General features: G+C 39.5%; 5 protein-coding genes across 6 annotated transcripts; 3 read left to right on the top strand and 2 right to left on the bottom strand.

Moving 5' to 3' along the window:
- Positions 1-17832: 17832 nt before the first annotated feature.
- Positions 17833-33776, bottom strand: LOC129749529 (kinesin-related protein 4-like). 2 transcript variants are annotated; one of them, XM_055744507.1, is made up of 5 exons: positions 33640-33776; positions 32727-33580; positions 32017-32670; positions 18204-18409; positions 17833-18144 (listed from the first exon to the last, which is right to left on the bottom strand). In XM_055744507.1, the coding sequence occupies exons 1-5, from the start codon at positions 33668-33670 to the stop codon at positions 17934-17936; spliced, it is 1956 nt and encodes a 651-aa protein (XP_055600482.1). In that variant the 5' UTR covers positions 33671-33776; the 3' UTR covers positions 17833-17933. The 2 variants fall into 2 exon arrangements, with proteins under 2 accessions (XP_055600482.1, XP_055600481.1); XM_055744506.1 differs by having other exon boundaries at positions 32727-33583; positions 33640-33756.
- A 4684-nt stretch (positions 33777-38460) lies between these two features.
- Positions 38461-39839, top strand: LOC129748253 (serine protease snake-like). The gene is made up of 4 exons (XM_055742790.1): positions 38461-38562; positions 38632-38652; positions 38715-39254; positions 39314-39839. Exons 1-4 carry the CDS (start codon positions 38490-38492, stop codon positions 39634-39636), a joined length of 957 nt encoding a protein of 318 aa, XP_055598765.1. The 5' UTR covers positions 38461-38489; the 3' UTR covers positions 39637-39839.
- A 2013-nt stretch (positions 39840-41852) lies between these two features.
- LOC129743373 (putative nuclease HARBI1) lies at positions 41853-43574 on the top strand. Its single transcript, XM_055735362.1, has 3 exons — positions 41853-41889; positions 42019-42115; positions 43409-43574. Exons 1-3 carry the CDS (start codon positions 41853-41855, stop codon positions 43572-43574), a joined length of 300 nt encoding a protein of 99 aa, XP_055591337.1.
- Positions 43575-56078: 12504 nt separating this feature from the next.
- Positions 56079-57341, bottom strand: LOC129747333 (serine protease snake-like). Its single transcript, XM_055741488.1, has 4 exons — positions 57189-57341; positions 57094-57114; positions 56510-57031; positions 56079-56453 (listed from the first exon to the last, which is right to left on the bottom strand). The coding sequence occupies exons 1-4, from the start codon at positions 57262-57264 to the stop codon at positions 56134-56136; spliced, it is 939 nt and encodes a 312-aa protein (XP_055597463.1). The 5' UTR covers positions 57265-57341; the 3' UTR covers positions 56079-56133.
- A 5244-nt stretch (positions 57342-62585) lies between these two features.
- Positions 62586-63967, top strand: LOC129747888 (serine protease snake-like). The gene is made up of 4 exons (XM_055742270.1): positions 62586-62843; positions 62903-62923; positions 62987-63511; positions 63583-63967. Exons 1-4 carry the CDS (start codon positions 62768-62770, stop codon positions 63900-63902), a joined length of 942 nt encoding a protein of 313 aa, XP_055598245.1. The 5' UTR covers positions 62586-62767; the 3' UTR covers positions 63903-63967.
- The last annotated feature ends 6683 nt before the right edge of the window (positions 63968-70650 follow it).

Raw genomic sequence — 70650 nt, 5'->3', positions numbered from 1 at the left:
ACTCTCTCTTCCTTCTGGCTAGTATGTAGTGAGTGTATTGATTTTTTTTTAAGTTCATGAGTAAATAAAGTGGTTGTAAATTATCAATTTACAATTCAGGTTGGCCACCATAATCTAACTAAATGATTGATGAGTTTTGTCCGGTTGTTTTTTTTTTTGGAAACTTATTCTAATATGTGTTGTTATCCTACTTGGTTGAATAATTCTACTGGATCAAAGCAATCGAAAGATTCCCTTTAATTCAGCCGCGGTAGAAGAAAAGATTAGATACCGGTATTCTGACAGCAACTTACTGCCTTCTTCAGTGAGCGATTTCGATTGATACGATCGATCGAAAACGCTCATTGGAGAAGATAGTAAGTTGCTATCGAATTACGGGTATCTGAACTTTTCTTATACTGTGGTTGTATTAAAGGGAATTTTCGATACCTGCATCGATTCCTACATCAAATCATTCGTTAAAGATTCTTGACAAAATCTGAACTCTTTAAGCAATTTCGCTTCGAAATAAATTCCTATTATTTGCAGAATCGGAAAGAAAGCTTCCCTTTTTTATGTATCCGATGGTCCAAAACAAACATCGATAAACGACAAACTTGGGATTGTTTTTGTCAACTTAAATTTCTATTTTCCCATCCTTTCTTGTACCTAGATATAGGTAGACCATTAATAAAGCGGGATTGTGTTCACTGACCGGCAGCAACACCAAACTCCGACCAAGCAAGGGACAGAAACGGCGGAGGTGCCAAGTTTGTGTGTTTAGGAAAAATAAACTGAAGGCACACTACTAACAAGGGACAACAAAGGAGTTGCGCTGCTCTCTTTTTGTCACTGTGCAAAGTACCGTGCAAAATCGAATCAACAGCAACAAGAAAAATAAAACCGAATGTCCGCCCCCACCCAACCCGCGCACATTGTTAATGGTTTACCACTTTATTGAAAAGCCACCAGAACGAATAGAAAATTCATAACACCTTTAGGGACACCCCTGCCTGTGTGCTCGTGAACGGAGGTTCTTTTTTTTTTTTTTCTTCCTTCCCTCGAACGGATCAAACGGCAACAAGCACACGACACGACCAACCCATTAAAACCAGATCACATTATCCCCATAAAGACATCGTCGCTTGCCGGGTTGTGAAAATATGCTTGAAGCCATCCTGCGATCATTTTTGTGTGTTGTCAGGGGGTGCTGGGAAGAAAAACAAGAAGTCATCCTACCACCTCCACCCACAAAAGTCCGCCCCCACACCCATCACCACCACCGCCAGCAGCTCAACACACAAATAATAAAGGTTGTTTTCCGCATGTAGAAAGCATCGTCTAGGATGTAATCATTCTTTTCCCTAGTCTTTTTTTGTGGCTCTCCTTCACTGATAGGGCGACTAATACAATGTGAACAATATGTTTCCTGTCCTCACCCGGCTTATGATGATACCTAGTAGCATGCAACGAAACGAGAGAAATCGACCCCCGTCCCGGGTTGTACAATTTTATCAGCCTCCTCCTCAAACCCGGTGGCGGCGACTATCTTTGGCAGGGTGATCCGAAACAAGTAGGACTACATTTAGATGACGAATTTGCAATTTTTTAACGGCGATAATTCTATCTATAGAGCTGAATTCTAACTAAAGTTAAAGATTTAACCGATTCACTTCAAGTTCTATTGCTCTACATTCATCGAAGCTGAGGAGCTAGACCGAAAGTCGTTAGGCAGAAGGCCATTATAGGATATTAGTTCAGAATGGGCGTTAGGCCAAATAACTTTCAGACCAAATAGACCACGCATGGTCAAATGACCGAGTAGTCGTTAGTCTGAATGCTTGTTAGGGCAAATGAATTTTAGAGTCTAAGCCAACGTTCATGAGATCGAATCTCGGGCGTTAAATAACCTGGCATACATAGTACAATGAAGGTTTGCGGTTTTAGCATTAGTCTTGGCTCCGCTTGGTTTGGCTCGAGGCCCTCTCTTCTTTGCCCGTCCGTGTGCCGAATTGAGAGCAGCTTATCCTTGACTCGCGCCTGTCACGGCACACGTCCGGGGCGGAGGATTCCATCCTACACGGACTCGAGTGACTCATCCGCTGACGACGTGAAGTCACTCTACTCGAGAGTACTCCGCGGCGTGAATACTCTTCCCCTTACGAGTTCGACTGCGAAGTAGGTGAAGTCTTATCCCCGCAGCTTCCGCCGCGCCGTAGGGAGTGCGTTCTACTCGGATACTCCTCGGCGGTGAAGGTATCCTATATAACGTTCGCGGCGTACCTAACAAACAACTCAGCATACGCAGTGTTATCTTTGCTTACGGTAAAGTCTTATCTTTGCCTTCGCGAAAGGGCATTCTACTCCGACCGTGGTCCGGTCTTCCTCCTTCCTTTGGCTGGCAACTTTTGTGCTGGCAACCCTCGGCTTTTTGCCCGCCGTGTGCCGAATCGAGAGCAGCTTATCCTGAACTCTCGCCTGTCACAGCACTCGTACGAGTCTTTTACGCTTACGACTCAGATGATGTCATGCTACCCGGCTCGAGTGGCTCATCCGACGGCGACGTAAGACCGCGGCGTGAATACTCTATCCCCTACGAGTTCGACTGCGGAGAAGGTTATGTCTTATCCCCGAAGCCTACGTCGCAGAGGGCGCGTTCTACTCGGATACTCCGCGACGGTAACGGTGGAGATATCCTACACAAACACGCGCGACGTACAAGGCAGCTCGGCCTACGCAGAAGGTAAAGCCGTATACTGCCAGGTTCGGACGCACACTACTCAGAAGTCCCCGACGAAGGAGTCACCGTACACCGGGCGCGGACTGGTGCTGGTTCCAACTCCTCTGCAGGGCAGTCATCATCCGGGTGAACCCATCGCTGACCACAATCCCCACACATCCTCCACACGATGTTGTCGGCTGTCGTCTCTGGTCCGCAGACGGCAATCCATTTTCGAATCTCGGACAGTTGAACACTACGTGCTCTGGTGTCTCAACTGTGTCACCGCAGGTTGGGCAGAATGGTGAAGCCCAGCGGTGTTTAAACTCGCCTCGGAAAGAATCATTCGGCTGATTTTTTCCGAGTTTAACTTGTTGTGTGCAGATTGATTTTATCTTCGTTCCAACCATGACGTGATTGCACACAAAACAAAGAGAACAGTTCCGAGTTGATGTTTTCCCCTCCTCGCAGGAATAAAATCACACCAATGAAACAACAGAACGAAGCTTACCGTACACGAATGCTCACGAGCGATCGTTGCCCGACGGACCGAGTTAACATTCCTCGCACCCTTCTTTCGCTTGTTTCCCGTTCCCTTGTATCTATCACTTTTAGCCACGCCCCCATGCGTTGTCCGATTGATGTGTTCGGCTGCCGAATGAAAACGATTTTTTCTTTAATTCGCTGAACTGTTCGTTTGCTTCGCTGATGTTTCTCCCCCGATTGCTGTTTATTCCTGCCGAGTTTACCCGAAGCTTACTTCCTGATGCTTTCCGAGTTGAACTTTAGATAGCATCATTGCAGATTGAGTTTAACGAAATAAAATCGTTCTGCAAAGAAGGGCAAAGTGCGAGTATGTAGACTCGCGATTTTAACATCTCTGGTGAAGCCACGTGTCCAAACCGATGAAATATCCGTGACCAGTCCACAACTGTGTCATGCAGAAATCCACCTTTTCATGTCTCCGACCCATCCAAAATCCGACGTTAGGAATCAGGCGGCTGCGTTCCGAGCTGTCCCACTGGTGCTGCCAGCTGGACAACGAGGCCTCTCTGGCATGTTTTCGCACATCGGATAAATGCCTGTGCTCGTAGCAGAAAATATCTTCCTCTTTTTTTTATTAGTTGTTAACCCAGGTGGTAAATCCATTTTACGGATGGCATTCCAAGGCACGGCGAGCCACCGCGTCTTCCCAGTTTGCTACTCTGGGTCCATGGGTGCAATTGGACGACTCATGATACACTGCTAAGGAACACTGTACTCCCTACGCCTAAAGTCCACCTGGGGCCACTGACCTTTGTTCCCACCTCGAACTGTTTGACACACTTTGCTGTAATAGTGGGAGGTGATACGATTTTACTCCGTTGAAGGTTGGATTCAGATTGATTCTTTATTGTTCGATAAGTTCTTGACAAGGTTCCTACTGGAGACGCCTGAAGCACCGTTCTATGTAAAAGCCATGTACACGATCACCAATCCGTGATCGATGTACATGCGAAAGAGACAAAGACAGAAACCTCGAAAAGCTATGACTGCACACATGGTAACAGCGAGGTTCAGTAAATTTGAAATGCGACACTTTCGTTCGTCGCAGTAAATGCTGATGCTGAATTTTGTGCAGGCATTGAACTGAAGGTTCAATGCCGGTTAGTAATAAATTTCTCAGCATGTTCTCACTGGTGTGGTCTGCTGAGGATGTAAGAATTGGAAGGCATGAAAATGACATGTGAAATCCACATGTCACACCATCCCCCTACGGGCCAAAATTGAAAGGTAAATTATTCGGATTTGCTTCAAGTGCCTCTCACAATTTTTAATGATTCTATATAATACTAGCTGACCCGGTGTGCTTTGCTACACCTTTCAAAATCGAATGAAATTTTCAGAATTAACTCAAATTTTTACTGTTTTATTGGCATTATTTTGAATCAAATTATAACATAATTCATAAGCAACCGTATAAAATGGGAGCTGCAGCTGGAGTTTCGGATGGCAATCCAAAAGTAACTTAAACTTATATTCTGAATCTTCCATCCATAAATTTGTGTTAATGATCTGATAATTTTAATCTGTTTCTTTAGGCATCGCCCTAAAAAAGGAGGGTCTCAAATAAATCGTACGCAAATAATTCAACTGATAAAATATGGTTGTTTTTGCTTGATATATTCTGGATTTATGCTAGAGAACTGATAAGAGAGCCCCCCCCTGTCCTTCCCTCCCCCCCTGCTGAATGGGTGGTAATCTTTAATAATCATACCCATTTTATTCATTCCCAAAAATCAAATATTGTTAAATTGGTTGATAAGTTTTTAAGCTATACAATAAAATTTATATGGAACCCCGTCCTTTTTTTCCTCTCTACACTGTAAAGCGAAAGGGTCTATGACAATCGTAGAAACATATCTCGTAACCAAGTACCTTTACATGCCATATTTATTTCCATTTGTTGGCTTCGTTAGCATAAATTGAGAACTAATGCTAACACAATTGTATTGGGCTAACCTCCCTCCTCCCATGTACCTACTCACTGAATAGAGCATGGTGTGTCAGATAATCATAGAATCATATCAAAATGATTTTCCATGATAAGTTTTGTCCATTTCTCTCCTCTTTCCTTCCTTTATTCCCAATTCTATCATCCCACTGCAAGAAAGGAATTGTTTGACGAAAAAAAAATTCTCGTATTAAAATACCATCCCATGCCAAATTTGGTTTTATTTGCGTTGTAAATTCTTGAGTTATGCATAAACTTGAAAGGAAGTACCATCCCTCTTCTGTCCTCCCCATTGAATGGAGGGGTGAGATCATAATATTCATAAAAGTATTTTTTGTTCTCAAAAACTTTTTGATACCAAATTTTATTTCATTTGCTCTATTAATTCTCGAGTTATGCAAAAAAATTGTATGGAAGCCCCCCTTTCCCCCTTTTTATCTTTCCGTTGAAAAAAGGTGGCGCTTCAATTTATAATAGAAACATTTCACGTATCCAAATACCCTCACATGCCAAATATGGTTCAATTTGCTCGATCAGCTCTCCAGTTATACTGAAAATTGTAAGGGAGACCTCTTCTCCCCCTTTTCATCCACCTTTTTGAAGGTGTGAGGGATACGAAATAATCATAGAAGCATTTCTCGTACCCAAATATCATTCCATGCCAAATTTGGTTCCATTTGTTGTTGTAGTTCTTGTGTTATGCAATGAAAATTTTATGAAACTTCCCTCCCTCTTTCCATTCTCCCCGCTAGAAGAAGCAAGGGGTCTCAAACAATCATTAGAACATGTCACGTTCCCAAACATCCGCCCATGCCAAATTTGGTTCCGTTTGCTTGATTAGTTTTTGAGTTATGTAAAAAATTAAAAAGAGGCCCCTCCCCCCTTTATATCTCCCTACTGGACAGAGGGAAGGGTTTCAAATAATCATTGAAATATTATTCGTATCCAAATACCTTCCCATGCCAAATTTAGTTCCATTTGCTGTATTAGTATTTGAGTTATGTAAAAAAATATGAAAGAGGCCCCTCCCCCTTTCAAATGCAGGGAGGGAGGGGCCTCAAAAAATCATTGAAATATTTTTCATATCAAAATACCTTTCCATGCCAAATTTGGTTCCAATATCTTGATTAGTTTTCGAGTTATATGAAAAATTGTAAGGTAGCCCCCCTCCCCCCTTCTTATCACCCCACTGAGAGGAGGGAGGGGTACCTAATATTCATTGAAATATTCCCCGTTCCCAAATACCACCTCATGCCAAATTTGATACCATTTGCTTGATGGGTTCTCGAGTTATGCAAAAAATTGTCTTTTATTTGGGAGGCCCCTCCCCCCCTTCCTGTAAGGGGGAGGGGTCCCAAACCAGAATAGGAACCTTCCCCGGCCTCCATTACCCCCACCTGCCTAGTTTCACGTAAATCGGTTTAGTAGTTTCCGAGTCTATAGGGAACAGACAGAAAGACAGACAGACAGACAGACAGACAGACAGACAGACAGACAGAAATTCATTTTTATATATATAGATGTTGATTTCGGTTCATGATTGCAAAATAGGTATTATTTAATTATAATGTTATATTTCTGTATCACGTTTAATTTTAATTGTATGTTTCTGTATCCTGCACCCCTTCCCCCTTAATGGAAAAGGAGGCGGTTTAGCTGCCTATTTGATTAGTCTTGATATGTGTACTTCCTGCTCTCTATTATCTGCATTTATTATTGTTACGTTTGGCGTATTTATTTTTGTAATCAAGAAAGGTCCGTTGTAAACGGGGTCTAACTTGTGTCTATTTTCTCTTTTTAAATACACTGTATCGCCTATTTTTATATCTGTTATATTAATGTTATTATTGACTGCATTTGTTCTTTTGATTTTTTCTTTGTTGAGAGTTTGCATGACATTGTTGTGAGTAACTTGTAATCTATATTTTAGTTCTTTTTGATACGAGTCGAAGTTATATAAGGGATCAACGTTATTGTTACAAAATTCAAAAGTATTACATGTTTTTCCAAAAATTAATTCGAATGGCGTGAAATCGTGTTGTATGTTAGGCGTTGTATTGTAAACAAAGCAATAAAAGGGAAGCCACTCATCCCAATCATTCGTGCGTTGGTTTGAAAATATCCTTAAGTATTCGTTCAAGCATTTATGGTTGCGTTCTAACGCACCGATTGTTTGAGGGTGGTAAGCTGTTGAGCAAGTGTGGTTTAATTGTAGCAAATTGCATATTTCGTCAAACACTCCTTTGTATTCGGTTCCTTGATCTGTTTTGATACATCTCATGGGACCGTATATAAGGATGCATTTTTCTACAACTGCTTTAGCTATTGTAACAGCTGATTTGTCCGGAATGGGTATTGCAATTACATACTTGGAAAGATCGCATTGCAATGTCACTGCATAGCGGTTTCCTTTTTCAGTGAGAGCAAACGGACCGATGGTGTCAATGGACACTACATCGAAGGTTTTGTTAGGTGTGGTAGTAACGATTGCTGGCGTTTTTGCTGTAATCGCATGTTTATTTATTTTACAAAGTTCACATACCTTGACGTAGTCTGAAACAGTTTGTTTCATATTTGGCCAAGAGTATAGGGACTTTAATTTTTTGTATAATCTATTTATACCTGGATGACCTCCCGTCGGAGAGTCATGGTATTGTTTTAATATGTTTTTAATTTCTTCCGATGTTTTTATTTCAACAGGTTTCTCGTAAATTAATACGGTAGCGTTCCTAAGAACTGCATTACCGAAACTTTTAAATGAATTTAAATCAACATGTGTGAATATAATGTCGTTTGTTTGTATTGCTAGCTTTCTTGGATATGTTGCTTTCGTATTTGAATTATCGGCAGGCCTGCCATCGATTATTTTTAAAACTTTTTCTAATTCTATTCTAAAGTTTTCGGGATTTTCTATTGCTAGAGCTAACGTTGGAGTTAGTCTCTTCCGGAATTTTTTATCGTATATTATCATATTTATCGATGTTTTATCATTATTATATGAAAATGTTAATTTTGGCAAGTCGAATGCTTCTAAACTACTGACAGCTTCGTACACGTGAAGTTGATCAGGCTTCTGTGTCTGGCTGGTAGTTGTTGTAGCAGCATTTTTCTTTGCCATAGATCTAGTTACTAAATACATGTTTTTTAGTGTGTCTGACGTTATTTGAATTCTAGATAACGCATCAGATAACACATTTGAACTACCTTTAATGTATTCTACCTTAAAATCGTATTCCTCCAAATCCCATCTCATACGTGTGAGTTTGGATGAGGGGTTTTTAAGTGAAAATAAATATATTAGTGGTCTATGGTCAGTACGTATAACGAATTTCCGGCCATAGATATATGGTCTAAAATACTCGATGGCCCAATGTATGGCGGTCAGTTCCTGTTCGATTGTTGATTTGTGTGATTCACCTTTTGTAAAAGCCTTGCTGGCAAATGCAATTGGTAATTCAAAATCTCCAAAACGTTGAGCCAGTACTGCTCCGCAAGCTACTTTGGACGCATCTGTAGTGATAATAAAATCTTTTGTGTAATCGGGGAACTGTAAAATATTTGGTGATAATAATTTCATCTTAAGAGTGTCGAATGATTTCTGACACTCCTCGTTCCATTTGAATATTGAATCCTTGCGTAATAATTTGTTTAGAGGGTTGGCTATATCTGAAAAATTTTTGATGAAGCGACGATAGTAATTACAAAAAGCAACAAATCGCCGAACTTCATCTGAATTCTTCGGTACTGGGTAGTTTCGAATAGTATCATATTTACTTTTGTCGGGTTGTATGCCATCTCTCGAAATATGGTGTCCTAAATAAGTCACCTCATTCTTGAAGAAATGGCATTTAAATGGATTTAATTTAAGTTTGAATTTTCTTAAGTGCTGAAACACTTCGCGTAAATTTGCTATATGGTGATTAATTGAGCATCCTACTACGATAATATCATCTATGTAGAGGAATGCACAGTTTGGAGGTAGACCGCTTAACGCGATGGACATCATGCGTTGAAAGGAGTTAGGGCTTATGTTTAGACCGAATGGAAGCCTATTAAATTCAAAATGGCCTTTATCAGAGGAGAAGGCTGTGTATTTTTTGGAATTTTTGTCTAATGGGATTTGATGAAATCCAGACATTAGGTCGAGTGTAGAAAAGTATCTTGCACGACCCAATTGATCCAAAATTTCATCTATCCGCGGGAGTGGAAATTTATCTGGGGTTATTTTTTTGTTCAGTTGACGGTAATCAATTACAAGACGCCATTTTTTACTTCCATTTGAATTTGATTTCTTTGGAACAAGTAAAATAGGCGAGTTGTAAGGTGAGGTTGAATTTTGAATTATCCCTTCATTAAGCATGGTCTGTATTTGTTCATTAATTTCATTTTTTTGAGATTCTGGCAATCTATAGTTTTTAATATATGTCGGTTTTTGGTCATTGAGAGCTATACTTTGTTCGTAAAAATTGTTTTCCGTAAGCAAATCACCTTGAAGCGAAAATATGTCATTAAATTCAATGCAAAGGTTTTCAAGTTTATCTCTGATATGAGGATCACTGTTTTCAAGTTTCAGTTCATTTTTCAGTTTCTGAGCTCGTTCGCTAATATTTTCTTTGTTTGTGTTGTTTGAAATAGCACAAAAGTAAAAATTTGATAGGGGTTCATGTTTGGGATAGAAGTTTGCCGGTAATAAAACTTCCTTAGTTGTAGTATTAATAATTTTAACATTACAATTGCCTTTATTTACCAGAGTATTAGCGCAAAATACTCCTGGGAATATTTCTTCTGAAAAAATTACACTGTCTTCCTGAATGTTAATGTTTTCAAGTTGTTTGATTTTCTCACACCTAGCTGGTATAAGATTTGAGTTGACTTGCTTGTTTACTATTGGAATTGTAAATGTTTCAAAATTGTTTGTCAGTTTGAGAAGCCAAGAATCATAATCTATATTGCATTTATGGTTTACTAGAAAATCTCTCCCTAAGATTCCATCAGTAGGAATCGGGAAATCGTTTCTTACTATGTGAAACATCTGAGGTATTTTAATATCATTTAATATGATATTTGTTTGCGTAGTACCCATTGTACTTACGTTTCCATGGCCAATTCCAGCTATGTCACATTTTTGGCTTGGATAATAAATCTGAGTTTTTCTTAATAATCCACATTTGACAACTGATATATCAGATCCGCAATCAACAATAAATGATAATTGCACATCGGACATATCAACCATCAGTTGGACGTAATTGGTGGCAGACACATTTATTGTATATGCTGCCCCAGCTGTACCCCTAAAGGGTGGATATTTCCATTTGTTGACTGTAGAATATGTTGTTGCTGTGGCATTTGAATGTGTGGATGCAACGGCATTTGAATTGCCTGGTGCGCTGGCGGCTGATATTGTGCACCGCCTTGGTGTGCTAAAAACATATTCGGTGGATACCGTCCACGCTGAGTCCAATTGCCTCTTTGATTCGAGAAATTACCTCGATGAGACCAATGACCCCTCTGGTTTGAAAAATTTCCACGATTATGGGGCGAGTTTTGGTACCTAACGTGTCGATCATGTTGGTAAAAGTTTGAATAATTACCACGTCCTCTGTGGTTTGTTCCACGCCCTCTTGGGTGGCTTACTCGACCTGTTAAAATTTGAGCATTTGTAGCAGGTGAATTGTTGTTACTGGTGATTTCATTATTTTCCATCACCTTTTGAATTGCGTCATTAATTTTGTTGAAGGTCCCAGCCTTCAAAATAAGTTTTGTGTCGGTATTCTTGCTACCGCTTATTAGAGCCTCGACTCCTTTTTTGGTTGCCATCGTGTTGGCTCTGTTTGCTGGGATTTCTTCCCTTACATAGCATGATTTAAGTTGTGTTGTTAAAGTTTCAACTTCGTTACAAAAAGTTTGAATTGAATCTTTTTGTCTGGTTGCTTTTAGCTTGGCCAGAACATTGTCCGAAGTAATTTTTGACTCGCAGTGTTGTTTTACTGCGTCTATGATGCCTTGTAAATCATCGGCTCCTGCAATTACTTGCCGGGCTACGCCTGTTAGCCGTGATTTTATGAGCTTCACTACGGTAACTTGAGCTGTTTGTATTTGTGCGGCCGTGGCTGCAGCAAAATCACTTTGTACCGTGTCATTGAATAAATTTACGGAGTCAATGAAAGCATCCAAATGCTGTGGTGCGCCATCATACATTTGAATCAGCGTCGTACCCAATTTTACGTCTACCTTTGGGTTTGCCATGTTTCTTTTATGTAACTGTAAAAATGATAACGACACTTTTGCTAAGGTCTTAAATGAAATCAGATGATTTCGATCAAGCTTTGAATCTATTAAAGTTTTTATTTCGCCGTACAGTAACCTTGCCGACTTTATAAAAAAAATCTGTTTGGTTCCCCCAAAGAGATCTATTAAATCTAATATTTCGTTGTAATAGATTCTACTTTGGTTTAGTTTGTTCAATAACGTTGCTCTCCTGTATCTTCGATTAGGATTTTTCTTAAGGTTAACTAAGATTTTCGACAAATCTGCCAGTAGTGAATCTACTTGGTCCATAAATTAATATTATTATTTAATTCTGTTTTCTGCTGTCATTTTTGTTACACTATTATGATTTTTTCTTACTTACAGTTTTCTATAACATTGTCCTACCTCACGTTTGTCGGTTTTGTTGTTGGTTTTGTTGTTAGCCGCTGGCATACTAACTGCGCTTTTGCTCTACTCAGGTTTCCGGTTACTGTGGTGGCTGTCGGTGGGGACGCTCCATGTTGCCGGTTATCCCTTTGTTGGGGCCGCTCCGAGTTGCCGGTTGACCCTTCGGTGGGGACGCTCCTAGTTGCCGGTTATCCCTTTGTTGGGGCCGCTCCAAGTTGCCGGTTGACCCTTCGGTGGGGACGCTCCTAGTTGCCGGTTATCCCTTTGGTGGAGCGTTACTAGCTCTGTCACTCGTGTACACTTTACTCTTTTGATATTTCAGCTACTGCCACACTGTTCATTTTAGCACTGTTTTTTTTTTTTTTTTTTTGTTTGTCCCTTTTTTTTTCTCTGGACTTTGCCTTTCTTGTTAGACTTTGTCTAGATCTGCCATTGCTTTTACACTTAGGATCGTTTTTTTCTGCACTCTTTTGTGCCAAATTTTGTAAATTACAAACACTAGCTGGATTGTAACTAGCACTAAGATGATGTTCAGTTTGAGCGCATGATCTTCGTGAAAATCGCTATGGGTTTCCTGATTGTTTATAATGGTGAGATCTTTATCTCCCGACACTGATGCACTAGGTTTTGATGCACCTGTTCCCATTATTAGTCGCTGTTCGCACACTGATGCACACTTTACACTAGATCACAAATTTCTAACACCTGGACTTGGTTTTTTTTTTTGACACTTGGCTCTTGTCACGGTATTGCCATGATACGATTTTACTCCGTTGAAGGTTGGATTCAGATTGATTCTTTATTGTTCGATAAGTTCTTGACAAGGTTCCTACTGGAGACGCCTGAAGCACCGTTCTATGTAAAAGCCATGTACACGATCACCAATCCGTGATCGATGTACATGCGAAAGAGACAAAGACAGAAACCTCGAAAAGCTATGACTGCACACATGGTAACAGCGAGGTTCAGTAAATTTGAAATGCGACACTTTCGTTCGTCGCAGTAAATGCTGATGCTGAATTTTGTGCAGGCATTGAACTGAAGGTTCAATGCCGGTTAGTAATAAATTTCTCAGCATGTTCTCACTGGTGTGGTCTGCTGAGGATGTAAGAATTGGAAGGCATGAAAATGACATGTGAAATCCACATGTCACAGAGGTCAATTCGCGCTAGTGCGCTCCAAGGCAATACTCGTTTCTGAATCCCCTGTCAGCAATACCTCATTCTAACACAACTCGATGCGCAACTCCTCCTCTGAAGAGTTAGGAACCGATATCTCATCGTGTGAATGAGGTCCCCATGTAGCGCAACTACTAGCTTTGTGGAACTAATCCAGAAAGTCCGGAAACACAAAACGAGTTGTCGACGACACTTTCTCTGTTCGAACACGCGGGTCAGGGAGGGTAAGCCTCCTAAGCCACGTGTAGGACTCAGACTCCTCCGAACTCACAAGTAGTGTTGACTTAAGTCACCACTCAGCGCAACTACTCAATCTTCAAGTCGGGTGCTTTACTCTCCGAAGCGCAGATCGAGCTGTAGACCGCCCGTTCGGCCGAACGAATCAATTCCCGAAACGTGTGTCGAACCCTGACACCTTCGGCTTAAACTGTGCCTCTCTGACACTGACGTGTAAAACACGGCCCACCATTGGCCACCTCTTTGCGCATCTACTCGTTTTGCGAGTCGGGTCTCTACCCACCGAAACGCAAAACGAGTTGGCGATCGCTCTCCCTCCGGTCACGTCCGCATTTCAGGGCCATGTCTCCCTGAACGCGTGTTGGACCCTAACCCTCACACCCGAGTACTGGTACCTAAGAACCCGGGTGCACCACTGCTCCCGCGCGGGTTTGGCAGACCCGTCGACGGCCTCTAGTGGGCTTAGTGATAGTTCTCTTGGCCGTGCATCTGCAATACGCCGGACTTGCAGACACGTTTCCTCCTCGGACCACGAGGAGGTGGAACTACCAGCCCAGAGCAAAATAATGGGCATGAAAGCTCAGCCGTTCGTCGATCATCACGCCCAGGTACTTGATCGCACGCTTGAGTTCGATTACGCAACCGCCCTGATTGTGCTGATATCAGGTTGGTGATCAGCACCATCTCGGTCTTGTGGTGAACCAGACTGTGGCGAGTAGCTGGACTTCTCCGGTTGATGGGCCCAATGCCAGAAGAACCACGTCGTCGGCGAATCCCACAAGTCTCGCTCCCGTGGGGAGACGCAGTCTCAGCAGTTCGTCGTAAACGATGTATCACACGTGAAAAATCGTCCTGTAACACGGGAGAACAACAGCTGTTTCGTTTTTTATTGGGGCTTATTCTGCGACGCAAGTGACGTGACTCACGAAAATTCATATCTTTTTGCTGGCTTAAATAGCCTCTCTAGTCTCGAAATTTTCGTTCGGATGAGCTGATATTGGTCTTCAGAACTCATCGATACACAGATTTCTTTGCTGAAGCATTTTATGGAGTCAGGACGAAGAAGTGAAATTTCGTGAGTCACGTCACTCGCGTCGCAGAATAAGCCCCATTGTTTATCCTGCCTCATCTTGTGCACACTAAGATTGCATTTATCTCGCTAGGGATGGGTTTCCGTATCACAGGATAACTGCCCAATTCAAACGAAGTTCGAATGAAAACTCACCCGAATCTCGGGACACTTCATCTCTCCTGAGATCCGAGACTAACTTTGTACGAGAGCGCAGGAACTTAATGTGTCCCGTGATTTCAGGACTTTGTGTTCTCCTGAATCACGGGGACACTTTAAGAGACCCAATTTTTGTCAATTAATGTTCTTTCTCTTGTGCACTTTTGCATCTCTTTTTCACTTGTGCATAAAATTTCAAACCGCCAAAGTTTCAACTCGTTATTTTTTGCGGTCACCGTTCGTTCATTGCAATCGTGTGAGGAAACAACGTTTTTTCTGTCCTTTTGTACCGTGTGGTTGGGAACGGCAACAATGTCCTCTTTAAGCCTAAGGTTATTTCAATCAGTTGTGAAAGTGTGAAATGAGCTGAAGATCGCCGAACGACAAAAACGGAAAAATGATTATCGTCCCTCCGTCGCTTGGTCTAGGCAAGTGCTTTCCAGGCCGGCAAGATATTTCCGGTACGTTTGGTTGGCAGTTCGCTCTTGAGTTCGTGGCAGGCGCTCTTGAGTTCGTGCAAATGTCCATCATCCCGCAGCGGCATCTTCAACGGATCAACAATGCCCGCAACCAGCCGCCTGGTCCAAAGGCAGGAAAAATCGTGTGCAGTGTTTTTAAAATATTATTGTGTTGTGTGTCAAAGTACTTAACAAAAATACGAAATAAATTAGTTTATGTTTGAAGAAAAATCTATGTTTTAATTCAAAAAGGAAGTAATGAGAATTTAATTGTATTTAGAGAAAAAAAGAAACCCCTTCAGATCTCCTGAAAATCTCAAGAGAAGCCTGTCATGAGCTCACAGGAGACTTACAAAACATCCTGCAATTCACAGGAGAAAAGCATTTCGATGCAACAGGTTAATTTGACAGGATGTGTTCCTGAGCTGTTTTTCTGTTTCGAGATTTGTCCTGTAATTTCAGCTGTTGAAAATACAGGACGAAATCGTCCCGATCACAGGAGAAAAGATTAAGTGTGTGCGTCATGTCGCGCGTATTTTTCGATTGTGCACTGGATTCATTTTGGAAGTGACAACGAAGATGCGGGTTCGAAAGTGCCGTTCAATTCAAACATCAGAAGTGTGCATTTTTTTTAAATAATTCATAACTGACTGAAAAAATAACAATGTATCTTTTCCCAAGCAAAATACCGGACGAACCAAAAATAAACATCAGGACCAAGCTGTAATTAATGATTCATAAAATACTAATAAATGTGCTTTTGAATAAAAACGTTTTTTTCCAAAACAAGTCATTATTTTTCATGTATATATCGAAAAGAAACCGTCTCAAGTCTACAGGAAATTCATGCCAAATACAGGAAACCCCTGTTTCGAAACTATAGGTGAGTTTGCCAGTTGTTTGCTGTTCTGAAAAACTTCACGGGGGCTTCGTGTGATTGGACAAACGGCAACACAATTTCCTGAAGACATTTCTCCTTGTAAACTTTTGTCTGCTTTCAATAGCCAAAATATACAATTGGCAAATAAACGATTTGGCTTGCCAAATGATCAAATCCCGGGTAAACTAATCCGCGAAAACCAATTTGAACCTACCTGGAGCATTCCCCTTACGGTTAGCAATGTAAAATTTTCAACCCGCGATTTGTAGATTTTGGGAGATTGAAAGCCTGGGCGGCCATCCCTTCTGACCATGTTGGGTTTTCAACGTGGTTGTGTACAATTATTTCTCGTCTCTCGTGTCGAGTGCTAAGAACATAGAGTTTGGCAACGAGTTGCATACACAATGTTATGCAAATTCGGGCAAATCGCTTAGAAATCCATTAATAAACCTACAAGAAACACATCTCAACAAATAACCGAATGTGGATAACCATGTCAATAACTGAAAGTTCTAGTAGGTCGTGGGCACTGTGCATTTGCAAGCAAAAAAAAAAAAAAACACTGTCGAAAAAAAGCGCTTATAAAAACTGTTTTCAGAGTCGACAAGTGTACTTTTCTACACTAGCTCACAGATGAAACTGAAAAGCAATGTAGATTTTTGAATTTTGTATCATCAATTGTGGTCAGTGAAAGTTTTATTATAAAATTTTTAAAACATATTCAAATCCTCTGTGTCCTTTCCACTTTTTTTCAGGACACCCTTTCCTGCAGTCCAGAATAGATCGACTGCTTTGTGGCGTAACACCCTTTTTGAACAATGGGAAGAAAGAAGGAGCGTCCTCTTCGCTGCTGGTTGTTGTTCCATTCATTGTACCAACGTCAGGACGAACACCATCAGCCAGGGGACAAACGAGCGTGAGTATAAATGTTGAAATTTATTTTAATTTTGTTACAATTTTTCATCACATTAAATCTGCCCCACTCCCTCTCAGCCATTAATTTGGCTTCCTCCTTAGCGAATGATATGATTTCGGGCCCTTCCTGGTGGTTATTGTTTTTTTTCTGTTTCCCAGAAGAGACTTTATTAGATTTGGTGCCCATCCCATCGGTCGGTTTGGGAAAATCGCTTTTGATGAAAACTTAATAAATTTCTCACACCACAATCACGACCGTTTATTAAGCAGCATTGATGGCTTTGAATAATATCTTCTTGTTTAGTATCCTGAAAAGAAATCCTTATTTTTTTATGTTAATATTTTTTGTCAATTTTCAAGAATTGCTTGAAAATTCTCAAATTTATACTTGAGAAACAATGTCTAAGAATTTTCTTTGGAAAACCTAACGCATATGTGGAAGAAATGCACAGATTAAGATTCAGAGTAATAAAAAAGAATAAATCTAACAAGTTTTTGAGATTTTAGTTGTATCTTTTATGAGAAGCGTTGAACCTTTTTTTTGTAGTTACAAGTTTTACAATAAATATTTGATATTTACATTAAAAATGTTCGAAAATTCAAAATGACGTGGATCTTGACACTGTCAGGCTTACAGTCAAATTGAATGATATTTCCAGATAAATTACACATTTGTGTGTCATCAAATCTACACACATTGAATAACAAGATAAGTCAGTACACGCGGTTTTTTTCTATCTCGGTTGATGCAGCAGAACCTGACGAAGGCAAAGTGAAAAAAAAACTTTATGACAGCAAGGGATTTCCTTCGGAAGTGAATTGGAAAAGTTTGGCTTGAAATTTTCGGCTTTCGGATTTGCCGTTGACAGTTTAACTGAACGTTATTGGATCGCTGGGGAGAGTTTGGATGTTTCGGAAATTGTTATTGTTTCATTCGTTTCGACTTTCGACGAATGTATAATTGGGTGGGGAAACCGGTGACGTCTTATCAAAAATCTCATTTCATTAGCGTCAAAAGGAAACTTGAAGTTTTGTATGAGATTTCATGTTTTTCAGATATGATTGGAAGAAAACCAAGATAAAGTGCACTTAAATAAGTGGATTGATTCAATAAGTATATGAATACAAATAAATAAATTTAAACAACAGTTACTATCACTTGTAATTGAGCATCTGAGATAAGCTCTAAAATTTGCCTGGTTTTGCGATTCCACCAATCATGTGTTCGTCGTAAATAATCCGATTGGTAATCCGCTCTACTGTTCCGCCATTTTTGGGCTGCTGCTGCAGGTTGTCCTCTTCCGGGAAAATTTGACACAGCTGGTTTATAATTTGTCCTTTCACCTGTTCGTTTGTTTCCTCCGAATTAATGAGAGCCAGGTCCGGATTACTTGAACTTTGTAGAAAAAATATTATCAATACTAGAATTCTAAAAACAATGAATCTTGAACTTACATAATGCTCCTCATGGCTCGATTTTCCTTCTTCAGCTGGCCCAACATATCCAGCATCTTGCGGCGGGCTATTTTGCAGTTTCGATTGTTTTGCTCGATGTCACTGATAATTTTCTCTTCCTTGCAGCATCGTCGCTGCTTGGTGGCCAAACTTTTGAATAACGCCTCGAAACCGTCCATCTGCCTTGTTGGATGAGTGCTTTCGTCCTATAAAAGAGCAAACAAAAACAATATCGAACAAATTCTCGATGCAAAAATTGACGAAAATAAAGGTTCGTTGAAACAAAAGTTTGATTCCTTTCGTAAGAAGTCGGGATCAAAATTCGGAATACGAAGTCAACATTAAAACAATTTCAAAAGTAGAGCTTAAAACTCGAAGTCAGAAATCGAGGTCAAAAGAAGTTAGAAGTTGATGCAAGCAGCCAAAGTCAAAAACTGAGATCAGAATTCGAAGTTGGAAATGATGATAAATATTAAGGTTTTCAGGTCGAGGTCAAATATTGAGGTGAAAAGTCGTGATCAGATGTTGATGTCAGAACACAAATCAGAATTAAAGGTTAGCAGTGAAGGTCAAAAGTCTAGGTTAAAAATCGATATCAGAAGTCGACGTCAAATTTCGATGGGTGAAGTCAAAGTCCAAAATTGAGGTCAGCAGTCGAGTTGAGAAGTCGAAGTTGAAAGTCAAGATCGAAAGTCGAGGTCAGAAGTCGAGGCCAAAAAAATTGAGATTCGAAAAACCTTTGTCAGAACTAGGAGTCAAATAAAATTTGAGTTCTAAAAATAAGATCAGAAGTTGAGATCCGAGGTTGATGTCAAAATTTGAAGGTAGATAATCGTGGCTAGAATTTTAAATTTAGGAAGGAGGGAGGTCAAAAGTTAATGACAGTGATCAAAGTGAAATTCGAAGTCGATGTCAGAATTAGAAGACAAATATTGAGGTCAAAAGTTGATATCATAAGCAAAAAACTTGAGTCGTTGGCAAAAATCAAGGACAAAAATTGAAGGTCGAGGTCGAGGTCAGAAGCAAGGTTCAATCTTTAATTTCACAGAATTTTGAGCAAATTTTCTTCACAGAATCTGTGTCACAGTACGCAGAATTTTAAAAATATTCACAGATTTCACAAAATTTTAGATTTGTGTACGTATTTTTAAAATTCTAATCTTTAAGTCAACATTACTTTTGGATTTTTTACTTTGTTTTGGAAAGTCTTGATAAGATTGCTATTGTTTGTTTATTTTTCTCAAGACACAATTTCTCACGACTTTTTAGTGAAATTAATGCTTTTTTCATCACAGAAAACCGTCGCAGATATTTTTGGTAAAATCACAGAAAGTCAGTTTTACTTTCATAAAAACACAGAATTTTTTTCGGCAACCTTGGTCAGAAGTCGAAATTCAAAAATCGAGGTTTTAATTCAAGATCGAAAGGCGAGGTCAAAATATAGGGCCCTATTACATAAGACGAGTCACGAGTCATTTTATTCGAGTGAGCCATTTTGGTATTACAGTAATCAAGTCCAGTCGAATTTCAGTCGAGTAGCTTGACTGAGTCGACTGTTTGAAGGTTCGTGACTCAGATATTTCACTCGACTACCATAATACGACAGTTCTCTCGACTCGACAGTGACTGGAGTCGAGTCGAGTTACTCGACTCGTCTTATGTAATAAGGCCCATAATGTTATAAGTCAAGACCAGTTGTCGTAACTGTGTGTATGGATTGAACCGACACTTGGTAACCCCACACGAGCGTGCACGCGAGTCAGCCAGTCAGTCAACATGTGCCAGCGAGTGAGTGAGCTAAGCACGACAGCGCGCAGTTGTCCTGGCCAGACACGGTCAAGTAATCCGGTGGTTCCACTACGGAAGGCAAAACCGGTCTGCACATTTGGCGACCGTGGCAGGTATTTGCAATCAAATTGTGTTTCGTTAGAAAGTTTGGAAAAAAATCGAGCCGAATAAAAACAAACATCGTCAATGTTACACACGCTTAGAAAGTTCTACCAAAAGTTGAAAAAAATTAAGTAGTTCTGATGTAATAAAATTATGATTAAAGTCCAAAAGTGAATCAAACTTAATTTCAAAAGTGGTGAAATGTTGTTCAGAAAGGAAAATATAAAGAAAAATAAATGAAAAACAGGTAAATTCTTTAAAATGAAATCACCAGCTAGCGAGTTCGGAAGACTGTTTGGTGATATAATAATATTCAAGCGAGTTGAGAGGACAGCTTGATTGAAATTAAAAAAAAAAAACACCAATAAGCGAGTTGAGAGGACAGCTTGGTGATCAAGCGGGTTGAGAGGACAGCTTGATAGAAATTGAATAACACCAACAAGCGAGTTGAGAGGACAGCTTGATAGAAATTGAATAACACCAATAAGCGAGTTGAGAGGACAGCTTGGTGATCAAGCGGGTTGAGAAGACAGCTTGATAGAAATTGAATAACACCAATAAGCGAGTTGAGAGGACAGCTTGGTGATCAAGCGGGTTGAGAGGACAGCTTGATAGAAATTGGAAAAAAAACTTCAATAAGCGAGTTGAGAGGACAGCTTGGTGATCAAGCGGGTTGAGAGGACAGCTTGATAGAAATTGAATAACACCAACAAGCGAGTTGAGAGGACAGCTTGATAGAAATTGAATAACACCAATAAGCGAGTTGAAAGGACAGCTTAATACACACAAAACTTTCGAGGCTCCACTTAGCAAAAATGAGCTGTTACTTTCCGTTAGCAAAAATTTTTTTTTACTGTTCAGTTAGCACTTGTCGTGTTCGTCAAACTCGTTGATCGAGTATCGGTTCCATATTCGTTCCTATAAAACACGACTTGGAGACGAATGGAATGATAAATAAAAATCAGTTGGATTTGAACTGTGTAGTAATTCACATCGTTGTTTATTAAACTTATTTAAACCGGAATTCCTCAAACACATTAGTGGCGACGAGGATATACAGAACCCGTGTGCGTTTTTAGTAGTTGAAGAACATTGAGCAATAGTTAGAAGTCGTAAATCGCTGCTGTGGACTTCTGTGAAATTTGCTTGTGAGTTGAAATTTTTTTTATATCGTTGTTTGATTGAACTGAATAGTGAAGTATCAAGTGGAAATAATTTAAGCAATTCGCATTTTTGCAGTGGTAGCACGTAAGCTGTAAGGCATAAGGCTGTTTTGGCGCTGTTACAAGCATTATTTGTGCGACAGAAGAAAAGCCATTGTTTCGCGCTTGTTGGATTTTATTTGTATCCATTGTTTCAATTCGCCATTTCAAACAGCAACAACTTGGTTTAACTAAGCTGTAAACCGAGAGAGACTCTCGTGAGCGTTGGATTCGAAGGTGAGTGTAAGAAGTTTGTTATTTAATCAAGTGTTCATTGAGTTCCTCTTTCGATTGCTGTAAATCACTTTGGTGTGTGCAACGGAGAGCTGCAACAAAATAAAACTACCAGTGCGACATTACTTACCAGTATTGGTGTTATGCTGATTCACTAATAATCATCATCATTATTTGTTTACTTTCGCCAGATTGATTATTTACGAAGATAGAAGTGAAGTAAATTGAGAAGATGTCCACTTTTATTGGTTCAGTCGAGCCCTACGTTCCGGGAACGTCCTTCTCTGATTATGCGGAACGACTACAGTACGTTTTCGATTACAACAATGTACCTGTTGGGAATCGGAAGTCGCTGTTTATTACAGTTGGTGGAGCTTCGGTTTTTGCGGAAATAAAAAAATTGTATCCTGGTGTCGATATCAATACTCTTGAGTATGATGATATTATTAACCGACTGAGAAACCGTTTCGACAAGACCAGAGGATTAATGCAAAAACGAGATGCTTTCTACAGGAGGAACCAAGGTAAGGACGAACCGGCCGAAGATTTCATATTAGATGTGAAACTTTTAGCGGAAAGTTGTTTGTTCGGCTCGATCAAAAGCAGCCTGATTAGGGATAGAGTTGTGTTCGGTGCAGCTGATAGAAAGGTCTTCGAAAAACTTTTTGAAATGGAAGACCCTACCTTAGAAGAGGTTGAGCGTATTCTGATTGCCAGGGAACATTCCATCAAAAATGCAATGCGCGTAGAGCAACAATCGGATCTGCGTGTGAACGTCATTGATCGGTTGGGTGCTAGAAATAATTCACGTCGAAGTGGAGAACCGTTTAATGGCAGGAGGGAAAGATTTCCAAATCGTAACCGTTATGATCAGGATCGCTTTTCTTTTCGAAACCGTAGCCGTAGTCGCTCCCGTGGAGAGCGCATAAATAGAGGAGGAGTATTATGCAGTTACTGTAACATGAGAGGACATACGCGGCGCAACTGTTACGAACGTCAACGGTCCCATCAGTCGATTCGATTCGTAGATGCTCAATCCGAAGATGTTACTGGGAACTCGAATTTCAAGCGAAATGTTAAGGATTCGAGCAACTCGGATGAAGACCTTGAGTGTATGAGCATAACAGAAGGAATTAAGGTAAATGGTCCGGTTTTTGTGTCACCAAAAATAAATGGAATTGGTTTTCGGATGGAAGTAGATACTGGGTCTGCAGTATCGGTAATTAGTAAGAGTGTGTTCGAGGAAAATTTTGGAAATTTAAAATTAAACTCATGCAATCGAAATTTGTCAGTTGTTGATGGGAATAAATTATCAATTTTAGGAAGCATTCAAGTAAAAGTTTCCTTAAATAGTTTGATGAGAAACGTATTTCTAATTGTTCTTAATGTTTCGAAAATGGTTGTTCCATTGATTGGAAGAGATTGGCTGGATATTTTTTATGACGATTGGAGAACACAGTTTACGTGTAAAGAAATCGTTAACAATTTTGAAGAAACGGATGAGAATGATATCATTATAACGGAATTGAAACAAAAATATGAGTGTGTATTCAATAATGATTGTTCAATTCCCATAAAAGGTTTTAAAGGTGATCTAATATTAAAAGATGAACGACCTATTTTTAAAAAAGCGTATACTGTTCCTCTGAGATTAAAAGAGAAGGTAATGGACCATTTAGATTCATTGGAAAAAAGTGGAATTATTACTCCAATAAAAGCTAGTGAATGGGCATCACCAGTCATGGCTGTAATGAAGAAAGATAACGACATTCGTCTTGTTATAGATTGCAAGGTATCGGTAAATAAGGTAATTGTTCCGAACACTTATCCGATTCCATTAGCTCAGGACATATTTGCTACTCTATCTAATTCTAAAGTGTTTTGTTCCCTAGATTTAGCTGGAGCCTACACTCAGCTTGAATTGACAAATCGTTCAAAAAAGATAATGACGATAAACACTATCAAAGGTCTCTACACTTATAATCGTCTTCCTCAAGGAAGCGCTTCTTCCACTGCTATTTTCCAATCTGTAATGGAAAGAGTTCTTCAAGGGCTGGAAGGAGTGTCCGCTTATTTAGACGATGTGCTCATTTCGGGCAAAAATAAAGAAGAATGCAAAACACGGTTATGTTTAGTTTTAGATAGATTAAAAGCAGCAAATATAAAAGTTAAACTTAAAAAGTGTAAATTTTTCGTGAACGAACTTGTATTCCTGGGGCACATAATAAGTTCAGAAGGTTTGAAACCTTGCCCAGATAAAATTAATACTATTGCTAAAGCTAAACCTCCACATAATACGAGTGAACTTAAAGCTTTTCTTGGATTGATAAATTTCTACGGAAAATTTATTCCCAATCTTTCCTCAAAGTTACATTGCTTCTATAATCTGTTAAAAAAAGATGTGAAATTCGTCTGGGATGAGAATTGTAAATCTCAATTTGAAAAATGTAAGAGATATTTGTTAAACCCACAAGTTCTCGAATATTTTGATGCAAAAAAACCATTAATACTGGTCACTGATGCTTGTAGCTATGGACTTGGAGGAGTGCTAGCTCATGAAATAAATGGTCAAGAAAAACCTATTTGCTTTACATCATTCAGCTTGAGTGATTCTCAAAAGAAATATCCCATCTTACACCTTGAAGCGCTCGCAGTGGTGAGTTGTATAAAAAAGTTCCATCGCTACCTGTACGGTAAGCATTTCGTTATATATACTGATCACAAACCACTGTTAGGTGTATTTGGAAAAGAAGGGAAAAATCCGATTATAGTCACCCGATTGCAGAGATATTTGTTAGAGCTTTCTATTTACGATTTTGAGATTCGTTATAGACCTTCAAATAGAATGGGAAACGCAGATTTCTGCTCCCGATTTCCACTTCCTGATGGCGTTCCAAAGCAGCTTGATAAGGATTTTATAAATAGTTTAAATTTTTCTAACGAATTTCCTATTGATTTTAATATCATGGCTTCCGAAACGACTAAAGATCCTTTCTTAACACAGATAATAAATTATCTTCAAAATGGTTGGCCGGATCGAGTTGAAAGGAAGTTCAAGGATGTTAAAGCCCAAGCTCATGACTTTGAATTATTATCTGGTTGCCTCATTTTTCGAAATAGAGTAGTTGTACCAAAAGTATTGCAGTTCAAAACTTTACAGATGCTGCATGCCAATCACGCTGGAATAGTTAAAATCAAGCAATTGGCCCGTAGAACAGTATTTTGGTTTGGTATTAATGCTGACATAGAACAGCATGTGAAGAACTGCAACGTTTGTAATCGAACTTTAATTGTTAAAAAGAAACAAGTGTCATCTTCATGGAATCCTACTACTCGACCTTTTAGTCGTATACATGCAGATTTTTTTTATTTTAATGAAAAAGTGTTCTTACTTATTGTGGACAGCTATTCGAAATGGGTAGAACTAGATTATATGAGGTACGGCACTGATGCAAAGAAAGTTATAAAAAAGTTTATAAACCTTTTTGCTCGTTTTGGGTTACCAGACGTTTTGGTAACGGATGGTGGTCCTCCATTTAATTCGTCCGAATTTGCAACATTCATGTCGAGGCAAGGAATAGTGGTTTTGAAAAGCCCTCCATACCATCCTGAGAGTAATGGACAGGCGGAAAGAACAGTTCGTACAGTGAAGGAAGTGTTCAAGAAATTTCTGCTAGATTCTAATACAAAGAGTCTTGATCTGGATGAACGAATCAATTATTTTTTGATAAATTACCGCAACAGTTGTTTAACGAAGAGTGGAACTTTTCCCTCTGAGCATTTGTTTAAATACAAGCCGAAGATGCTATTAGATTTGATAAACCCAAAAAGTCACTACAAATATAACTTAGCTCCTCAGAAGAAAGCAACCATTATTGAATCAAAACCTGTTATCAGACAAAATGATGATACATTTAAAACCTTAAAACAAGGTGATCTTTTATGGTATCGAAACCACCGAAAAGATACTGAAAGATGGTTGGAGGCAGTTTTTGTAAAGCGATGTTCTTTGAATGTTTTTCAAATCTGTGTTAATGGACATGTTTTATCTGCACACCGAGACCAACTAAGATTACGATCCAGTATAACACATCAAAGGAATTCTTTGACCAAGGTCGTTAATTTAAAAAGGCGGTGTGAAGATGATGACGAACCAGATTTTCTAGGGTTCCCAGAAGAAACCAATACCACCACTCCGATTTTAGGGGTAAATCAATCGAAACCTATTCCTTTCGTTGTAGGCATTAGAAGGTCCGAGCGCATAAAACGGAGACGGCAACTAACTGATTGCGCAAACACATCAAGAGCGGGACGGACATCGATAGCTAGCATCCATTGTGGCAGTGAATATAAATATGGTTTTAATTGAATTAGAAGTTCCATAAAATGAAGTGTTAGATGTAAGGAAAAATCATTTTAGAAATACATTGGTGGATTGATTTTTTAACCTAAAGGGTGGAGAACTGTCGTGTTCGTCAAACTCGTTGATCGAGTATCGGTTCCATATTCGTTCCTATAAAACACGACTTGGAGACGAATGGAATGATAAATAAAAATCAGTTGGATTTGAACTGTGTAGTAATTCACATCGTTGTTTATTAAACTTATTTAAACCGGAATTCCTCAAACACATTAGCACTTTCCCAAATTGTCATGACTTTTGCTCAATTTGAGTAAAAAAAACCCTTTGCTACTAAATTGAGCAATTATATTAGCATGGACTCGAACTAATAGTCTGTGCTTGAACCGCGTTTGTTTGACAGTTCTTTTTTCGGGTGTTATTCGTTCGGCCGTACAAAAATAAAAAATTAATTATATACACTTAACCCAAATTCACTCTTAAAATACACATGATTTTTCACTGAAAAACAAAGATCCAATGATTTTCTTCCATTCAAGTGCGACATATACATTTCACTTGCCAGTCACTTAAATTTCAAGTGAATTCATCCACATTCACTTCAGTCGTCACTTGAATTTGAAATGAGAAAAAATATTCACTTCCCCATCACTTGAATTTCAAGTGAATGTCGAGTTGTAATTAGGTTTATTTTCAGAGTTCAAAATGGCAAATTTTAAAGAGCAGCGTTTTAAGCTTATGCTGGATCTGGGTTTTCCCAATTCTTTACTAGGCGATTTTAGCGGTAGTTTGTGTTAAACGTGATGTATGAAAAAGTTATTTAAAGGTGTTATCATATTTCAGCTTGTGGGTTGAACTGAACAGATTTTCTGGTTTGCAGCAGGGAAGATTTAGAAGTCGCACTATCCGCAGTAACCGATCTGCCTTGGGATTACGATGGAATTTTCCAATCAGTTAATTTATGGTGAAAGCGAATTGTAAGTATTTGAAATCGAAGTGGTGTTCTATAAATGTTCTTTTATTTAAAAACACGAGAGATAATTAACTTACTTAGAAATTCAGATAAATTTCACTCAAACGTCATAGTGTAATTCACTTGACTGGTCACTTAAAATTCAAATAAAATTACGTATGGCGAGAATTTACTACAGATGTCACTTATCTTTTAAGTGCAAATTAATTTGCGTGTAGAAGCTAATCATTATACACGGAAAAAAATAAAAAGGTAAAATTTACCGAGATAGCAAGATGAACCCTCTTGAAAGCCAAAAAGGTAACTTCTACCTGCCTTATAATTACCCGGCTTTGAAAAAAAATCATCAAATTCTAAGATGGCTTTTTTTTTGGAAATTGAATTTTAGTTTTTGAAATGTATTTTTCTCAGTGTAGGATTTAAAAAAAATCAATTTTTTGTCCTAAATTTCAATGACTTTTAAAAATCTCTTTCATGAACCACGTTTTTGTAGGAATTGTAATTTTCGAGCTAATAATGTTTTCAAAATGTTTGCATGAAAAGTTTGGTCCTTTTCAAATGTTAGTCGGAAAACTGAGTATACCAAGTTGCTTTACTAGGTAAGATCTTTATGCCCAAAAAGTTTCATTGAATTCTTAAAGAGTCATACCAACTTCTTGTCGATTTGGCTTGAAATCCTTCAAATATAAAAAAAATTGTTCGGTTTCAGGCTAAGAAAATGTAAATAATTTCATTTCTGTTTTTCTACATTCGGCGAGATAAAACCCCATGAATTGTTATTCCAAACAGTCAATCGGTCGTGGCTGTTTCGTGAGCCAGTGTGATTTAGTTATCTGTTCCCGGGGCGTTCATCTGAGGATGTTTTAAAATACCTTCCCGGATACTTCCGGCACTGACTATCTTCCGGTAAGAATGATGATACCTGGCTGTGGTAAAGCGGTCAACAAAAGACAACCCCACTTCAGACGAGAAGCGTGGGGAGGCGACGACCAAGGAGGTGAGAGGGTTACTGTTCTTGCTGTCGAATTATCCGGAAGTAAGAGGATAAGTAAGTTTGTGAATAAGATTGAGTTTGAAACAAAACATTTTATATTTTAGGTAACAGTACGGAGCATAATAAAAAGCTTATCTGGATGCAGCAGGGGCAGGTGATCTTCCAAAAGCGGTAAGCTGATAGAAGGCACCGGAGTTGGTGAGAGTGGCGGTGGTGTGGATTATGAAAGAAGTTGCGACAACGTTAAAGATGGATTTTTTTCAGGAATTTTCATCCTATAGGATGATTCATCTCATCTTAAAGATGGAAACAGTGCTTTGTACATAGAGGATAAGAAAACAGAGAAATCCGACTGGGACGGATCCGGACTCTAATTCCAACTTTCCGCTGACAATTGTGCAATCCATTGAAGGTTTCGCCCTCATCATCGACTCTCAGCGAATTCGTGTCCAACGCCATTTTCCGGGAATCATGTCATATGTGTTATGTATTAGGTAGGTTTTTTTCATTTTATGTTTTTTTCAGGGAGTATAAAACCGGAACCCGTTTCCCGCATTCTGCTTAGAATTTTTATGCAATAATGTAATTTTCTGTGTTTAATCAAATTCGTGCTTCGTTTATTAAGTTCTGTTACTACAAATATTGTTTAAAAACAAACATGTTTTAAGAAAAGTTTTTCAATGCCATCTGAAAGGTGAAATCTGATACACATACAAATTTAAGCTCCAAAATCTGATTTTTCGGTACCAGATGTTTGACAAACATTAACAGCACATCTGAATCGAATTTAAATTTACCTAATCTAAACTATTTATCCGAAAACATACATATACATAACAAATGATATTTTTATTCTGACTAAGATTATTAATAAGATACTTATATTTTATTTGTGTTTCAATTAACAGGTACGCCACTGCGGTGCTGTTTCCGAATGATATCATTACGCTGCTGGAAAAATTAGGGCTCGTTGCTTCATTCACTTCTAGATCTGTTTGTTGAAGGCGAGAATTTAGAAACATGTTGGGTTGAAGATGGGCATTCTACAAGTATGTTTTTCATTTTATTCAAGCTTTGTTTAATAGTTCAACAGAAATTTATTTCTGCTTCAAATCATATTTTTAATTTTCAACTATTTTTCTCTTATAAAATTTCAGCCAAGCTGATTGGTGGCCCCAGATGAAAGTGGTCTTATGGCTTTTGTCAAATGCCCTCAGGTATAATTTTGGCTTGGAAACTCCGGATCCATAATGTTGGCACGCGGGATTCCGGGCTCCGTATGGCATATTCCATTCGAACGCAACACTACCGGTAACGAAATTTACGGCGTAAAGTGTTAGTGAAAAAAATCTACCTTATACTACAGCTTTCGCATGCAGCTGTTTTTATTGAATAAATTAACAGCAATCAAATAATTACGATCTTTCTATTTTAAAATAAATATCTGAAAAAACCAACGAAAACTTTAAAATTCAAAATTAACTAAAATTTTAGTAATTTTTGGGGGTTAATAAATTTTTGCTTTAATTTTAGCAAAAATAATTTTATATGCTGAAAATTTAGTAAAAATTTAGTCCGGACACCTTTCGACTATTTTGCTAGAATTTTAGTTAAAAAAATTTGCTAATTTCATTGCTAACTTTTTAGCTGGTCAAATTTGAGCAAAATTTTGCTAATTTCAGGCCTCGAAAATTTTGTGTGTAGAAATTGAATAACACTAATAGCGAGTTGAGAGGACAGCTTGGTGGTCAAGCGGGTTGAGAGATAGCTTGATAGAAATTACAGAAAAAACAGCAATATGCGGGTTGAGAGGACAGCTTGATAGAAATTGAAAAAACACCAATAAGCGATTTGAGAGGACAGCACGACAGCGCGCAGTTGTCCTGGCCAGACACGGTCAAGTAATCCGGTGGTTCCACTACGGAAGGCAAAACCGGTATGCACAGTAACAAACAATTGATGTTCTAAATTTGAGGTTAGATTCAGATGGCAGAAGTTGAGGTCAAAAGTGAACGTCAAATGTTGATGTCACAAGCCAAAGCCAAAGTCTAGCTCAAGAGTCGAGTTCAAAAGTTAAAGGTCCAGATAAGAAGTCGAAATCAATGGAAACGGTCAGAATTTGGGTTCACTTTTAGAATTCGGGGTTGAAATTGAAGTCAGATGTCGAGATTAAAGTCGAGGTCGATAGTCAAAATCATAAAAAGAGCTCAGAAGTCGGGTTTAAAATCAAAATAAGAATTCTAAAAGTCGAGAGAGAATATCGAGGTCAAAAGTCTAGATCGAAAGACAAGGTTCAAAATCAAGAACAGAAGCTGAACTTGAATATCGAATTTACAAGTTTACATTAGAAGTCGAAGTCAAAAATAAGAGGTTAGTAGTTGAGGTGAAAACACGAATTCGACAAACAACGCCACAAGTCGAGGTCAAGCTCGAGGTCAACAATCGAATTGGGAACAAGATAAAAGTCAGAAGTGGAACTGAAAATCCAGGTCAAAAGTCTAGATCTAGGAAGGAAAAAATCGAATTTAAAAATTTAGATCAGGAGCGGGATTATGGAACTCGAAACAATCGAGTTTCGTTCGATTCGACCGACTTTGGCATTACCGACCTTAAACGAGCTCGATTCGAATGAAACGTTTCGAGATGATCTACTACCCGGTTTACTCGAAATCTAGTACGTTAAAATTTAGAACTCGAACGAGATACGTGAAACGATTCTAATTCGATTCGAGTTGAAACTCGAAACGAGTATAGGCAGAAACACAATACAGCGTCGGTCGTCGCGTCACGTCAGCGGTCAACGCTGTCGATAAGTACTAAAACGCGGACGCGACGCACCCGACGATTTTTGCATCACAATTCAGCGTCAAGAGACATCTTAGACATCTCTTGACGCTGAATTGTGATGCAAAAATCGTCGGGTGCGTCGCGTCCGCGTTTTAGTACTTATCGACAGCGTTGACCGCTGACGTGACGCGACGACCGACGCTGTATTGTGTTTCTGCCTTATCTCGAAACGAACAGGATTCATAATTTCACCCCAGGTTTCGAAATCAGGAGACGAGGTTGAAAGTCAACGTCAATCTTCGATGTTAGAATTCATATAGGTCGAGGTTAGAGGCCGAGCCTAAAAGTCGAGATAAAAAGTAGGCATCAGAAGTCGAAGTCAGGATTGAATGATATCAGGAAACAGCGGCGCGTGAGGTGACGATAGTCGAGTCACCCGAGTCACTCGATTCCAGAAGTTGCTTCAGGTGAGGAACGTCGCTTTGGAAGAACTTTGGGAATTAACCTTAACTTACACCAACTATCGGAATAAGGTGACTACCCAAGCAACATTTCAGGTTTTATAATCGGCTACAAGACCAACATTAAGTTTCATAAGAGGCCTGGAAAATTTTATAAAACAATCAGTGTTACTTGGGTAGAGTCCCGTGAGATGAATCGACTAGCATCACCTCATGCGTGGCGCAGAATAATGACCAATGTAGACGAAGTTGAACTGTAAATTTGAGGAAGTTAAGGTAAAAATTCGAGGTCACAATTCGAGGTTGAAAGCCATGGTCAGAAGTCGAAGTCAAATGACAAGCTCATAAAAAAGGCCAGATTTCAAGGTCAAATGTTCGGTAGACGAGGTCAAAATCAAGTCTCAAATACACGGGTAAAAAATTCGAGGTCAGAGGCTTACATCAGAGTTTAAGTTAGCATAAGAAGTCAAACATCATGGTAAGAGGTCGAGGTCACAGCTCTACGCCAAGACGTGAAGTGAGTTGAGGTCATAGATCAAGCTCAGAGTTTGAAGTCAAAAGTTGAGATCAAAAGTTGAAGTCACAAAACAAGGTCGAAGACGAGGTTAAAAGACGAATTAGAAATTAAAAATATGCAGGTCGAAATAAAAGGTCAGAATTTGAAATAAAAATTTGAGATAAAAAGTCGAGGTCAGCAGAAGTCAAGGTCAGAAGTCGAGGTCAAAATTTGAAGTAAGATGTCGAGGTCATACGTTAATATCAGAAATTGACGTCAAGAATCGAGTTAAGAATTCAACATTAGGAGTCCAGGTCGGAAGACGGGATCAAAAACCCAGGTAAAAAGATCAAAGGTTGAGCCAAAAGTCGTGGTAAAAAATTGAAATCAGAAGTCAAAATTAAATGGAAATTCACCTCTTCAACCTGCTTCGTTTGCGTTTTCGAAATCTGTTCACAGCGTGCCTTCAGCGTGGCTTTGCTCGATTCCAAATTGTCGATCAGTTTGCTTTTGATTTCCATCAAAATGTTGTCCTGCGATTGGGCGTTCTTAAGCATTCCATTTTCGTAGCGCAGCTTCTTCAGCTCAGCGTGCAGACTTTCCAGCACAATACGGTTCTCGTTCTGAAATTGTTCAAGTTGTTCCTTTTGATCCGATTTTTTCGAGACTTTCGGGTCTTTTTTCTCTAGCTGAGCCTTCAGATCGGTGTTTTCGTTGGTCAGATTCGTTAGCTTTTTTCGCAAGTTGTTAATCTTTGCCGTCGCCTTCAGTAGGCGCCCCTCAGCATCACTGTGATCGGCTTTAAGCTTTTCGAAAGCCGTTTCTTTGTCCGCCTGTTTCTCGGTTTGCTCGAACAACCGTTGCTCTCGTTCTTCCAGCAGAATTTCTAGCTCCGCCATTCGCTTGCTGGCATCATCCAATCGACGAATGTATCCTTCATTTTTCTCGATGTTCAGAATCAGATCTTTGCTCTTTTGGGCTAGTTCTAGGCGCAGATCGGCTACGGTTTGTTCCAGTGGCGAATCCTCCGGAATATTTGCGAAGCGTAGATCAACGATGCATCCATTAAGCTGTTGAAGAAACGATGAAATTGGTTAAGAGTATTTTAAAAAAGAACGGAACCTACTTCCGCAATTTGGTTATCTCGCTCTTCAATGTCGACAGTTTTCTTAAGCATTTCTTTCTGCAACTTAGCGAGCTGATCTTCCCGATTTTTCAGCTTCTCTTGATAATCTTTACACAAACGTTCCATCTCTCTCAACTTTTCGTTCAACTCCTCTAGTGCAATGCTAGCCTGTAATGCGCTATCTCCTGCACCTTCTCCCTCGAGTCTCATAACGCCGGGCGCCGCCGAGTAGTGATCGATCTGATCCGTTTCGACACAGATCTTCGCCACCTCTTTGCTCAAGCTGGTCCTCGGTGGTTTCGTTGCATTCGGTGATCGTTGTTGCGGCGTCGCTTTGCCTGTTTCGTTGAGTGCTTCTTTCGAGGCGCTGTATCTTCTGTACTGTTCGGTGACATTCGACCGGAACTGCTGGTGATGGATCTGCTCTAGATCAAGGACTTTTTTCGCGGACTGCCGATCCTCTTCTTCGGGGGAGATATTTTTTTGTTTGAAACCATTTGGTTCCGAGTCCCTTGTACTGATCAGCTTACCATGAGCCGTCGAAGGTCGTGATTTCTTAAGATAGCTGGGAATCGCGCCCAATCGGTGTACGCTAGGTGGTGACCGGATCGGTGGGTTGATTTCAGGTTTTGCAGTGGAAGTTGACAAACGCATTGCCGACGCACTTTCTATCGCCCTTTTGGGTGGGGTTGAAGATTTGACAGGAAGCTTTGAGGCGTTTAGTATTTGAGTTTTTTGGCGAGTCCTGGGCATTAACGTTAATTTCGATTGCGGACGGTTTAGGTTTAGTTTCGAAGAGGGTCGTTTTAAGCCACTGTCAATCTTGGCGTTAATGGTGTTTTTCGATTTCGGTTCTGCTTAAGGTATTAAGAAGTAGTTACATATTCTTTTTGAAAACAAGAGAAATCATTACCATTTGAGAGTGGCTTCATGGAAGTTTCCATGTCAGTATGGTTTTTAGAATTTTAGAAACTCAACTAGTGGCTTAAAACGAAATTCAAACTTCATGTAAAATTTAGACACCTTGACACAACTGTAGAAGAATACTAGATTACTGAGATCAATATCATTCCAACAGATTCAGAATTTGTGTGGGTTTGAATGCGCCTGATAGGTATGCAAATATTATTCCAACCTTTAAAAGTTTGGATTTCTTTTGAATTGAACTATCGATTCAAGACGACTGAAATCCTGCAAATCATCTTTGTTGTGAGTCAAAACGGGTTTGCTCCCTAAATAATTGATGGCATTCTAATAAACTGCAATAAAACTTCTTTCAATTAAACCATCGTTTACAAGCCATCAATCTTCGGCGTGAATGTGCCGAAAGCCCTATTTCTTCCGGTTTTCCGCCGCTCACTTCTAACTGCCGCAATGGGACCGGATATCAGTGTCGTTATCCGCCGATTGCGCCGTCCTCGTCACAAATGATATCTACCGAGAGGGTGGCGAAAATCAACAACTTTAAAATTGGTTTACGCTCAATTGAAATCCTGGGCCACATCGTCGCGCCGTCGTCGTGCACACTAAGATTGCATTTATTCCGCTCGGGACCATGATTTTCCGAACCACAGGGCAACTGCTCAATTTTCACGAAATTCGCACGAAAACGCACCCGAATTTCGTGACACTTCATTTTTCCTGAAATTGAGGATGACATTTCTACGAGTACACAGGAACTCGAACTAACTCTGTGAATTCAGGACAGATGTGCTCCTGAATCCCAGTAGACACATTTCTTGTCAAATTTTCTTTCTCTTGCTCTCCTGTATTAAAAAAACAACCGGATTTCTTTCTCTTTCTTACTAGTACTTAGAAGTAAAACCCGCGAAAGAGTTCAGTCCGTTGTTTCTGTTGCTGTTACCGTTCGTTGCTGTTTTCTAAATTCGAATAGTTAGATTTTGCATAAACAATGTTATCCGCGATTAAAGACAAACCCAACGGGAGCCACGTAAAAGGCATCTCCGGTTCGATCGGCCGTGTCGTATGCATCATCCGGATGAGATTCGGTAAGCTGCAGTTGTCTAATCTGGTGACCCATACAAAATTAACGAAACTTTGCCCCGCAGATAATTTCGTTGCCTAAAGCGATCGTTTCACCGGCTTCTTCACCACCCGGCCCTAGGGTTTCAACAGAATGTCTCAGTAGCACCGAGACAAACGTACAGCGCTTGTTTAGCCGATTTTCAAAACCTTTGGGGAATCACCGATGACCTCCCGGACTGCCTCCCCCGATCCGATTGAACAATTTCTTCAGTCTAATGGATAAGGAAAAGCGTTTTTCGAGTCGAGTGCATAGATTTTGTAGGTATCAATTTGTGTTGTGTGCTAAAAAAGATTGTGAAAATAAATCAATAATTGTGTGTGAAAAAATTAAAAATAGTTTTTGTTCATATACAAGGAACACCTTTAATTTAAGATTGAATACTAAAGGGAATCGCGGAAAAAACAGAATCCCCTATAAATCGCGGAAAGGAACCGTCTCGAGCTTACAGGAGGTTTTAGAAGACCACAGTAGGAAACCGTTTCGAACTTACAGGACAGTTTGACAGTTGTTTTCCTGAGCGATTTTTCTGTCCCGAAATCGTCCTGTAATTTCAGCTGTTGAAAATACAGGACGATATCGTTCCGACCACAGGAGAAAAGATTAAGTGTGTGGTCTCTAAAATATTCCACCCCACTTTTCCTTTGAAACCATTGTGTACGCATCGATTTCAGGACGCGAAGCTTTTTATATGGTTTTACGTGTCATTTAACGTTCCGAGGCTGGAATTTTCTTCGTTTTTGGATTTGCTGGCTGCGACGTTTCTTCTTTGATGGTGGAAATCAGGAGCAACGAGAATTCAAATTTTATCTTTCGGCTAAGCCAATTTCGAAGGATTTTCCAGGGCAAAGATTTTCGGCGTTTTGGTTCTATCTTGTCCTGAACGTGCACCGGAAAGAAAATCGAATACCGTAGAAGATAGGGAAAACGCAAAATTTCGAGCTGTGATTGAATGAAAATAGCCGCGCTTTTTGTAAGTAAAAGCTAGCGTGATAAGAATTGTTGTTAATTTGAGAAAGTTTTAATTTTGGTGGAATAACACATGAAATAATACTAATATGTAGGTGAGTTATTGTAAAATTTGAACAAAGCTATCAACCTCGGGTTGGAGTATAGCTTTCGTGTAAAATGAGAACACTCGCATTCAACCTATAACATATAATATACAATGATTGATGAGTCATAAGAAGCGGTAATAAGAAAAATATTTTTTCCGGAAGAAGACAATTTCTCAAAGATAATTTCTCATGAAATCGTACTGTCCTAGTCGAGGTATTCAAAAAAGGTTGGAAAGTCGTTATTATCAGGAATCTTAAAAAAAAGGTTGCTCTCCAAATCGGGATGAATACCTACTTGGTTTAAAATCCCTGAGAAAAAAGGAAAAAGTTGCTCTCCAAACATCCTTTTGAAAAATCTGTTTTACGTAAGTTATTGAAGACTAGCGAAAACAACAAAAAAATGTCACGAGCGAAGTCTACAAAGTGGAAAACAAAACACACACAATTAACTTTCTCTTTTTCAAGTTTCGCAGAAAACATGGCATCAATTTATTCCCGCTACTTATGACTCAGGTCTTAATTCACTTTTGATAACGTAAAGTAGAGTAGAGTAGAGTAGAGTAGAGTAGAGTAGAGTAGAGTAGAGTAGAGTAGAGAAGAGTAGAGTAGAGTAGAGTAGAGTAGAGTAGAGTAGAGTAGAGTAGAGTAGAGTAGAGTAGAGTAGAGTAGAGTAGAGTAGAGTAGAGTAGAGTAGAGTAGAGTAGAGTAGAGTAGAGTAGAGTAGAGTAGAGTAGAGTAGAGTAGAGTAGAGTAGAGTAGAGTAGAGTAGAGTAGAGTAGAGTAGAGTAGAGTAGAGTAGAGTAGAGTAGAGTAGAGTAGAGTAGAGTAGAGTAGAGTAGAGTAGAGTAGAGTAGAGTAGAGTAGAGTAGAGTAGAGTAGAGTAGAGTAGAGTAGAGTAGAGTAGAGTAGAGTAGAGTAGAGTAGAGTAGAGTAGAGTAGAGTAGAGTAGATTAGAGTAGAGTAGAGTAGAGTAGAGTAGAGTAGAGTAGAGTAGAGTAGAATAGAATAGAGTAGAGTAGAGTAGAGTAGAGTAGAGTAGATTAAAGTAGATTAGAGTAGAGAAGAGTAGAGTAAAGTAGAGTAATGTAGAGTATTGTAGAGTAGAGTAGGGTAGGGTAGGGTAGGCTAGGGTAGGGTAGGGTCGGGTTGAGTAGAGTAGAGTAGAGTAGAGTAGAGTAGAGTAGAGTAGAGTAGAGTAGAGTAGAAAAGAGTAGAGTCGAGTCGAGTAGATTAGAGTAGATTAGAGTAGAGAAGAGTAGAGTAAAGTAGAGTAATGTAGAGTATTGTAGAGTAGAGTAGGGTAGGGTAGGGTAGGCTAGGGTAGGGTAGGGTCGGGTTGAGTAGAGTAGAGTAGAGTAGAGTAGAGTAGAGTAGAGTAGAGTAGCGTAGAGTAGAGTAGAGTAGAGTAGAGTAGAGTAGAGTAGAGTTGAGTAGAGTAGAGTAGAGTAGAGTAGAGTAGAGTAGAGTAGAGTAGAGTAGAAACGAGTAGAGTAGAGTAGATTAGAGTAGATTAGAGTAGATTAGAGTAGATTAGAGTAGAGAAGAGTAGAGTAAAGTAGAGTATTGTAGAGTAGAGTAGAGTAGGGTATAAAGTAGAGTATTGTAGAGTAGAGTAGAGTAGGGTAGGGTAGGGTAGGGTAGGGTAGGGTAGGGGTGAGTAGACTAGTGTAGAATAGAGTAGAGTAGAGTAGAGTAGAGTAGAGTAGAGTAGAGTAGAGTAGAGTAGAATAGAGAAGAGTAGAGTTAAGTTCAGTATAGTTTAGTAGAGTAGAATATAGCGAAGTAGAAGAGAGTAAAGCAGAGTAGAAGAGAATGCCTTGTAGATTCATATTGTTATCAGGGTCGCCAAATGTTTTTAGAAAAAGTCTGGAAGATTTTGAAAAAATGTCTAGAATTGTCCGGATAGCGAACTTTTATACTTGTTGACCTTTTCTTTGGTCGTCAGATCTCAATGTTGCAGTACTGCAGTAGTAATGTACTCTCTAATCGTTCTAATCGTGTCTAATCAATGCCTATGACTATACGTGCTCTATTTCATTCTCAATTTTGCACATATCTTCGAAAAATTCCTCATTATTAATGGCTTTCAAACTGATTTGAATCATTTCCTGTTTAATTGCCACGATTATTTGGAATTGTCTGAAAGAAATGTTAAAAATCTGGAAGTCTGAAAAAATACGAAAGTCCAAAAAGTCTGGAAGATCCTGACAAAATCTGGAAGGTGGACATCACTGATTGTAATTCGCACAGAATAATGTTAACAATCTCTGTCTTCAGAGTGACTCAACGGTTTTTTTTTATTTTAAAAACAAAAGAAAACATCACGAGAGAACAATTGAAAATTATTCAAATACGTTCCCACTGACAAATGTCGCTACACGATCGATAGAATTTAAAAAGGCAATTAAGCTTTTTTGCGTTTGATGATAACGTTGGTGATCTATTGCAAAAAAAAATCTACTATATAGCTTGTAACAACAAATGTCATACATTTCCAGGCTTATCAAACTGTTCGTTACGTCTCAACTGACTTACCTTCCCGAATTGCCGGAATTCCCGAGCAGACGATTTTCGATGTCTTAAAATGTGTGTAATTAAAGCCAGACTAATTCAGTGTATTCTTTTCAGAGCATCCATTCAATTCGGACAGAGCTTGTCAAAATGAGCTTACGAATGCTTAAGTTTGGACTTTTATTCTTAATAATTGCGTTTGCCTTCTGTTCGGGAGCTAACGGTGAGATTTATTTTAATTTTAAAATTGATTTTGTCGGTTATATATTTTATCAAATTTAATATTTTGTAGGCAAACGAATTTCGGATATAAGTGAGTATTGTTTGCACCTTGAATCTTTTTCTGGTACATAAACATGGTTGCCAACTTTCCAGAATGTGAAGAATATCGAGCCGGAACACTTTCGGAAGGGCGAGTAATTCCGTTGCTCCGAAATCCCAGAATAATTCAACGTAAAATGTACAATTGTTCGAGAGCGGTAGAGCTGATTGTCGGAGGAGAAGCTGCCAGACCACATGAATTTCCACACCATGCTATCCTAGGGTGGCCCCGGAACGATAATCCGGATGACATCGAAGATTACGAATTTCGCTGTGGTGGGTCTTTGATTAGCGAATTGTTCGTACTAACGGCTGCTCACTGTTTTAACGAAAAACTCCGGCCCGAAATTGTGCGGTTGGGAGAGCACAATCTGGAGGATGATGACGGTTTTCATCATGATTTCTCGATTGCGGAAAATGGAATCATTCTTCATCCCGATTACAAGATTTATGCATCGTACAACGATATCGCCCTGATAAGATTGGAATACGAAGTGAAGATAACATATTTCATGAGACCAGCCTGTTTGTGGACCGGGCCCAAATTCAATTTCACAAAGGTGATAGCAACTGGTTTCGGACACAATGAATATAGTGAGTTACGGATTACAGCACTGGTGAATACAATTATTCAAATCATCTTTAATTTTCAGTGGGTAACCACACTGTTGTGTTGCACAAAGTCGGGCTCGATCTGATGAATCCGCAAACATGTGCAGAAGATTTCGAGTATCATAGAAAGTTCAAGGCAGGTATACTGAGAAGCCAGATTTGCGTCGGTAGTTATGGAGGAAAGAAAGATACTTGCCAGGGCGATTCCGGAGGACCGGTACAGGTTCTAACGGATACCGAAGGGTGTTTGCATCACATTGTAGGTGTCACTTCGATCGGTGCCGCATGCGGTTTTGGATCAGCAGCCGTCTATACTCGGGTTTCGAGCTTCATCGACTGGATAGAGAGCATAGTTTGGAAGTAGTTTAGTGTTGAACTTTCCAAGCCTTGATACCTATGTATGTTCTGGAATTAAATGTACGTAAGGGAGAAAATGTAACATGTAAAGTGTAAAATGTATAATACTCGCGTACGGTGCACCGTTTTAAGATTATAGAGGAAATTTTAATTAAAACTTTTTAGCGCTTCCCATGCTTGCCGGAAAGTAAACGGTTTTTGGATGAAAAAGTGGTCAAACTAAAGAGCTTGTAAATCGATTACATATTTGTCTGGTAAATAAAAAAGTATCTTTTTTTTTGTAGTTCAATATGTTTAAAAGACGGAAAAAATACTCAGTTGAGATTCCGGTCGTTTGACCGGCCATCAGATTTTGTACAGCCAGCATATCCAATTTCTTCGCTGTAGAACGCCAGTTTGCTTTGAATTGCTTTTCGCTGCTAACAGTTTTTCGGGGTCTTCATAAAGTTCTGCTTAACTATCTCCCAATATTTTTCGAATGGACGAAGTTCTGGTGTGATGGGAGGGTTCTCATCCTTGGGCACAACCTGCATGTTGTTAGCGGCATACCACTCCATGGCCTTTGTTCCATAATAGCAGGATGCCAAATCCGGCTAATACAGCACAGACAAGTCATGTTTTTCCAGGAAACGCTTTTAAAAACACTCTTTACCTAGTTGACGACCCCCGTTGCAACGAAAATGTCGCTTTTCAAGCCACAGGTACAAATAGCTTGCCAAACGAGATATTTCTTGATAGTTTTATATACTTGAAAATGTCTGCCACCTTTCCTCTTCCGGTTACTGTATAATACTCTTGTCGAGGAAGCTGTCTGAAGTCTGCTTTGGCATAGGTTTCGTCACCGCGTTTCCACGCCATCAAACTTTGTGAACAATGTCGTATACAGCTTCCTAGAGGAAGTGCAGTAGGCGTTTGGATCAACGTGGATCAACCTTAAAGGCCCTCGAATTCCTATGCTGCTCTTTCCGGAATTTCCTAGAGCGAGTGAATAAGTCTAGCGATGCAGAGTGATGTTCCCCCCGCCGGCTGTGGCCGGACTGCGGATGAGTCTGCACCCTCCTCTTTGGCACAAATTCAAGTGAACAGAAGCCTTTTTAATTGATTTTAGAGCGAATTCCATGAATTCGAAAATTTGCGATGGAACTCAACGGTTTAACTTCTCAGCGGTAAATTTAAAAAATCAACAAGTCTCACTATAATGCACTGCATAGATGTGGTTTCATTGTACATATTTGTCATTTTTATTCACCCTTATTCTTGTTTACGACGTATCTGTCTTTCGTTCGAACAGATACTTTCGATCGAATGCGTATATGGCATTCTTGTTTTCGTACGAATGCGATACTTTCGATTGTGGTGTTACCAGATAGACTTCGAAATTTTCGAACACTGCGAAGTTCCAAAATGACAACTCTCGTCAAATAAACAGCTGTCAAAAACATATGTTTTGATGTTTTCACTGCTTAAAAACAAAGATTGTTGGTGAGCTTCTTAGATATTTTAATGTCTAGTTGCAGAAAAGTGGAAAAAGTGTACAAAAAGCTTTCGTTTTTTAAATCGCATCATACGATGGAAACCGTGATGCTTGGTTACCTTGCCACGCTAGAGGAGAACACCCGATCTTTGCGAACCGAAAGAAGGTACCTCTGGCAACGATCGGTCATTATGAACCTGTCAGAAACCGAGTGAGTAGGTATTGCAACACAATTAAAATTGAAATTTGTGACTTTTTTACAAGCTTAGTGTGAACTAGTATTTAATTTTTAATTATTTGAAAATTTTAGATTCAGAAGGAACTTTCGTTTAAGTAAAGCGGCTTTTCGATACGTTGTCCAAGAAATTCAAGAGGAATTTCCTCTTCGAAAACATGATGGCCTATCTGTTGAAGAAAAATTAGCTGCCTGTTTACGATTTTTCGCTGAGGGAAATTATCAGCACGGGACTGGGAAGGATTATGACGTCGCTATAGCCCAACCAACTTTTTCTAAGGTGCTTACCGAAATATTGAATGCCATGGAGAGAAAAATATGTCCAAAATGGATCACTTTCACAATGACTGAGCAGGAAAAAATGGAAATCAATGGAATCAAAGCTATTAAAATTACTTTTTAATAGATGTGTGACCATTCCCAACGAATACGATTTATTGATGCCAGCTTCCAAGGATCAAACCATAATTCTCACATATGGGGACTAAGTGCCGCCCGAGCTCGTTTAAGAGAAATGCATAGACAAGGCGATGTTAATAACAAAATTTTAGGTAAGCCCAAATATAAAAATCCTCAAACAAAAGCACAGCAATTACATAGCTCACGAATTCCTCTATATGCATTATTTTTAACCTTAATTTGTCTGTTTTCAGAATGATTGTTTTTTTTTTTTTCCACAGGTGATGCTGGCTATCCTGCTGAACCATGGCTCATAACACCGCATAGATCCCCACAATCAGGATCTCTCGGAAGTACCTTCATCAGCAAGCATAAAGGGTGATACGTTCCAAATTTGTTCAATATCAACTTGACGTATTTCATTCAATTTTGCATTTAAAAAACCTGAACACCCCTCATTTTGAAGGTGTGTGAGTGTAAAATGTTGCTATTTTTATTTTGGAATTCGCTATTCACTTGTCAAAATGCCGTCCAAGGAAGAAGAGCAGCGTAACAAAATTTTGCTCGCGCATCGCGAAAATCCGAGCTACTCGCACGCAAAGCTGGCAGAACCGCTAAAAGTTGCCAAATCAACCGTTACAAATATAATTAAAGTGTTTGGGGAACGTTTGTCGACAGCCAGGAAGTCTGGATCGGGAGTAAATCGAAACCCTAAGCCGCTGAGACGACAAAGAGAGTTTCCGGTAGTTTCAAGCGAAACCCTAACCTCTCTCTCCGAGATGCCGCAAATAAGCTGGGTGTATCGTCTACAACCGTGCATCGAGCCAAAAAACGAGCCGGACTATCGACTTACAAGAAGGCAGTGACTCCAAATCGCGATGATAAACAAAATACGACGGCCAAAGCGCGATCCCGGAGGCTGTACACGACGATGCTGACGAAGTTTGACTGCGTGGTAATGGATGACGAAACCTACGTCAAAGCCGACTACAAGCAGCTCCGGGACAGGAGTTTTATACGGCAAAAGAAAGGAGAAAGGTAGCAGATATTTTCAAGCACATGAAACTGTCAAAGTTCGCGAAGAAATATCTGGTTTAGCATGCCATCTGTATCTGTGGCTGGAAAAGCAGCATTTTCATAGCTTCCGGGACTGTCAACCAAGAAATTTACATGAAAGAGTGTTTGAATAAACGTCTGCTGCCTTTCCTGAAGAAACACGATTGTTCCGTACTGTTTTGGCCGGATTTGGCATCTTGCCATTACGGTAAAAAGGCCATGGTGTGGTACACCGCCAACAACGTGCAGGTGGTTCCCAAGGACAAGAACCCTCCCAATACGCCAGAGCTCCGATCAATTGAGAAATACTGGGCTATTGTCAAGCGGAACCTAGAGAAGACCAAAAACAATGCTAAGGACGAGCAGCAGTTCAAGGCAAACTGGCTTCCTGCCGGGAAGAAGGTGGACAAGGTGGCTGTACAAAATCTGATGGCAGAGGTTAAGCGTAAGACCCGGCAATTCGGATTTGGAAAAGCGGAAGCCTAATTGAATATTTTTCCTGAATTTTATACTAATTAAACTTGAAAAAGAAATTTAATTTGATTTTTTAAATAAACGATTTCACCGATTTCCACGCGTTTTCCTTGACCAAATTTTGACCGTATCACCCTTTAGCTTAGCTAGGGGAATAATTGAACGGACAATTGGAGTTCTTAAAAACAGTTTTCGCTGCATACTCGGGGGCCGACAGCTCCACTATTCTCCGAATAAAGTAGCAAAAATTGTTAACGTTTGCTGTGCTTTACACAACATTTGCCTATCTTTTGACAATAATTCATAGTTTAAAATTCATAAATATATATGTTGTTCTGCAGAACGTCATCTTTATTTCATTATTTCGCATGAAGAAAACTCATAGCTGTTTTAATTTTTTATTTAGCTTTGTAAAAACAGATATCATAACGAAAAGTGGATCATCAAGTTTGTTTTATGAACTTTCTTTTTTAAGTTCGAGTTCTAGAATCGCTTTTGTTGTTGTTTTTAATTTTTCTAGAATAATATTTTCCATTTCCAGATTGTGGCGACGCTGCTCTTGAAACTGTTGATTTGTCATGTTGGATATTTCCAACATGCGCTTCGAAACTTGTTTTGTGTAGTACGATAAATTTTCAAGATGTTTTGTATGAGCTCGCAAAAAACTCACAACATCGCCGTGAAATTGTCCTTGTTGCTGGACTTGTTCTTTCAACAATTCCATACTTTGATTTAATGGCCTCTTCCGGCGGGTAGTTTCTCGACGGGTATCTTCTTGTGTTTCTTCTTCGTCTGATGAAGCAAGCTCCACTGAAGCCTCATTGGCAATTCCACTGATGCCCTCGACGGCTGGTGTCAAGCCGGCCAATGCGACAATCCTTTCTTCGATATCCGTGAGCAGACACATCTTATTCGGGCCACCTCAAGTTGCCCGTTGCTCTTGGCGGTTATGCGATAGTTTATTTTTTAAATTAGATTTTAGATCAGACCATACCTGGAAATAAATCAGCCGGTAATATTATACGCGAACAAAATATCAAAAACGCTTTGATTCTACTTACTTACTCTACTTACTTTTCCAGGCTGTTGAGTCTTTTTCTGGAGGGCCAATGCTATTCAGATCCTGGGCAATTTGATCCCAAACCGGTGCACCATCATGTTTTGAAAACCCTTTAGCTACATCCGGGTGCTGTTCGAGAACTTCAACCATCCGCGAAAATTGCGAGTTATTGGTACTTTGGCTCTTCACACGCTTCGACCTAGGAATGAATAATTGTTATAATTGTTAACTATTGCTGTGCCATTGAATGTTGTTGTACCAGCCAAATTATCGGAGTTCATTATTTTGCATCGAATTTGTTGCATTTAGTTTTTAATTGTTAAAAATTCAAGATTGATTCGCGCACATGTTTACTTACATTTTAAGCAATTGGACATGGGTCGTGGAAATAAGTTTTTAATTATTTCCTAATCTGTTATACCAACATTACACTTCACAACATTTCACTATTCGCAGCTTCAGACTCGCGTTTGACATTCGTTAGTAAAAATACGTTCGATCGAAAATGGGAATGCTATGTTTTGTTCGAACGAACTATGTTCGAAAGATCGAATCGATATAACGCGAAAACAAGAATACGAAATGGGCAAACTTTCGAACGAATGTCATTCGATCGAAAACAGGAATAAGGTGATTATTTTTGCCATTTTTCTCACTTTTATTATTTCTATAATTTGTCATATTTGCATATTTTTGTTAAATTTTCGTCATTTTTTGTTTTGTGTACAACTCGGTTCAATTTGTTGTTAAAAGGTTACTCAAACCCTAAGACAAATTTCCAAATCAATGCTGCTGGCAACTTTGCCCGGAAGGCCAAAAAGAATCAAGTAAGGAAGACTTTCAAAACGCGACTTGTGCAATGCTCTTTTTCGGATTCTCATCGCCTTTTTTTTCTTGAAGATGGAGTAATGCTTGATGTCTGAGCTTCAACTGAATGAAGTATATTATTACTTAGTAGTTACCGAGCTAGGTGTAGCGAGTGGGAGTGGTTGATGGTTTCCGTTTTGCGCGCCCAGCCAGTCCGTCGTCGTCGTTGTCTGCGTCGCTGAAGAATGAGGGTGAAATCAGGACCACGAATCATCCTAGATGGGACTATGGCTGACTACCTACCGCTTCCCCCAGCCTTACATGAATCCTGAAAAGAAGTTTACCTAATGAAGTCGTCGAACACGGCGTCAGTCCCGACCCGACCCGAGGAACGCGAATGAAACGAGAACCGGGGATTTGTTGCCGGTTTTAATAAGCTCTCGTTCCTCCCATCCGGGGCTCAATCTGACTCTTTGTGGCCACCAGCCATCACCGTCATTCAATTCAGGAGGAACGAACAAGGGAAAAAAGCAAGAAATATATCCAATCCATGAACCGTCGTCGTCGCCGACCGAACGAGGGTGTGGATTTGTAGCTCATTTCGAGCGACCGTCCCACAACAATCGGTGGTTAACCCAGGGATAAGCCAGCAGCGGAACAACGACGACGACGACGCCACGAGGTTTGCCCCGGTGTCAATTAATTATCAACAAGCAGATCATTTACACGTGTTAATGTGTTAATTAAGTGATAAAGGGACCGACGATAAATCAGTGTTTGTTCCCGGGGCCCCCGAAATAAGGCACGCGGGCGAGCGAAATACACACAGAGAACAACGACGATACGATACCGACTGGTTCAGCGATTCTGGGCTGGTGGCCCCCGGATGGATCACGGAATCTACATAGAGTGTCGTTGTCGTCTTCGTAGTCGCAAGGAGAAGCAGCAAACTGCCGCTTATAAACGATGTGATGATTTATATCACACCCGTCAGCTAATGAAAATTTGCTCTGGTAGATTCTCGCTCCGAATGCTGATGGGACAGATTTGAGCTGAGTTGTGGGAAATTGTTTGCCCGGGAAAGTTTATTAAATTTTCGTGTTCTAGGTGTGGTTCTGGGCAGTGTGATGTATTTTTGCTGACGAATTTGTAATAAGATTTATCTTGGCTCAATCGTTGTCAGATGATAGCTCTTAGAACTACAATAAATCCTCCTCAACTTATGTGAATTTTTAGCGAGTTGAATGTGATGTAGAGAAAAGCTACTATTTTTTTGTTTTTTCCTATTTTTTTCGTTTTTTTAAACCTACCAAAAATAAATTGACACATTGCGGAACAAGTACGAGATATCTCGTTTTTTTCACTTGCCACGATTGTGCTAGATATGGATGCCTAATTTAATTAATATAAAATTTGTAATGGAACTAAGTTCTACAGAATTGAACATATCACTTTCGGTAACTCAAACATACTAAATTTCTAGAATTTGGTCCATTGGTTTTTCAGATAAAGAATGCCGAAAGTTGGTGGTTCCAGGCTAAGATTTATTCGCGGTGAAAATATTAAAATTTGGATTTTTTAAGTATCACTTTGAATTCAATTTCAACAAAACGTCGAAGAAATCTAGGCTAAACCACCTGAAAAATTCATGAAAAATCGGGCATTCTGGTGGTTTAATGGAGAATTAAAACATTAAGATTTCCTTGACACTACAGACTTTCGCTCGAAAGTATAGTCAAACTTGCTTGCCAGTACAAGAAACGAACCATTGAATCGGTGCAGAGTTACTGGATCATTAATGTAGGCAGATTTTCATCACGAGTTGTTGTAGTATGAGGAGTATAATTTTTTTTTTTGATTCACTGAGCAATGGTTGGCAGCCAATACCTTTTGAAAGCTCGAGTGGTCAAATCTAAATCACAGATTGATTATTTAAGCCAAGTGAACATTTTTGTTGCTCAGTTTATCAATGAACATTGGATTTTTTCTATCTACATTTAGTTTTAGAGCTTTCGCTGTTATTCTGCACTTTTTTTTTGAATTTTCATGCTAGTTTCAAAATCTGTGTTTATCTGTCTGCTATTTTTAGTGCGCACGTTGAACACAGCACATTCAACATGTATTTTTCGCTTTCATCGGTTTGATTGCACGTCATTTCACCTAAATCTAAATGATTTTGGAAGTCTAACTGATATTCAATTAAATCCACAAGTTCTGCCTTTACTCCAACCTAGGGTTACCATACGTACTCTTTTAAGAGTACATGAGTACATCGAAATGAGCGTCATTGAGTAACTATGCAATAAACCCCCGAACAGTTATTAAAGAGCACAAAAGCTATATACTGAAATGCTTCGTAGCGCACACATCTAATATATCGTTTGTTTCTAGGAAATGTACGCGCCTAATTTTTTTGTTTAAATCAAGTATTTTATCGGGTTTGGTGTGGTTTGTCAGCATAATATGAAATACAAATTTTCCTTCGAATAAACCAAAAAGGAATATTCAGCCTCTGACTTTTCTCTGTTCATTAGTTGAAAAAAAATTGTGAGAAAATTTATAAGTAGGTCTCATAAACTTCATTCCTTAGCTTTCCAGGAATTTTTCTGGACGTTTTTGGGCCGAGAAAATTTGAGTATTTTACCCAAAAACCTCGGGTATTGAATTTTAAAATTGGTGTGGATTTTGGTTTGATTTTTTTGGATAAATCCTGAAAGTTTTTTCGATATCTGGGCAACCAGGCCGTACAGTGCTTTTTTCTTTTTTTTTTCTTTGAAAAACCATGCGATTTGGTATGCTAAGCTCCCAACAAATTAGGAGTATTTGAATGACTCCAAATAGCTATGTTTTTTTTTGTTTTATAAAGTTTTCTTTATTATTTTGGAACTTGTTTCCATTGTACTCTTTTTTGCATTGCAGGATATGGTAACACTCCAACCTAATTTTCAACAGTGCCTCGAAATTTTTCTTAAATGTTCCACAAATGCTTTGACAAAAGTCGAAAATCGTATCTCTTGGCTTTGTCAATCTTGATGTAGGATTGTATCGTTTCAGCTCAGTCAAAAATGCAGATCGTGCTGATAAATCATGTAGGTCAAAGTTCAATCGATCGACACATTCTTTGTGCACTCATCTGGACTCATACGTGTGGTAGGACTTAAAAGGTCTCACGTACTCAGCTACGATCTTTCCTGCAGCAAAAGTAAGCGGAGATACCATTCGGGGTGGTCGTGTCGGGATTCTAGCTTGGTAGTTTCTCAATCGGCCATGTCTTGGTGGTTAGAAATCCTGTGGAAGTGGTTGCTGTGACGGGCGCGAGTTACTTTGAAAGCGTTACCTAACCGGCACACGTTTCGGGGTCTTCCGTACCAGTCTGAAGTTGGCGATAGAGGAAAAGGAGAAGAAGGAAAAAAGGATAAAGCAGAATAATGGTCAAGGAAAAATTGAGAAAGAGGAAAAGGGTGAGATGTATAAGTGCATGAGCACAGCCTACCCCTTGATGTAGTATCATAGAGTGAAACCAAGGGGCACATCTGGCACACGAAGCCCAAAGTGCTTTTAGTGGGACGAACCCACTCACGGCAGCAAACACCCGGCTGTTATGGTTTGAAGTCAAATTTCCATCCTGTAAAAAAAAAATTCTTTGTGCACTAATGTGCTACACGCCCACCCTTATTTATTTACATAGTATTCCGTCTTACGACATAACTTGACGAACATAATTCCTAAAATTCACTCGGTTCATAGCAACCGTTCTCCAATTTCTCGGGCACCCCACGTTCGCCAGATCACGCTCCACTTGGTCTAACCACCTCGCTCGTTGCGCCCCCGCTCGTCTTGTTCCTACCGGATTCGTAGCGAACACCTGTTTCGCAGGACAGTCATCCGGCATTCTCGCAACATGTCCCGCCCAGCGTATCCGGCCAGCTTTCACCACCTTCTGGATACTGGGTTCGCCGTAGAGTCGCGCGAGCTCGTGGTTCATCCTTCGCCTCCACACTCCGTTCTCCTGTACGCCGCCAAAGATGGTTCTTAACACTCGTCGCTCAAATACTCCGAGTGTACGCAGGTCCTCCTCGAGCAATATCCATGTCTCGTGCCCGTAGAGAACAACCGGTCTAATAAGCGTCATATACAGGTTACACTTCGTGCGAGGGCTAAGTCTTCTCGACCGCAGTTGCTTGTGAAGTCCATAGTAGGCACGACTTCCGCTGATAATTCGCCTCCGGATCTCACGGCTGGTGTCATTGTCTGCGGTCACCAGTGAGCCGAGATAGACAAAGTCTTCGACTATCTCCAACTCGTCGCCGTCGATCGTGACCTTGTTATTACTGGACAAGCGGGTTCGGTCGGTCTCGGATCCGCAGGCCAGCATGTACTTCGTCTTGGACGTATTAATCATCAACCCAATCCTTCCTGCTTCGCGTTTCAGTTTGCGGTAGATTTCCCCCACCGCCGCAGATGATCTGCTGACTATATCAATGTCATCGGCAAAGCAGACAAGTTGACTGGATCTGTTGAAAATCGTGCCCCGCATTTCGCCCACCGCTCGTCGAATAACACCTTCGCACACACACGCCCACCCTGCTGTGTAGTTTATGCTAGCGAGTTGATTCGGATCACTGATGTCCTCTTCGGAGGACTCCATTACCTATGATTGGCGAATATAAGAACGATTTATCAAAATTATGTTCCTTATTTATATTGGATGCAAATATATCTACTGACATCTGCTTCTACGTTACCAATTTTTTTGGGAAACAACAGCTGGTTCATCACTACGGCTTTAAAGGCCATAATGAAATGCAGAGCAAACGAATGATTGTTTTTTATATTCATTTGTCGTATAGTTGCAAATAAGTGCTCTAAAAGCAATCCTGTAGCAAATTTCGTGTCCGGGGGAACTGAAAATTGTACTTATCTTGAAGTTCATCCCGAAGCATCGTAACAGCATTTGCATACAAAATCCATCTATCGATGAAGAAAGATCTTTCGGACTGCAGGGGTAAAGGTTTGAAAAAACTAAACCTGTAATAGTAATTTCATTTAATCCTGATCAAAATAGTTGATATTCAATAAGTCTACACACTTAACCTTTTCTCCTGTGGTCGGGACAATTTTGTCCTATATTTTCAACAGCTGGAAATCACAATACAATCTCAGGACAGCAAAACAGCTCAGGAAAACAACTGTCAAACTCACCTGTAGGTTCGAAACGGTTTTCTTCTGTAGTGTACGGGAAGTTGCGAGATTTTCCTGTAGACTCGAGACGGTTTCCTTTTGATATATGCATGGAATTAAGGGATTTGTTTTGCAGAAAATAAAACTTATTTCAATGAAACAGATTTATTACTTTGCTGAACGACGGTTTTTAACTAAGCTTGCCACTAGTCCTGATGTTTTTTCGTAGTTTTTCCGATAGCCGTTTTGCCTGAGAAAGGAAATGATAGACTGTTATTTTCCCAATCAGTTATGAATAATTTAATAAAATTTACCTACGTTTTCATCACGTCAATGTGGTTGATTCAAGCGGTTCTTTTTAGTCCAAACTCTGCCTGCGTATCTTTTGGAACAAACGGTTCCTCAGGCCTGGCTTTCAGCAACTCCAGTTTTTTGGCTGACCGACTACTTTGGCCAAAATTTATCATTTACATGATATAAGAAGGATAACAAATCGGAATTTTTTTTATTGATACATGAATAAATCATTTATGCTACAGATGATCTTTTCTTAAGAAAATAACAAAACTCATGGCTTACTTTTTTCACTGATTTTTCTAAAATAATCTGTTGTTTTTTGGCCGGTAAAGCAAAACTAGCAGCTAATTTTCCTTGTAATCTGCTTTCGACCTTCGTTGTAAAAATAAAAGACATACAGCGTCTTAGCCGATTTAGGCTTTGCAGACTGAATAAATGACGTGGGACAACTTAAGATTAACATTTAACACCCAGTACCGAGGTGGGAATCGAACCCATGCCATCAGTGGACCAGCGATTACCGTCTTACCACGCTAACCACTCGACCACCAAGACGTACAAACCTTAAACGCTTGAGTTTTAGTCCAAACTCTGCCTGCGTAGATAGAAAACGGTTGACAGCTACCGTGACTCAGGACGATTGTTCGAGTGCCTGTGCACTTGTAGGAATTTGATCCTGGATTTCAGGAGAAATCAGGCGTCCCGAGATACGGGAGGGTTTTCATTCGAGCTTCGTATAATTTCAACAAATACCTTGTGGTCCGGCGAACCAATATCCTGGAGAGAAAAATTGCATTTTTAGTGTGTACCTCAGCAAGAGATTTGCAGCCTTTATTAACAAAGCAAAGGTTTTTTAGATTTTCGACCATTTCTTTCAACTTCTGCAAATGAGGAGCGTTTGTTTGAAGCGGCAGAAAAAATACGGTGATAGATTTTGAAACCGTCACCCAAACTATACGCACGCAGAAATAGACAAATCGTTGAATGTGTCCAAATCAATCGAAAGCCGGGAGCGAAGTGACAAACAGAATAGTGGCTAGTGATTTCGAACGCAAACCCAACCTCTCCGTTCGAGATGTCGCAAATAAGTTGGGAATATCGTCTACAACCGTGCATGAAGCTTAAAAACGTTCCGGACTATCGACATATAAGAAGGTGATAGTATTTAGCGACTCGAAATCGAAATAATAAGCAAAACATTACGACATTGTCGACAAAGTTTTATTGCGTGGTAGTACTTACTACTTACTTACTTAATGATCCCGCGCCGATCCTCCGGTGCATAGGGCCGTGGTAAAAGACCTCCACTGTTGACGATCCGGAGCCAGCGTCTTCACCTGGTCCCAGTCAAGATTCTCGTCGACAGTTCGGATTTCAGCGGCTAGGCTTCGCCGCCACGAGTTTCTGGGTCTGCCTCTTCTTCGATGACCTTCTGGATTCCAATCTAGCGCCTCTCTACAAATCTCGTTTTCATCTTTTCGCAGTGTGTGCCCAATCCATCTCCACTTACGTTCCCGAATCTCGATTTCTAGCGCCTTTTGATGACACCGGCGATGTAGTTCCTCATTCGAGATCCAGTTGCCAGGCCACCAAGCGCGGATGATATTCCGCAGGCAGCGGTTTACAAATACTTGCAGTTTTCGCGTCGTTACCGCATATGTGCACCAAGTTTCGCACCCGTACAGCAATACGGATTTGACGTTTGAGTTGAAGATTCGGATTTTTGTTCGTAGAGAGATCTGGCGTGACCGCCAGATGTTTCGGAGACTCGCAAACGCAAATCGGGCCTTTCTGATCCGTGTTTCGATGTCTTTTCTGGTACCACCATCAGGCGTAATCTGGCTACCAAGATACTGGAAGCACTCCACTTTCTCAACTTGTTGCCCAGCTACCATGAAACTGGAGGGATTTCCTGTGTTGATCTCCATCGACTTGGTCTTTCCGACATTGACTTTGAGACCTGCTGCCTTGGAACTTTCGGTGAGGTCGTCGAGTTTGCTCTGCATATCTGGTTGTGTTTGGGCGAGCAAAACAATATCGTCTGCCAGGTCAAGGTCGTTCAGTTGCTCCATTGTTGTAGGATTCCATGGCAATCCTCGGTTCGGTGCACAGTCAATCGATCCAATCAGAATCTCATCCATTACGATTAGAAAAAGTAGCGGTGATAGAATACATCCTTGTCTCACTCCAGCAGTTACCGGGATTGGTTCGGACAAGACCCCGTCGTGCAAGACCTTGCACGAAAATGCCTCATACTGTGCTTCGATGAGATGGACTAGTTTCTCTGGGACCCCTCGTCGCCTTAGAGCCGCCCAGATGTTTTCATGGTTGAGTCGGTCGAATGCTTTTTCGAAATCAACGAACACCAGCAGAAGAGAGTCCTGGAATTCGTTGATTTGTTCCAGTATGATTCGTAGCGTTGTGATGTGGTCCACACATGATCGTCCGGATCGGAATCCAGCTTGTTGCCGTCGGAGTGTAGCGTCGATTTTCTCCTGGATCCTGTTCAGGATCACTTTGCAGAGTACTTTGAGGGTTGTACAGATCAACGTTATGCCTCGCCAGTTACCGCACTCTGTCAGGTCTCCTTTCTTCGGGACCTTTACGAGGATACCCTGCATCCAGTCGGCCGGGAATGTTGCAGTATCCCAGATGTCAGCGAAAAGACGGTGCAACATTTGTGCTGATAGGGCAGGGTCGGCTTTCAGCATTTCAGCAGGGATGCAATCGATCCCAGGTGCTTTGTTGGATTTCATGGTTTTGATTGCCGCTTCTATTTCAGCCAGCGAAGGCGCTTCCGAGTTGACGCCATTTATGCGACTTACTGTTGGCGCTTCGAGCTGCAGATTCTGTTGGCCATCACTATTCGTGACTCGGAAGAGTTGTTCGAAGTGCTCAGTCCATCGTTTGAGCTGATCTGTTCGATCGGTCAATAACTGACCTGCTCGGTCTTTTAGCGGCATTCTTGCATTAGTCCTTGCACCACTGAGGCGGCGAGAAATGTCATAAAGTAATCGGATATCTCCATTGGCGGCGGCTCTTTCCCCCTCTTCGGCTAGGGAGTTTGTCCAGGCTCTCTTGTCTCGTCTACAAGCTCGTTTAACTGCCTTTTCCAGCTCCGCATATCGTAAGCGGGCGGCTGCTTTGGCTGACCCGGTACATGCCTGCTCAATTCCGACTTTCGCCTTTCTCCGATCATCGACCATCCTCCAAGTTTCATCCGACATCCATTCACTCCTTCTTCCACAAACTTTACCGAGAGTACCATGGCTCGTCGTGATAAAGGCATTCTTGATTCCACACCACTGTTCTTCGACTGTTCCGTCTGTCGGCAGCTCCGAGGCTCGGGATTCTAGCTGTTCAACGTATGCCCTTTTCACCTCTGGATTCTCCAACCGGCGGACGTCGTATCGACACCCGACTTTCTCCTCGCGCCGTTGGACACGCGCAACTCTCAGTCGTATCTCGCCAAGGACGAGGTGATGGTCAGATGCAATGTCTGCGCTTCGCTTGTTGCGGACATCAAGAAGGCTCCTTCTCCATTTTCGGCTGATGCAGATGTGGTCAATTTGATTTTCTGTTCGGCCATCTCGGGATACCCAAGTGACCTTATGTGCTGGTCGATGGGGGAAGAGCGATCCACCGATCACCATGTTGTTGTTGCCACAAAATTCTACAAACAGCTCTCCGTTTTCGCTCATCTGTCCTAGGCCATGGCGCCCCATGATGCGCTCAAGGTCCTGATTGTCGGATCCAATCTTTGCGTTGAAGTCGCCCAAATGGATTTGAATGTCACCCTTCGGAATTCTCTCAACCACGCTGTTCAGTTGACTGTAAAACTGCTCTTTCTCCTGCAAGTCGGCAACGTCAGTTGGCGCATAACACTGGACCATTGTAAGGTTTCTAACCCGTGTTCTGAATCTGGCTACGATTATTCTTTCGTTTATCGGTTCCCATCTAATGAGGGCCGCGTAGGCCTGCGGGCTTAACAGGAAACCAACTCCTCGTTCCCGAGTAGCATGTTCTCCTCGTATGCCAGAGTAAAGCAGGACTTGCCCGGATTGTGTCTTGTGTTCTCCAGTATTAGGCCAACGGACTTCGCTCAGTCCCAGAATTTCAAGCTTGAGGCGGCTAGCCTCTCTAGCAAGTTGTTCCAGTTTGCCTTGTTGGGCAAGGGTTAAAACATTCCAAGTTCCAATTCGTGTCCGTGTTTTCATGCTAAAAGTCGTCGCCAAAGTTCCAGGTCGGTCATTTCTTTCGGGTTCCGTAACAATTTCAAATCGGGAGCAGTAGGTTGTTAGCCTAAAGTCCCTATCCCGCGATGGGGCTGCCATCTTGGACTTAGCTGGCGGGAGCCGCATTTCATAAGTTCAGCCGCTCGCTGCGAGACAGACGCTGCTTGAGCCGCCCCTGACCTGGAGAACAGACGCTCGGTTGTTGTTGCACGCCGCCCCTGACCTGGGGAACAGACGCGTGCGGCCACCTTCTCAGTCTGCATGCGACCAAAGCATCCACCGGGGTTGGGTACCCGATCTCCGCTTAGGTTACTCGCACCCCAGCCGGCACCGCGGGGAGGTAGAGATAGGAGTTGTGAATAAGAGGTGATATGACCACTATGGGGTCTCGTGTTGCACATTATCCACCGTTTACCAGCCAGTGGTAGTGGACGATGAAAATTATTTCAAGGCAGACTTCCAGCTTCCTGAAAAAGAGTATTATAGAGCAACCAAAAGGGGAAAGGTGGCAGACATTTTCAAGCATATTTGAAACTTTCAAAATCTACCAAAAATTATCACGTTTGGGAAGCTATCTGTATAAAGCGACACTTTCGTTGCCACTTGAACCGTCACTCAGGAAATTTTCGTAAAAGAGTGTCTTCAAGAGCGTTTACTGCCTTTTAAAAAAAAATCATGAGTTGTCTGTGCTGTTTAGGTCGGATTCGGCATTCTACCATTATAAAAAAAAGGCATGAAGGGGTATGCCGCTAACAACATTCAGGTTGTGCCCAAGGATATGAACCCTCCCAATACACCAGAACTTCGTTAAATCGAAAAATATTGGGCGGTAGTTAAACCTTAAGAAGACCCTAAAAACTGTTAGCAGCGAGGAGCAGTTCAAAGCAAACTGGCGTTCTGCGGCGAAGAAAGTGGATAAGATATCTGTACAAAATTGATAGCAGGCGTCAAACGAAGGCTCGCCAACTTGGACTACGTCGACCGGAATCTTAACTGAGTATGTTTTCCGTCATTTATACATATTGAACTTAAAAAATGATACTTTGATTTTTAAATAAACAAATAATCTATTTACACGCAATTTAGTTGATCCGATCACCGTTTATGCACTTAGACAGAGTATACTATATGTGTGTCTTCCTGAGCTTTTGTGGCTTGGGATCGAGTTCTCTCTAGTGAAAACGTATTCTTTACTCAAAGATTTCGAAATTAGTTTATTACTTTGTATGATTCGTTAAGCAAAAAATCTACACTTTTCAAGGTCGCCATTTTTCATTGAGGCTGAATCATTTCCAAACTTCGCTTTCTATCCAATCAATGTAGCTGGAGACACGAGTATAGACGCCAGGTGCTAAACCGCAACCGCTACCGGTCGAAGTGATTCCTATAACGTGATACATACAGCCTTTGGGATCCGTGAGAACCTGTACCGGACCACCGGAATCTCCTTGACAAGTATCTTTATTTCCTTCATGGCTACCGATACATATTTGGTTGTCTATTAATCCTTTCTTGAACTTTTTATGACCTCGGTACTGATCCTCACATTTCTGCGTATCCAACAGATCAAGCCCCACTTTGTGCAATACATCAGTTTGGTTTGCAGCTGTAATTGAAAATTGTTAATTACATCGTCTTATATTTTATTTCAAGTTCATGTACCAGCAAAAGTGGTATGTCCATAGCCAGTTGCAACAACCTTAGTAAAATTGAAACTTGATCCCGTCCAAAGACAAGCCGGTCTAATGTGTTTGACGAAGTTTACCTTGTGCTCCAGCTTAACCAGAGCGATATCGTTGTACGAAGCACCGAATTTGTACGCTGGATGAAGAATTACGTCGTCAACAGAAAAATCTGCATGTAGTCTATCTTCATCCGATAGGACGTGCTCCCCCAACCGTACAATTGCAGGCGATTCCATGATACAGTGGGCAGCCGTTAGCACAAACCAATCGCTTATCAATGTTCCACCGCAAAGGAACTGGTATTCATCTTCATCATCTTCCCGGGGCCATCCCAGAAGTGCATGATGCGGAAATTCATGGGGCTTGGCAGCTTCTCCTCCGACTATCAACTCCACGGTTTTCGAACAGTTGTAACTCAGATGTCCCAGTGGCTTGGGGTTAAGAATCAACGGGATGGTCGACTTTTTGTTGAAAGTTTTTGCTCGATATTCTTCACATTCTGCAAATTTCAAACCTTGATTGGTGCAGGCACCAGCGAAAGACTCAAAATAGCGTACTTACTTATTTCGGAAATACGTTGACCTGCAAGAAAAAAAAACATTAAAAATATCAAAATGAATAACAGCTAGAAAATCATTCATAATATGACGTCTTACCTTGAACTTGCGAACAAAACACAAACACCGCCGCTAGCAGTAGAAAACCGGAATCGAGAAAGGGTGATGAGTTCATTTCGATTGACGGAGAAGCTCTTGTGTGGTTTGGAAGATGATCCGCGCGCGAATGATGCGATGATAGTGGATCCGAATGGAATGGATTCAGCGTTTCAGCGTTTGTGTGTTGATTAGCTGAGCAGAGGATCACAGTGCGGGTCAGTCAGACGCAAGCTTTCGCCAAAAAGCTTAAAAAAAATTCGGAAAACCCCAACGAAATGAGTTGTGATATGATAAGCGTGCGTAAAAATAAAAAAAAACAAGTCCGCTTATTTCTCGGTCGATTTCCAATTCGAATAAAAAAGCATCCAATTTAAAGTCAATTTTGTCATTTTTGTCATTTTTGTAATTTTTGTCATTTTTGTCATTTTTGTCATTTTTTTTTGTCATATTTGTTAATTTTATATTTTTTTTCACGTTTGTCATTTTTGTTATTTTAATTTGATATTTATTTTTTATATTTGTTTGCCATTATCAAAGCGTTTGAATAAAAATTTTTGTCAGTTCATTTGTGTCATTTTTGTCATTTTTGTCATTTTTTCCATTTTTCCCATTTCTGTCATTTTTCCCATTTTTCCCATTTCTGTCATTTTTGTCATTTTTGTCACTTTTGTCACTTTTGTCATTTTTGTCATTTGAGGATTTTTATTTATTATCTGACAATTTGCGCCGGGGGTCTTCAGATTTTCCCCAAAATTGAAAATTTGGTTCATTTTTGCGACTTAAAAACACATGTATTTTTTCAGATTCCAGACATTTTTATTTTTTGAGTTAGCTTCGGTTAGATTTTTTTGTAAATAAAAAATAACCATTTTTCAAAGCTACATAACTCTGTTGTTTCTCAACGGAAATTATAAAATAGCACATCAAAATGCATTGAAATTTTATCAGCTTTCCAAATAGAATAGTTGAAAAAAATTAAATAATGACCTTCAACATGAAAAGTTGTAAATAAACTTTAAATGGCGTCTAAAAGTACCGTCTGCACCACCAAATATTTTGCAAAAAATACCATTTTATAGCTCGATTTATGATGCAACTTTCATCTGAAGACACCAAAGTGGGTCATTAACACCTTGAAGAGTTATGAAAGAAATAATGACAATAAATCTCTTTTTTTGCATCGAAAACAAACAATGGTGGAACAACTGCACTCACATATGGAGATAGCAAGCACTTCTAACAACATGGAAACAAAAGAACTTACCAAACCAGGTAAAAAACACTACTTTTTCGTGCTTTGTAGAGTGTTTGCAGCAAAACTGACTTTAAATTTTAACCAAAATTCTGAGTATCGTATTGTTTATGTGATATAACTAATAATGGGAATGTTGCTTTTACAACCTGGTCATATACTATATAACTTATTAATTTTTCGATCAAAGATCATTGTGAAGCATAATCAATGCCAATAGTAGAAGGTTCAGTCCCTGTGTTTGGGATCACAAAAATGTGATTAAAAAATGAAATATAGACGTGCTTTACATAGTTTTTATATCGGGAGCTAAGCACTGGACACCAAAATCCTTTCCCATTGATCAAAAAAGTATGAGAAAGTGGCACAAATGTTGTAGAAATAATCAAAGAGCCCAGCCCAGGCTGAAAAATGATGAATATATGATACTGTTACCGTATTCGTATTCTACATTCGCCCAGTTTTGAGGTTTACCATACTACATAATTCGGCGTCAGTGTTTTGCTACCTCGATCGCTCACACACGAATCTTCAGTGTTCCACCGTCCATTTTAAATCAAATCTGGGGAATTACGGATGCAAAACTTAGCGCATAAACTTCTAAAAATGACAGTAAAATGTGCATAACTTGTTGTGACCTGGTGCAAAACTGGGTATAAACGAATACGTTATTAGATTTTTGGATATAACATGAAGTCAGTTAAGCTGCAACAATCTACCGCCCCTTCTTTCATAACAGTCCCATGTACAAAAATAAGCAAGCGAGACAATCAGCTTTTTCTGTTTTGGAATATATTTTTAAATTGTGACCACCACTTTTAGCATAAACGAAAATCATTTCTAGGTTGTCATAATAAATCGTTAGACCTGAAATTTTCGAAATTGGGTTATTGGTAAGGTCGAGAGCACCATTTTTATTCATTATGGGACTGTTAATCGACCATATTTGAAACCTTTTTCGAATTTACTAGCATAACAGTCCCATACAAAATATATTTTTCTCACCAAGCTACTTTCTAAGACTTCAATTTGATCATTTTTGAACTTCTAAATGCAATTGTCAGAAAAAGAAACATAATTTTGCAAAAAAATATCATGAATTCCACATTGTAAATTGAATCTTTTTACGATTTTTGATTGCATCCGATAGTTTTTCGCTCAGGAAGTCATTCCTAAAAAAGTCAGACCTGCCTTCGAAAACTAGTGTGCATCATTCGACATCAAGTGAGTTAAAAAAATGTTTAAATGATTCAAAGCAATAAACCAAAGACTATTTCGCCGAAAGAAACATTGAAAAGTAACCAAATCCGTGGTATTTCACATATGGGACTGTTATTCAGGTATATTTCATATAGGACAGCCACGAATTGATATTTTTTATCGAAATTTCTAGAACAAAACCTCTTTTTTAGTCTTTTATGTTGAAGCCTTATGTTGACCTAAAATGACGAAAATTCATATGAGACTGTTAAGCGAATAGGGGCAGTCTGAAAAGGACGAAAAAATAATGTTTTTTACCAGCTTTGATAAGTTCTTTTGTTTCCATGTTGTTGGAAGTGCTTGCTATCTCCATATGTGAGTGCAGTTGTTCGACCATTGTTTGTTTTCGATGCAAAAAAAGAGATTTATGGTCATTATTTCTTTCATAACTCTTCAAGGTGTTAATGGCCCACTTTGGTGTCTTCAGATGAAAGTTGCATCATAAATCGAGCTATACAATGGTATTTTTTGCAAAATATTTGATGGTGCAGACGGTACTTTTAGACGCCATTTAAAGTTTATTTACAACTTTTCATGTTGAAGGTCATTATTTAATTTTTTTCAACTATTCTATTTGGAAAGCTGATAAAATTTCAATGCATTTTGATGTGCTATTTTATAATTTCCGTTGAGAAACAACAGAGTTATGTAGCTTTGAAAAATGGTTATTTTTAATTTACAAAAAAATCTAACCGAAGCTAACTCAAAAAATAAAAATGTTAGGAATCTGAAAAAATACATGTGTTTTTAAGTCGCAAAAATGAACCAAATTTTCAATTTTGGGGAAAATCTGAAGACCCCCGGCGCAAACCCGTCAGATAATAAAAAAAAATCCCCATTTTTGTCATTTTTGTCATTTTTGTCATTTTTGTCATTTTTGTCATTTTTGTCATTTTTGTCATTTTTGTCATTTTTGTCATTTTTGTCATTTTTGTCATTTTTGTCATTTTTGTCATTTTTGTCATTTTTGTCATTTTTGTCATTTTTGTCATTTTTGTCATTTTTGTCATTTTTGTCATTTTTGTCATTTTTGTCATTTTTGTCATTTTTGTCATTTTTGTCATTTTTGTCATTTTTGTCATTTTTTTTTTGTCATTTTTGTCATTTTTGTCATTTTTGTCATTTTTGTCATTTTTGTCATTTTTGTCATTTTTGTCATTTTTGTCATTTTTGTCATTTTTGTCATTTTTGTCATTTTAGTCATTTTTGTCATTTTTGTCATTTTTGTCATTTTTGTCATTTCTGTCATTTTTGTCATTTTTGTCATTTTTGTCATTTTTGTCATTTTTGTCATTTTTGTCATTTTTGTCATTTTTGTCATTTTTGTCATTTTTGTCATTTTTGTCATTTTTGTCATTTTTGTCATTTTTGTCATTTTTGTCATTTTTGTCATTTTTGTCATTTTTGTCATTTTTGTCATTTTTGTCATTTTTGTCATTTTTGTCATTTTTGTCATTTTTGTCATTTTTGTCATTTTTGTCATTTTTGTCATTTTTGTCATTTTTGTCATTTTTGTCATTTTTGTCATTTTTGTCATTTTTGTCATTTTTTTTTTGTCATTTTTGTCATTTTTGTCATTTTTGTCATTTTTGTCATTTTTGTCATTTTTGTCATTTTTGTCATTTTTGTCATTTTTGTCATTTTTGTCATTTTAGTCATTTTTGTCATTTTTGTCATTTTTGTCATTTTTGTCATTTTTGTCATTTTTGTCATTTTTGTCATTTTTGTCATTTTTGTCATTTTTGTCATTTTTGTCATTTTTGTCATTTTTGTCATTTTTGTCATTTTTGTCATTTTTGTCATTTTTGTCATTTTTGTCATTTTTGTCATTTTTGTCATTTTTGTCATTTTTGTCATTTTTGTCATTTGTCATGTAATTTTTGTAATTTTTGTAATTTTTGTAATTTTTGTAATTTTTGTAATTTTTGTCATTTTTGTCATTTTTGTCATTTTTGTCATTTTTGTCATTTTTGTCATTTTTGTCATTTTTGTCATTTTTGTCATTTTTGTCATTTTTGTCATTTTTGTCATTTTTGTCATTTTTGTCATTTTTGTCATTTTTGTCATTTTTGTCATTTTTGTCATTTTTGTCATTTTTGTCATTTTTGTCATTTTTGTCATTTTTGTCATTTTTGTCATTTTTGTCATTTTTGTCATTTTTGTCATTTTTGTCATTTTTGTCATTTTTGTCATTTTTGTCATTTTTGTCATTTTTATAATTTCTGTCATTTTTGTCATTTTTGTCATTTTTGTCATTTTTGTCATTTTTGTCATTTTTGTCATTCCTGTCATTTTTTTCATTTTTACATATTTCGTCATTTTTGTTATTTTGACAATTTCTGTTCATTTTTGTCGTTTCAGCTATTATTGTAATTTCCGTCATTTGCGTTATTTTTGTCATTTCCGTCATTTTTGTCATTTTGTCAATTTATTTTCATTTTTGTCATTCCAGTAGTTTCGGTCATTTATGTTATTTGTCATTTTTATAAGTTTCGTCATTTTGTCAATTTTTGTTTATTTCTGTCATTTCTGTCTTTTTGTCATTTGTGTCATTTTTGTTATTCCTATCACTTTTGTCATTTAAGTCATTTTGGTTCCATTTAAAGCGTTTGAATAATCAGTTTTTTTTTCAAAACTTTGTCAAAGACTGCAAGCTGATTTGATGAGCACGTTAAAAGATACAAAAGATTTCAATTTGCTGTTTTTCCTGGACTGTACACTTCAAATTATGTACAGCTAGATTGGTGTTCTGTACCACTGTGCGTGCATTGATAGTAGACGAGTTGGTCACAGGAATGTGAAGTTAACAAATTCTTCAACGTTGTCAAGTCCACCTGACCTAGGCTAAACCAGCAAACCCATGTTTCTACCTTTTTTTTTCTTAATTCGAAACAGATGAAACAGTAATCTTCCTCTTTGCATATGGTAATCATTCCGGACTTGATTTCGCTTGGGTTCTCGGGCTTGCCTTCGAAAGGTAAGACGAAGAGTTTCTGTTTGGATTCTATCGTCGCATTTGCATAGCGATCGTCTTCCGAGGCGCTAGCCTTAGTTCTTGTCAATCGAAATGAGACAACGAGCTCTCCAGTCCGGTTTTCTGCCGTTTTTAGCGGTGTTCGTGTTTGGTGTTTGGCAAGTTCAAGGTAAGGCGTGACATTCTTCCGCTGTAATTCAAAGGAATAATAAAACATTGTTTTTTTAGGTGAACGTATTTCCGAAATAAGTAAGTGCAAAATTTTGAGTATTTTTTTCAGTTCCTACATCAATTACGGGTTTAATTTTTCAGAATGTAAAGAATATCAAGCAAAAACTTACCTAAAGCAAGCAACAATATGGTTGACCCTCAACCCCAGGCCACTGGAGCATCTGAGTTACAACTGTTCGAAAACCGTGGAATTAATAGTCGGAGGAGAAGCTGCAAAGCCCCATGAATTTCCACATCATGCTATAATAGGGTGGCCCCGAGAAGATGATTCGGATGAATATGAATTTCGTTGTGGAGGAACATTGATAAGCGATTGGTTTGTCCTCACGGCTGCTCACTGTTTTAACGAAGATCGCCAGCCCGAAATTGTTCGATTGGGGGAACATAACCTGGCGGATGATGATAAATTCCATGCGGATTTCCCTATAGCCGATATCATATTGCACAATGATTACAATTCTAGTCGATCCTACTATGATATTGCCCTGATTAAGCTGGAGCATAAGGTTAACTTCGTCAAAAGCATTAGACCGGCTTGTCTTTGGACGGGAACAAGTTTCAACTTCACGAAGGTGGTAGCAACTGGATTTGGACTAGACAGTTTTGGTGAGATGTGACGTACACCGTAACCTTAAGAATGACACAAAAGTAGCTCACTGCACTTTCTTCAATTGTAGCTGGTGACCCCAACGATGTGTTGCAAAAAGTCGAACTCGACGTGATGGAAACGGAGAGATGTGTTACTCAGTACAGAGGCGATAGGAAATTCAAGAGCGGTATAATGGACAGCCAAATTTGCATCGGTAGCCACCGGAGAAATAAAGATACTTGCCAAGGAGACTCCGGCGGTCCGGTACAGGTTGTCACCGATGAAAAAGGGTGCATGTATCACGTTGTGGGGATTACTTCGACTGGTGGAAACTGCGGTTCTGGGTCATCGATCTACACTCGCGTATCCAGCTTCGTCGACTGGATAGAAAACCTCGTTTGGAATTAGTTGGGCATATTAATCCCATCCCGGTTTCGAGATGACATGGTTTTTGATAATAAATATTTTTTGAATGGGGAAACAAATTTTTTCATGAAAAAATCACCAGAGATTTACTGAAAACAAAAAAAAAAGATATTTGGAATTTCAATATTCCTTGGTTCTTGAAGTACATTTCATTGGAAGCTTTCGACACATCTGCTCGCGCTCGTGCTGATTTTGATGTGATGAATCAAGTTTTAGCTGAAATTGACTGGACGATTCCCCAAAGATGCACCAGTGTAGATGTAATTGTAAACACATTCTGCGCAATTATGGATGACGTTTTTGATAAATCTGTGCCTATGGCCCGTCCTTCTCTTCGACCTCCTTGGACTAATGCTCGTTTGAAACGTCTAAAACAGCTTCGTTCAAAATTGCTGCGAAAATTTACTAACTCCAGGTGTCCTTTAATTAAACTGCAACTAAACAACGCTGTGGATCGTACTCAGAGTGAGCTTCGCCGCAATCCAAAAAAAGTTTTGTAAATTCGTAAATACCAAACGGAAGGAATCTGGTCTGCCTGCGCAGCTGCATTTAGATGATAGAACTGCCGTATCACCTGCTGAAAAATGTAATCTGTTTGCGGAGCACTTCTCCAGAGTATTCTCAATACAATCGCCAACCGCAGATCAAATTAACGCAGCCATCAGACGATTGCCCATGGATGTGCTAAACCTTGACGTGTTTGTTATAAGTGAGGAAATGGTTTCAGAGTCTATTAGGAATCTTAAGTACTCTACTTCAGCTGGACAGGATGGAATACCTGCTTGCGTGTTAAAAAAGTGCCTCCCTCGACTGTTGAAGCCTCTAACCTATATTTTCAATCAGTCCATTGGACTGCAGCAATTTCCTGCCATGTGGAAAAAATCTTTTATGAGCCCAATCTTCAAAAAAGGTGATAAGCAAGAGGTGCGCAATTACCGAGGTGTCACATCGCTAGCTGCCTGCTCGAAGGTCTTAGAGAGAATTGTCAATGATGTCATGTTTTCAGCTTGTCTTAATTGGATCTCAGACAATCAGCACGGATTTTTTCCGAAACGCTCGGTAACATCAAACTTGGCAGTGTTCACATCATTCTGTATATCCAATATGGATGGTGGCAAGCAAGTTGACGCTATCTACACGGACATTACTGCTGCATTCGATTCAGTTAATCACGTGATTCTGCTTCCAAAGTTGCAACGTTTGGGATTCTCCGAAAGACTATGTGCATGGATCAGAAGCTACCTAACTAATCGTCGTATAGCCGTTAAAATTGGATCATCAGAATCTGTAGATTTCATCCCAACTTCAGGGGTACCACAAGGTAGTAACTTGGGCCCGCTATTGTTCACACTATTCTGCAACGACATAAATTTGCTGCTTGTTGGATGCGGAGTACTCCTGTACGCAGACGATTTGAAAATTTTTCTGGCCATAAACAGTTTATCCGATTGTCATATATTACAGCAATTTATCGATACCGTAGTAAATTGGTGCGCTGGAAACCTACTAGTTTTGAGCATTTCTAAGTGCTGTATCACATTCGGACGGAAGAAAAATCCTTTCATGTACGACTATAACATACAAGGCGAAGTTTTAGAACGTGTAAATCAAATAAAGGACCTGGGCATTGTTTTGGACAGTCACCTGACTTTCAAACGTCATTACTGTGTCACACTTGAAAAGGCCATCCGAATGCTGGGATTCATCATACGTTTGAGTAAAGAATTTACAGATCCTATCTGCTTGCGAGCTCTGTATTGCTGTCTGGTGCGTTCAATTTTAGAATCTGCAAGCCTGGTGTGGTGGCCTTATGAAACTGTATGGGTAGCGCGTTTTGAAGCGATTCAACGTAAATTCGTCCGTTACGCTCTTCGTGAGCTGCCTTGGGAGAACCCTTTAAACCGGCCACCGTATGCACAACGTTGTGCTCTGCTTGGGCTACAGACGCTGTCAAATCGTCATACCATCGGTCAATCACTGTTCGTGGCAAAGATTCTTCGCAATGAAATCGACTGTTCCTGGATATTATCTCGTTGCAATATATATGCACCAGAAAGAGCTCTCCGACATCGTGACTGGCTTTCACTGGTTACAAGAAGTACGCGCTATGGCAACAACGACCCCTTACGTTCCGCAAAAATAAGCTTCTTGCGCTACTACGCTCTGTTTGATTTTAATGTCTCAACCAGAGCTGGTAATGGTGACTGTTAACGACTGTCATTTAACGAAAATGCCAGCTAGATCGAAATCATTATCATTTCTTGAACCCAAAGCATGCCATCATAACATGTGGTTTATCAGTCTAGAGCGTTTTTGTTGATAATTTCGACCCATACCCAACCAAGGTGCGTATATATTCAGGAGGTGTTCCCAAATAACGAATTCCCGATTCAGCCATTTTGGCTATGTAGGCTATGCAACTATACGGAACTCATGAAGTTTGTTTACCAACAAACCCCAGAAAAGCTGAGCAAAAAATAAACAAACTCATTGAGAGCCCCGCTCACTCCTCGCCTACTTACTGTGAAAGTCGGAGAACCTAGTGTATCTAAGAACCTTGTACCCAACCACTTTCTTAACTGTAGTGATGGAGCATAGTACTTTGAAATATACAAGGTAGGCTATTCCGCTCTCTTTCAACGTATTGGTAAGAGGCCCCAAAAAATAGTTATGGAAAAAACGGGCAAATGTATGGAATTTTTCAGAAAATCTATTTTTTCTTAAAATTGACAATCATTAAAATTATGACAAAAATATGCATTGATGCATTTTAATGCAACGAACAATATTTGGCTTTTCAAAAACGTTAAAAGTAATATGCAATGGGCTTTTGCTCGATTCAAAACTAAAATTTGGTGATTATTTTTCCTTGTCTGGTCTTTTGCTTGTGCAGTAAGAACCGAAATTCAAACAAATTGATTCTTTATCACAGAAATATGAAGTATTTTACATCTTTATCAAATTTTGAACATAGAAAGAAAAAAAAATAATCGTTTACTCTCAAAAAAGAGGGACGGTGATGAAAATTTCTTTTGATAGCTCATTATTTATGGTTCAGATCCGAAAATCCAAAGCAAAAAATAGTTTCCGATGAGCCTGAAGAATCAATCTTTCATCTGAGGCCCTTTTAAAGGGAATCGAATGGCTATCGACGGAGAAATTAATAATTTTGATTGCCATTCTATATAAAATTGACAAATTTTCATAACTATTTTTGTTGGTATGCAAGCATGCTGTGTACATACACGGAGCTTTCAAGTGAGGTTAAGCGCAAATTTTCCATGTACTATGGTGATGGAGTCAGTTGCTGAGATTTAGCGAGCAAACGTATGTCAACGTGCTACTGAGTTTGTGATTGACATTTTACGGGCATTGATTATCACAGAAAATGGGAACCGTGATATTTATAGTGTTTTCGTTTATTAGCAGTGGCAACCTTAAGTTATCCACGAGTTTTGCCCTAAATGCTGTTTTTGTGTTCGTTTATTAATTCAGAAGTCCACTAGAATTGCCCGAGGTTTGATCCTCAAGCAGGCGGTTGCAACTCGTAGAAGTTGTCAGTGTTGGGGGTAAGCATAAGGTTGACTATAGCAACCATATATTTGCATCGTCCCGGGTGACGATTCTGTCTGTTTATTCAGAGAAAATTTTGCCCCGCGCCAGTGGAGAAAAACGAAAACGGCATTAGTAAAACTAGGGTTTACTTTCATGCACACACATGCACGTGACTGTGCGTTAAAATAGAATAGGAAATAAAAAGGCGGGAAAATCCTTCCTCTCTGAAACATGTTGCAGTCGTTTTATGGGCTATCTAGTTAGCAGCTCGACTATATGCAGATTTCGCTGTTGCCAGGTTCGATGAGAAATAACAACCTATAAATATCTACAACCGGCATGGAAGCGAAATTTGAGCAGGCTATCATCTCATTGGAAACCAATGATATTGAATATTTACTATGCTAGCTTTCATTGAGAATCAAACAAAGAGGATTATCAGCCTGCTGATGATCGCTGACTGTGACTCGGTGCATAGTTGGAGTTTTGGGAAGTGATGATGATTGGTGGTTTTAGCATTTGTAAGATGCTAGACATCCCATTATATCCTCGAAAGATGTTCGCTTAGAGTTAAGAAAAAAAGGAATCCTTCGAAGAAACATCAAGTTTCATTGAGATCCTGTATGTGTTTGTGTTCGTTTACAAAATAAAAAATGTTTTCTCGAGCTACAACCAGATTTAGGTGCTATTTCAAGTCACTCGATTTCCATTTTTTTTTCCTCGATTCTACAATTCCATGAACAGTTCCAGAATGAAATGATTAAACCTAATTAATTGACTTCAGGTTCATGTTATCCACCGCCCGTGGCCTAGAAGATAGAGTTCAAGTCTTCTTCAGTCTTCAGTTTTCCCTCAATGAAAGGGTGAAATCTGCTTTCGATCGATGGGTTTCCTACCGAAGAAAAAACTACTTTAGCTAATAGAATAATATCGAACCATGTTCATATTTTCATGTCGATACGATGGAACGAAAAAAAACCTTCCGTCTACATACATTTTGAATTAGAATAAGCCTAATAGACCGGAAAAAGTGATTTCGCATCCCTCCCTTCTGGATTGGAAATCGTTGACTCAAGTGAAAAAAAAATCGAATGCCAACACATAAATTTTCTTCGCTGAACCCGAACAGTGCAAAAAAAAAGAGACACCTCAACACATTCGCCCTGGGAGGAAAGGGGATTGTGTGTTTATTCACTAAAAAAAAGTAGAAACATATGATCATCGCTGGCCACCAACAATCGCTTCACTCATCGTCAGAATTCCGGTGACTGCCGTTTTTTTTCTTTCTTCACAATGTCCTTTCTAACAGATTGGCAAAAAGGACGTCGTCGGCGATGTCCCATAAATTCTGGTCCAGTGAAATGCTACCACACAGCCAGCAGCATCAGGGTCGTAAATTTTATCTCATTCGTGCTGGCTGAATGCATCACAATGACGTATGTGGATGGATGATGGTCACCCTGCTTTTTTATCACAATGGCCAACATTCTAACATAATTTGTAGGTACCTACCTAATGTTGGATGAGCCTGGAGGAAGGATGGACCATAGCATAACAGATTCGAATGACATCGTCGTCGTTGTCGTCGTTCTCTTGAGGTTCGATTATCATACATGTCGTTGAGTATGGTGAAGGACATAACGCAGTCAATGCTAATCGCCACAATGACGATGATGCTGGAAGGTTTTCCATTGATGGTCATCGAAGCGAAAACGAGGTTAAGTGAGTGGGAGGGTAGATATGTTTTCGTTTTTTTATGTTTATTGAAGACGGGTGCTCAATTTGATTTGGTATGGCCAATTTAGGAATACAGAAATGGTAGAAAAATTCAAAAAGAAATACTCACATATAACTCTTTAAACAGATTTCGAGAAATTAAAAAAAAATGAAAGATTTAAAAAATAAAAGCATAGATTCCTAATAGTGCTTTCGTTCATTGGCAGTGGCAACCTAGTTACCCACGAGTTTTGCCCTAGCTGCTGTTATTGTGTTCGTTTATTAATTCAGAAGTCCACTAGTTTTGCCCGAGATTTGAACCTCAAGCAGGCGGTTGCACCCCGTAAAAGTTGTCAGTGTTGGGTTTTTTTTTTTTTACAAGATGGAAATTTGACTTCAAACCATAACAGCCGGGTGTTTGCTGCCGTGTGTGGGTTCGTCCCACTAAAACCACCTTGGGCTTCGTGTACCAGATGTGCCCCTTGGTTTCACCCTATGAAACTACATCAAGGGGTAGGCTGTGCTCATGCACTTATACATCTCACCCTTTTCCTCTTTCTCAATTTTTCCTCAATTTCTCTTTGATCATCGTTCTGCTTTATCTTTTTTCTCCTTCTCCTTTTCCTCTATCGCCAACTTCAGACTGGTACACTCAGAGGAAATCTTATTATAAATTTCATAAGATACATCTTATGAACCACTTTTTTGCGTCCAAACTAATTTTTCATAAGAGTCTTATGAAATTCTTTCAATTTTCGTACGATGTTCTTATGAAAAATAGAAGAGACGGCATTGTGAAAAAAATGATGAACACATTCATTCATAGCATCAGTTTTTTTTCATCATCTAACAGTACGAAGCAATCGCCAGTTCATAGTTATTATAGTTTTCCTTCATTGTTAAATGTTATTGTTATCTCCGGAATGGTAAGTTCGATTTGATGTTTTTGGTGTGAACGTTGAATATATTAGTAAAACTAAAATACATTATTTGTTTACTTTTCAGCAAGCTGATCGGCAAAAAACGAAAGGTCGAAGATTAAGATGCGGCAAAAAAAACTTTGATGGAGCCGTCTGTTGATGCGCTGCTGATGGTGACCATGAAGGATTTAATTTTAAACAAATTTGGCAAACAATAAAGTGAATGTTTTCAGCATGAAATATCGAGAATTTTTCTTATTAGAAAGTGATTTACTGTTTCCATAATAATCTCTTACGAAAAGCAACAACCTCTCATTGAAGTAGGCGTTCATCTTCAGAATTCATTCGCGTCATAAGACAATCTTATGAATTTCATTAATTTTTCTTATGGCGCCATTTCATAAGAGAATCTTATGGCATACATAATAGTATTTTTCTGAGTGTACGGAAGACCCCGAAACGTGTGCCGGTTAGGTAACGCTTTCAAAGTAACTCGCGCCCGTCACAGCAACCACTTCCGCAGGATTTCTAACCACCAA

This window comes from Uranotaenia lowii, chromosome 2 (assembly GCF_029784155.1).
Source record: "Uranotaenia lowii strain MFRU-FL chromosome 2, ASM2978415v1, whole genome shotgun sequence".
Lineage (NCBI taxonomy): Eukaryota > Metazoa > Arthropoda > Insecta > Diptera > Culicidae > Uranotaenia > Uranotaenia lowii.
This window is presented reverse-complemented; position numbering and strand designations above follow the sequence as displayed.

Bases quoted from the DNA above. Each gene is read 5' to 3' on its own strand.
- LOC129743373 (XM_055735362.1), top strand. From the start codon at position 41,853: ATGCATAGACAAGGCGATGTTAATAACAAAATTTTAG. The intron at 41,890-42,018 runs GTAAGCCCAAAT...TTTTTTCCACAG, and splicing joins TGTTAATAACAAAATTTTAG to GTGATGCTGGCTATCCTGCT. The intron at 42,116-43,408 runs GTGATACGTTCC...ATCACCCTTTAG, and splicing joins TTCATCAGCAAGCATAAAGG to CTTAGCTAGGGGAATAATTG.
- LOC129747888 (XM_055742270.1), top strand. From the start codon at position 62,768: ATGAGACAACGAGCTCTCCAGTCCGGTTTTCTGCCGTTTTTAGCGGTG. The intron at 62,844-62,902 runs GTAAGGCGTGAC...TTGTTTTTTTAG, and splicing joins TGGTGTTTGGCAAGTTCAAG to GTGAACGTATTTCCGAAATA. The intron at 62,924-62,986 runs GTAAGTGCAAAA...TTAATTTTTCAG, and splicing joins TGAACGTATTTCCGAAATAA to AATGTAAAGAATATCAAGCA.
- LOC129749529 (XM_055744506.1), bottom strand. From the start codon at position 33,670: ATGGAAACTTCCATGAAGCCACTCTCAAATG. The intron at 33,584-33,639 runs GTAATGATTTCT...TAATACCTTAAG, and splicing joins CATGAAGCCACTCTCAAATG to CAGAACCGAAATCGAAAAAC. The intron at 32,671-32,726 runs GTAGGTTCCGTT...TTTCTTCAACAG, and splicing joins GAGATAACCAAATTGCGGAA to CTTAATGGATGCATCGTTGA.
- LOC129747333 (XM_055741488.1), bottom strand. From the start codon at position 57,264: ATGAACTCATCACCCTTTCTCGATTCCGGTTTTCTACTGCTAGCGGCG. The intron at 57,032-57,093 runs GTAAGTACGCTA...TGAAATTTGCAG, and splicing joins TCAACGTATTTCCGAAATAA to AATGTGAAGAATATCGAGCA. The intron at 56,454-56,509 runs GTACATGAACTT...TTTCAATTACAG, and splicing joins TGGACATACCACTTTTGCTG to CTGCAAACCAAACTGATGTA.
- LOC129748253 (XM_055742790.1), top strand. From the start codon at position 38,490: ATGAGCTTACGAATGCTTAAGTTTGGACTTTTATTCTTAATAATTGCG. The intron at 38,563-38,631 runs GTGAGATTTATT...AATATTTTGTAG, and splicing joins CTTCTGTTCGGGAGCTAACG to GCAAACGAATTTCGGATATA. The intron at 38,653-38,714 runs GTGAGTATTGTT...CCAACTTTCCAG, and splicing joins CAAACGAATTTCGGATATAA to AATGTGAAGAATATCGAGCC.